We start from the raw sequence: 72,089 nt of genomic DNA on the forward strand, positions 1-72,089 counted from the left end.
GGCAAAAGTTTAGAAAGGATTACAGAAAAATTGCTACTTTTGTGCAATTGCGTTTTTTCAGGTGCTATGTTGAATTGGAAGACCCCTAATGATACCTGAACACTTAAAACAATAAATTAATTACCCTATTTTGGAAACCATGCCTGTCAAGGAATTTTTATACTAGTGGCTCAAAGAACTGAATAACAATGACCAACAATTTTTCTAATAACCATTCCTTTAACCCCCAAATTTTTATTTTCCTGAATCGTTAAAGAGGAAAATGCTCAGTTTCCTTAACAATTTCTCCTGAATTCAGAAATACCAAATGTGTGGTCAGAAAAAGGTTTTTTTTTTTTTTGGCAGTGAATAAAAGATTTTTATTTGAAGATAGGTTTACCTACAGGTTTATTTAGCTTCTATCAAAATAATTGGAACAACCTCAACATGGAGGACAAATTTTAACTGTCTACATACATTTATCGCCATTGCATATGGTATTCCTCCATAGTATAACACTTGAATATACATCCTACACAAAAAACAGCCAGACTTCAACCACAGTTTTTGTTTTTAAAAAACATCCATATTGTATTATGTTAAAATATACAAGACATAAAATTTTTTGGACAAATACACTGTGCTCGAGGGACACACAACAACAACAGGGCAGGACTATTGGAAAAGCAGAAGGTTACAGTCACAGAATCTAATACCTCATATCTTGTCAAAAACACCAAATATTACTATATGGGAAGCAAAGAAATTGCACGTAATAAAGTGCATATCCTCTTTCTCTCGCTCTATATATATATATACATATATAGAGAGAGACAGAGAGAGAGATAGATATGGGAGGATACAGCAATAGAGGATATGCACTAAGCACTTTACTTGAGATTTTTTTGCTTCCATGTTGCCCATATGAGGCATATGTGATTGTTACTTACTTTTTATCAAAGGAAACATTCACTATTTACAGTATGGAACATTGGATGTGATAATACTATGCTATACTAGCATGAGACCTTTGGTGTAATTGATATGTTGTTAACCCCTTCACGTTCTGCGACGGATGTATCCGCTGCAGAGCTATGAAGGGTGTATGAAAAGGGCTCACGGGCTGGGCTTTGCTGCATATTACCTCGTCTGAGAGATGATCGTCTCTCCTCCGAACGTCATCAGGGGGCGGCGATCGGATGACATGACAGCCTCTGGTCTTCGTCAGACCTGCGGCTGAATGGTTTCAGGAGATTCGTTACAATGAGCCAGTGGCTCATTGTAATGAATCACATGCAAAAACTCCATATACTGCAATACAGTAGTATTGCAGTATATGGTAGGAACGATATGACCATTTAGGGCAGTGGTGGTGAACCTATGGCACGGGTCCCAGAGGTGGCACTCAGGGCCCTCTCTCTGGGCTCCCAGGCCATCACCAAAGAGGACTCAAGTTATCTACTTGCACTCCCAGGCGGCCCAGGACTTGTCATGCTCAATATTATTATAAAGCAACAGCGCTGCCTGGGACAACAGGAGGGGTGGGAAGCTGTGGACAGATCAGAATTATCATTGTTGCTCCTTCTCCAGGCAAAATATTTTTTCCTGTTTTGGGGAACATTCTATTTATTGTATTGGTGTCCTCAGAACACTGATATGATTGAAAGTTACATCAGAGCGATGAGCAATAAGTTAGGGAATAAATTGCCATGTTGGCACTTTGTGATAAACAGGTGGATATGGGTTGTAGTTTGGGCACTTGGTATCTAAAAGGTTCGCCATCACTGATCTAGGGTAAGTACCCTAGAGGGTCTAAGAAATTGTGAAAAAAAAAGTTTAAAAAATGTTAAAATGTAAAAAATATTAACTCAAATCACCCCCCCCCCTTTCCCTAGAACTGATATAAAATATAATAAACAGTAAAAATCTCGAACACATTAGGTATCGTCCCGTCCCAAAATGCCCGATCTATCAAAATATAAAAACTGTTATTACCGGCGGTGACCTCCGAGAAGGAAAATGGCGCCCAAATGTCCAAAATGCGACTTTTAGACCTTTTTACGTGACAAAAATGTAATGAAAAGTGATCAAAATGTCGCACAGACCTCAAAATGGTAGCAATGAAACCGTCGGCTCATTTCGCAAAAAATGACATATCACACAGCTCTGTATACCAAAGTATGAAAAAGTTATTAGTGTCAGAAGGTGGCAATTTTTTTTTCCCTTTTAGTACACATTCATTTAATTTTTGAAAATGTATTAAAACGCAATAAAACCTGTATAAATTTGGTATCACTGCGATCATACAGAACCAAAGAATAAAGTAGTGGTGTTATTTGGAGCGCACAGAGAAGTCGTAAAAACTACGCCCACAATTGAAATTTTTTTTCCTGCTTCCCAGTACACGGTATGTTATAATAAATAACATCACGGGAAAGTAAAATTTGATGCACACAAAATAAGCCCTCGCACAGCTCTGTACACGGAAAAATGAAAAAGTTATGGATTTTTGAAGGTGGAGAGCAAGAAATGAGCTAAAAAGCCCTGCTTCCTTAAATGAAACCTACCACATGATATGGTAGGTGTAAGATGGAAATACCGAGCACCAGCTCAATGTGAGCTGGTACCGGAGCTTATTTTTGTTAGTGTCCTAAATCGCTGCATCGCGGTTTAAAACGCTTTTTAATCATTATAGCCGAAGCTGCTTAAAGATTAAAAAGTGTTTTAAACCGCGATGCAGCGAAGGTATTTCCATCTTACACCTACCATATCATGTGGTAGATTTCCTTTAAGGGGTTAAAGAGGTACTGACAAGATATGAGGTATTAGATTCTGTGACTGTAACCTTCCGTTTTTCCAATAGCCCTGCCCTGATGTTGTGTGTCCCTCCAGTACAGTGTATTCGTCCAAACAATTTTGTCTTGTATTTTCTAACATAATAAAATTTTAATGCTTTTTGATGGCAAAAACTGTGGTTGAAGTCTTTTTTGTGTATGAGGTTTATTTGGCTTCTAAACATTCTACTAGTATCTGACACATGAAAAAAGAGATGAGACAGATGGAAGATCAAGTGATCCATGAGATGTATATAAAACACAATGACACTCTCAGCTATGCTAACTCACTGCTATATGCCTCCCCCCCTGGATAAAGACCATCTGTAGCTTGTAGAGTAAGTCTATGCACACTGTTACTTGCCGGCTGGATGTCACATATTAGTAAGGGGTTAATAATCCCCAACGGGGGAAATTATTTTGTTACATCTCAGTTAACATTTAAAAAAAGAACAGAGTAACATTAACACACAATAATTACATACATAACACAATATTTAATACACTATATAAAATACAGATGATAGTTGCTAATTCACAATATAAAAAGGAAAAGACACTCCATAGTAACTCACTCATATGCAACATAATAAATAATGGGGGAGATTTATCACTGCTTTTACGCCAGTTTTCTGCATGTTAGTTTCTCACCCATGCATGCGTCCATTTGCAAAACCAGCGAGCTATTGTTTGCTGGTTTTGACTCGCCTAAGCCTCCTGATGTATCGCGCACATTGAGGGGGGGCGTGGATTCTATCATACGACAACCCAAGGGCGCCGGCCTATAATAAATCTCCTCCAATATGTCTTTCCTAAAAATGATTGCAAACCGACATAGCAGTAAATTGCCTAATTCTAAAAAGGAAATCTACTACTGTTAGTATCTTAACTATGCCGCCTCTAGCATGCATGTAATTTGTATAAGGGTAAAACTATGTCCTTATCTTGAGAATCTATTCCTCTCATGATAAATCCCATAATTGTATTTGCTTTAGCATCAAATGCCTCGCTCTGCTCACTTAAATTGAGTTTACTATTCACCAGTATCGCCAAGTCTTTTTCTTAATCAGTTTTACCAAGAAATTTATCAGTTAACGCATAATTATAATTTTCATTTCCTCAATTTTTACATTTATCTACATTAAACATCTGCCATTTGTCAGCTAAGACAACTAGTTTCCACAAATCCCTCTGTGATGTTATAACATCCTCCTCTGTATTAATTACTAAAGAGAGCTTAGTATCATCTTCAAATATGGAAACTGTACTTTGTAAACCTTCTTAGAGGTCATCAATAAAAATAATAAAAAGCCGTGGCACCCCACTGGTAATGTCAACCCAGTCTGACAATGTGTCATTAATGACAACCATTTGTTTTCTATCTATAAGCCATTTGCTTACCTAAATACACAGATTTTTCCTTAGTCACAGGGCTCTTGCTTTTTACTAACCTTTTATGCGGCACTGTATCAAATGCCTTGTAAAAGTCCAGATACACAACATCCACAGCCTCCTGCAGGTCCAATCTAGAACTTACCTTCTCGTAGAAGCTGATCAGATTAGTCTTACATGACCGATCCCTGATAAACCCACGCTGGGTTATGAGGCTATGCACAGTGAGATAATGCAGTATAGCATCTCTAATAAACCCTTCAAATATTTTCCCAACAACAAATGTTAGACTCGCAGGTCTCTAGTTCCCAGTATCACTTTATGCTAATTTTTAAAATATTGGCACCACATTAGCTATGTGCTATGTACCTTTCTCTAAGAATAAGTTAGTCCCTCCCTACAGGTGATGTTCAAGTTACCTAGGTTGGTTCCAGACCTGACAACTTCTCTCTCTCTAAACACAAAGACCTATCTAGAAAGTAGGGAAAAGGACTAAAGGATACTAAGGTCTGGTGTACTAAATTTAAACCCCACCTAAACAAAACTTAGCTAACTAGCAATCCCAGCATGCACACAAACACACAACCAAGGCAGAATACAGGAAAGAGAGCAATAGGGAGTACAGGAATAGTAGGTAACAACATGAACAGATCCACAAATCACTCACTATTTAATAAACACAAACAAAGGGGAACAGACAGGAAAGTGGTAAGAGAATACAAGAGAAGAGACAAACATCACAGAATAACTCACTATTGTCAAAATTGAAGCTACTAGAAAGTATAGATGTTCCAACAGAACAGAGCCTGGGATAAGCTGAAGATAAAGCAATACCTAGCATATTTTGCATAATACCAAATGATAAAAGCCAGGGTTAAATGGAGCCCAGCCACTCCTGATAGGATAATACAAATTAACACAGCTGAGAACTAAAAACAGCTGCAGGTAATGCAGAAACACAAGCAACAGGAAGACAGGTATAAAACAGTCAGGCTACATAGCTCAGCGGTAGAGCACTGACTAGTAAGGCTTAAAGGGATATTCCAGGAATCAGCATAATTTATATACAAATGGGCACTCAAAATATAAGCTAATGTGTAATTAGTTGTTATTTAACCCCTTAAGGACGCAGGGTTTTTTCGCTCATTTCTCGCTCTCCACCTTCAAAAATCCATAACTTTTTCATTTTTACGTGTACAGACCTGTGTGAGGGCTTATTTTGTGCATAACAAATTTTACTTTCCTGCAATGTTATTTATTTTAACATGCCGTGTACTGCGAAGCCAGAAATGCTCACCTCCAGAATCTGCCTACTAAAGAGGACTTTAAATCTTTAATTGCCGAAGTCAAAGAGGCGTTCAAATCAGAAATTTCGAAGGTACGACGTGATATTCAGTGTATTATGCAGAAAATTGATAACTTAGAAGCTGAACAGGCAGACTCAAGACGTCAGATTTCACATACGCAACATGCTTTGTATTCTCAATCTGTCACACTACAAGAAATGGCCAGACTCCTGGAAGACCTTGACAACAGAGGAAGGCGCAATAATATTCGGGTGAGGGGTCTATCGGAGGTAGAGTGCAAAGAGGATGTTCGTGTCACGCTACAAGCTCTCTTCTCAGCGCTATTAGGGGAGCCGGAAAAACAGGTGAAGATTGATAGAGCTCATAGAGCATTGAGGCCTAAGGGTGAAGACACACATGGCGTTTTTGGGCCGTTTTTGGGCCGTTTTTACTAAGTGCGTTTTCAGATCGTTAAAAAACGCATGCGTTAAAAAACGCATCTGTTTTTTAAAAACGCATGCATTTTTGTCCGTTTTTCATTGCGCAATTTCTGAAAAACGGACAAAAACGCATGCGTTTTTTAACGCATGCGTTTTTAACGATCTGAAAACGCACTTAGTAAAAACGGCCCAAAAACGCCATGTGTGTCTTCACCCTCAAGCATTGGGAGGAAACCCACGAGACATTATCTGTTGTGTGCATGACTTTGAATTAAAGAAACGCCTCATGCTTGCGGCAAGGAAAAATAAGAATTTTGTTTTCAATGGAGATGCCATACAGCTCTACCAGGACCTTTCTGGGATCACCCTTCAGAAGCGGCGGATCTTACGACCGTTGCTGGATATCTTACGTGAGAATGACATATCCTACCGCTGGAATTTCCCTTTTGCCCTGTCTGCCACCAAAGATGGAGTAACGGCAACGCTCTCTGTGATGAAGGAACTGCAGGAATTCTGTGACATTTGGAACATCCCGACTCCACGACTGGACGACTGGGGGGTCTCCCCCCTCAACTGCGCCAATCGCAAAATAAGAAACAACCGCAACAAAAGAGACGAAGACCACGAACCAGAGCTCCATCCCAGGACTCATGAATAGAAGAGAACGCGTGTTGAATACATATCCTTTATGGTTCTTGCATTTGATTGTTTGAAGGGGGTCTTATGTTTGCTTATGTTTGCATATATTAGGGGTATCCTTCCGCTCCTTAGTAATATGGGAAGTAATATGCATAAGGGCACCGGGGTTAGTCTCTGGATAGTTAGTGATATATCTAATTTTTCAAATTTTGTGTAGTACTATAATTGACGTATCTTTTTCCTTCAAAAGGTTCCATTGCCACGTTTTCCCCCATTTGGTGGGTCTTCTCTGGATCGCACCCTCTGGCCCTGACCAAGGGGTTATACAGGAGGTGGTGAACCCAGATCAGCCGACTATACTCCCCCACTTTAGGGGTTGACCGGCTGAGTAGACCTACACCAGGGTCAGGAAGCTTCTCCTCTCCCTGGTTATAGAATTGGGAGTTTATCCTTGTTTTCTTATTACTTTTTTACTTGTTTTTACTCGTTTTGATTGTTTGTCTTGTGGTGTGCGTGTTTTGTCCCCCCATTGTCAAACCCTTTGTCCTTCTTTCCTAGTGTTACTGACACCTTAGGCCTTCATACGCTGGCATCCTCCCTCACCCCCATACCAGAGCCTTACTGCATAAGCCGCACATAGCCATTCCCCCCCAGGGCCTGTTCAGCCGCGTATTACATAGGAGCACACCGTGCACCTTGCCCAGGAGCATCGGTTAGATCACTCATCATGGTCCAGCTTTTGACACTAAATGTAAAAGGGCTCAACTCTGCCCGCAAACGCCGACTTACGCTCAATGAGCTTAAGAGAAGTAGGGCAGACGTGGTGTTCTTGCAGGAGACACATTATGATGCGACGGGGAATTTTAATTTTGCTAAGCATCTTTATCCGGTATCTTATATGGCGTCCACTGAGAACAAAAAAGCGGGAGTGGCAATCCTGTTTTCAACCTCGTGCCCCATAGTGCCTGACATTGTGACATCAGATCCCATGGGCCGCTTTATTATTGTTCAGGGTAAAATGTTCGGTTCGCCTGTACTTTTATGCAATATATATGCCCCCAATTCATCACAGGTCCGCTTCATTACCAAAGTTCTGAATAAATTAGCTAAACTCCCAGCAGCACCCCTACTGATAGGAGGGGACTTTAATGTAATTTTTTCAGAAAATATGGATCGGCTGGCAATCGACTCCAATCCCGCCACTAGATCGCAAAACACTATTTCAGCGGCTTTCCACAGGGTCATCAGGAGATTTGCCCTGTATGATTTATGGAGGGTGGGTAACCCGGGTGACTGTTCGTTTACCTTTTATTCTGCTCCACATGGCACCCATACCCGTATAGACTACTGGTTTGGAGATATACAATTCTTACGAATGATGCATACCGCAGAGGTGGGAGACATATCGTGGTCAGATCATGCGCCAGTTCTTCTACAGCTTAGTGAGGGCCCCTCTACAACTAGGGTATGTCATTGGCGCCTGAATAAATCCCTTCTTAAAAAAAACCCTGATCAAGGAGGAGTTAACTGGGGCATTAAGGGAATATTTCCAGTTTAATGAGGATTCAATCCCCTCTATCCCTGTGATGTGGGAAGCCCATAAAGCGGTTTTCCGAGGTCACTGCATAGAACAGGGAACCAGATTAAAAAGAAATAGGGCCCATCTGGAAAAGGAACTAAGAAAAGAGATTGACAAGCAGGAGGCAGCTTTGTTAGCTAACCCAACTAGGAGGAGACTCCAACAGCTAATTGAGGTTAGGGAACAGTTACGAGAGGTCCAGACCCAAGCGGTTGAGAAATTGTTGGTGTTCACTAAGCAACGGTACTATGAGCAAGCAAACAAACACCATTCTCTCCTGGCTAAACAACTGAGGGAAAAGAGGAACCACCAAACCCCCCATATTATACGGGATTCTGGGGGGGGACTTACTACTTGATCCGAGAGTGATCGCCTCTCACTTCCAAGAATTCTATGCAAAACTGTATTCCCTGCCAAACACCCTGCCACTGGATGAGACCCTTAGAAAAACGTTACTAGTAGATTTTTTGAACTCTTGCTCACTTCCTGGAATCCCCTCAGAGGCTATAGAGACACTTAGCTCAGAACTAACATCGGAAGAGATAGAGGAGGTTATTAATGGAATGCCTAATGGAAAATCCCCGGGCCCAGATGGGCTCACGTATCTTTACTATCAAACCTTCTCCCCTGTGTTGTTGCCACGTATGACGAAGGTGTTTAATGCGTTCTTACAAGGTGAACCCATGCCTACAATCTTTACGCATATCACTCTTATCCCCAAGGCCAGGAAAGATGCAACTGATTGTGCCAATTATAGGCCGATTGCACTTTTGAACGCAGATTTAAAAATTTTCACAAAATTGTTGGCCAATCGTCTGATTCAGTGGATCCCTCAAGTAATCCATAAGGACCAGGTAGGCTTTGTACCAGGACGGCAAGGTGGTGACAACGCGAGGAGAACAATTGATCTCATAGATGTAGGTAATAAACAAAATGAGGTATAAACAAAAACCAGCTCACCTCCCGTTATGGCATGCCGAGCGAGGCACGGGCCTCCCCTCTGCTGGGGTAAAGTATCCAAAATGAACGAAAAGACGGCTCAGCCAAGCTCCAGGCAATGCATTTGAAGTCCTTTATTCGTGCAACATTAATGCAACATCCACGATGCGGGGATACAGCAACCGCTAACGCGTTTCGGGCGGGTTAACCGTCCTTAGTCAACATTCGAATTTTTACAGTCTGAACAGTACTGAAACGGTTTCGGCGCCCACCACATTTGAGTACATCTGCAAAACTGCCACCCACACTTCTGGCCTTATATCTGACATCTATATGATTCTATTACACCCAAGCTCAGGTAAACCTATTGCACACCCGTACATGGCGAAATGGGAGAGCATAGTGGGATCTGGAATAGAGCGGCTAAAACCTCCTTGTGTGCTACACATAAGGAGAATCAGTACAAACTAATGTTGCAGTGGTATCATACCCCGTCCTTGTTACACAGGCTCTTTCCAGATACACCAGGCACTTGCTGGCGATGTGGCTCAAATGGGGGAACTCTTCAACACATCTTCTGGACGTGTCCATTAGTGCAGCCTTTCTGGCAGGAGGTTAACTCTCTCCTCCGGGAGGTCGTAGCGGTGGACATTCCACTCTCCCCACTATATTACTTGCTGAATGTCTCTCCTCAGCCCATGGCCAAGACGGCTAGAAAATTGAGCCTGCACATACTCACAGCCGCAAGGTGGCTGATAGCACAATTCTGGAAAAGACAAGCCCCCCCCTCCCGAATGGACCTTCTCTCTAGGGTGAGGGAAACTCTTTCGTTGATATCCCCCCCCAACCCGCCTCAACCGAATAGGCGTAATGCTGATGCCATCCTGGGCAAATGTTTAAATACCAGAAAAACACTGCACGGTCAGGCTTAGTGTCCTGATACACAAATGGAAGACTTAAGCTGTTAATATCTTTTGGGACAAAACTTGTCTTTCGGTTGTATTGTTTTTGAAAAACTTTATTGTGAAATATGTACATGTTAACCTTTCTGTTACATTTCTTTGAAAAATGATAATAAAAATACAATTATAAAAAAAAATAATAATAATAATTGTCTATCACAGGACATAAATCATACAGTACCCGGGGTGTATGCCATCTGGGCCCAGTGATTTGTCTATTTTAGTAGTGTAGAGGCGACGCCGTACCTCTTCCTGCAGTAAAGAGCTGACATTTAATGGACGATTTACATTATTCCTTATCGTGTTGTTTCACACGGGATATTCCTGGGTAAATGCAGTTGAGAAGGAGACACTCAATAGATTGGCTCTCATCCCCTCCACCAAGACCCCCAGGTTATTTCTCAAAGGGCCCACACTCTGTTTTTAGTTTTTATTTATTTGTAAAATAATTTGGGATTTTTTTTTTACTTTCCAATTTTTTTCGTCTCTATCTCTTTTTCTAAAGTACTTATTTATCTCTTCATAATCCTGTAACACCTCATCACTACTTTTGTGTTTTAGTAACTTAAATATCTTATCCTTCCCGTTTATTGCCTGCCTTGCAGTACTAGTTAACCACATAGTTTACATAAAAATCCCATTTATTTTCAGTGCTTTTATTTTTGAGAACATCTTCGTAGTTTACACTCTTAAGGTCCTCCCTAAGCTGTTCAGAGTTTCCGTTGCCCCTCTTCTGAAAGTCACAATGAAGAATGATGTCGTGGTCATTGCTACTTTGGTGACCCTTAACCTGTAATATTGATTCCTTGTCAGGTCTATTGGTCAAGAGTGTCCCCCCTCTTTTTGGGTTTTGTACCATTTGTGACAGGTAAATGTCTATTGTTTTTGGCAAAAACCTGCTGTCTTTGTAGGGCCTACAAGTTTTTACCCTTCAGTCTATATCATGGTAGTTAAAGTCCCCCATGAGTACTTCACAATGCTTTGAGATCACATCTATTGACTTATCGGCAGTTTTTCTGCTGCCTCCATTTTATTTGGAGCCTTAAAACATATTCCTAGTAATATTTTATTATTGTTTTTTCCTACCATTATCTCCACCCATAGGGACTCCACATTTTCATTTCATCTTGCTAGATGGGCATGAGTTTTTTTTCACATATGAACAAACCTCTCCAGCTTTTCTCTTTTTACAATCATTTCTCAAGTCTATAACCATGAACCTGATATCCATCAAATATATTTGCCCTCTAACAATAAGGCCCCTTCCACACTAGCGTTGCGTTTCACGTCAGGGTGCAATGCGTGAAAAACTGACGTTGTTGGCTGCGTTTTTGTTCCATTTTTCCTTGGAGTAATTAGCGTTTTTGCGTTTTTCACGCGCGTGTTGTTAGCGTTTTCGTTGCGTTTTTGGTGCGTTTTTCACGCGCGTTTTTAAATCACATGATTTTTTTAATTTGGTACCCAGATGTCCCAGAATTCCACATAAAAGGGTTTTTTTAATGGAGTCACATGATTGCACATGGTCTCCATTGCTTGGCTTGGCCTCTGTGTTTTTGCTTGTAGCATTTTTTGGTTGAACCATGTCTGATTCTGATACTTTGGAAGATGTAATTTTGTCTTGGTATATATCGCAGAAATATGGTGAGCGAAGTGATCTCTGGCGTTGCCCCCCCCAGCGTAAGCGTAGGCGATGGGTTCATCCAATTGTATCTCAGCGATTCACCAAAGGTGTCTTTCATACTTTGTATTTGGACCTCCGCAAAGACCCAGCCAAGTTTATTCGCTTTTGTCGCTTATCAATCACCTTGTTTGACCAATTGGTGGCGGAGCTTCGTCCTGCACTCACATTTCAGGATACCAGGCTACGAAAAAGTATTTCTGTGGAGGAGCGTCTTCTGGTTACCCTCCGGTATGTTTTTAATTTTCAAGTTTAAATGATTATTTTGATAATGGGTATTAATTTTTACATATATTTTCATTTTAGGTTTCTTGCTACAGGAAATTCGTTTTCATCCCTCCATTTTACTTTTCTGATTGGAACTTCAACCATTGCAAGCATTGTGATTCACACCTGTGTTGTTATTTGGTCACATTTGAGACGCACCATGATGCCTCCGCCAAGTGCTCAGCAATGGCTGGAAATTGCGCATGGCTTTGAGGAAAAAGCAAATTTTCCAAATTGTATTGGCGCCCTGGATGGAAAACATATACGTGTACAGAAGCCACCAAACTCTGGATCCAGATATTTTAATTATAAACTGTATTTCTCTGTGGTTTTGTTAGCACTAGCTGACAGTAACTACCGTTTTATAATTGTAGATATTGGGGCCCATGGTTCTGCTGCTGATGCTGGTATATTCCGTGCTTCTCGAATGTCAAAGCGTTTATCAGACCGTCAGCTTGACATTCCTGAGCCCCGTTTTTTGCCAGGTTCTTCTGGACCCGCTTTACCATTTGTTATAGTGGCAGATGAGGGATTTGCACTTTCATATCATGTTATGCGCCCTTTCCCACGCCGTTGCTTGGATTTAAGGTGCAGCATTTGGTATATTGGCTAGCAGATGGAGGGTTTTTCAATCATCAATGCAGCTATCTCCATCAAATGTCATTTGTGTCATCAAAGCATGTGTAATTTTACATAATTATTGTCGCATGTATGACCCGCCGGAGAACCCACAGCCAGAAATATATGCTGATGATGCTACTACTGAACCCACTCATCATGCAAGGCCTGCTTTAGCAGGAATGCGTATTCAAAATCAATTTGCAGATTATTTTTTGTCTAATGGTGGGGATTTAGTTGGGTAAAATAATTTTTTTTTTTTCCCCCTCTGTTTGTTGATACTTTCCGGTTATACTACGTATGTATCTTACTAAAATTGTTATATATTTCTAGTCAATGCACAAATCTATATAATTTTTGATTTATGAAATAAATGCTTAAAGACAAAAATACTATATACATTTTTTGCTTTTATTACAACAAAAATGTAAAAAGCAACATTTTTTCAACAAAAATAATAAAGAGAAAACAAATAGGCCAAAGAGCCTACAAAAACACAAAGAAGACAAATTAACAACCAACATTACAACTGCATAAAATTATGTGCTGGTGAATCGTGCCTCTCACCTCTTGGTGCAGGAAAATGAGGTGCTGGGGAAGGTGGGGGAACTAACCCCGAGGATGCCCGGCCCTGAAAACTGTGGCTGGCACTCGCATACTGCTGGTGTGCTTGAGGCATATTATGAGCACCAGCACCAAAAAAAATGTTGCTTTGCGAATGGGCAAATTCTTGACCAGGGTATGGCCCTGAATAAAAACTAGGGGGGGCCTGTGGTGGAGGAGGTGGTGGTGGTGGCAGCGGCTGGGGTCGGGGGACAATATGACCATACAACCGCCACTGCTCCAGGGCCTCAAAGACAGGAGTGGGGTTGTTGGGTGGACAGCAGGCCTCCAGAATGATCGAAAATGCCCCCTGACACCGTAGGAGGTGTTCCTGCGGCACACGGCGTATATGGTCCGCAAGACTGCGCAGGTAGGTCACTATAGTGTCCTCCTGTGCCCTGCGGCCCAAATAATTAAGGACATTTTCATCCAGAACTCTGCCAGGGGGAGCCCTTCTTGCCCGCCGTCCTCTGGGGACAGGAGATGTACTCTGTTCTTCCCCTGCTTCAGCCACCTGCAGGTGTTCCGGGTCGGCCGAGGTTGGGCCTGCAGTGGCGTCCTCTGCAGCAGCGGCCGTTTCCCGTTCCACAGTCGCCACATCAGTTGACGGCACAACAGGGGGATGAATGGCTGTATCCTCTGCCTCCGTGTCTAAATTATCTTCAGTACTAATATTTCAATTACCGGAAATGAAAAAGTAATATTTTAAACATGCAGATAAATCAATAAATCAAACACTAAACATAACGAACATATACTTGACGTTGGTTAAAAAAAAAAAATAAATTATGCTGTGTTTGCACAAATGTTTGGTGACCTCCATACACAAAAACAAACATGTGCAATTGCTCACAACTAAATATAGTGCCCAAAAAAAAATTTAGGCACATGCATAGACAGACAAGATCACTTTTAAAAATTAAAATAAGGCTAACTTACGGGCCAATGGTAAATATGTCAGCTAAAAAGCGCATCTGCTCCCGATAGCAATAAGGCCGTTTTCGGGAGCGACCAGAGCCACTGTGGCCTTCTTGTGCACGAATATCTTTTTTGCATTGGTCGCGGCAGCTCCGCCACCTCTGCTGCACGTCCTTGCCTAGTTAAAACAGAGCCAAAGTCATTAACACAAAATAGTTACACACTGCTAAAATTCACACTTTGAAATAGAACATTTGGAATAAAAAAAAGGTGAAAAAACTTACATGCAAGTTCTTGCTCATCTGTGGACATCTTAGACCACTTTTGGCCCACGAGGTCCTTGCTGATTTCCAGCCATAACTTTTCCTTTTTGCACCGGTCATGATAATCGCTCCGGCGATTATCCCACAGAGCAGGATGCCCATGAACCAATGAGATCAGCTTCTCAACATCCAGAGTTCATGGCATCTTGAGAAGATGAGGAAAAGCAGCACACTTCTGTAATGGCAAATGTCCCAGACACTACTTCCTGTCTACTTCCTGACTTTTTTTTTTATATCACCTAGCAACCCATCCGTTTAAAACGCATTGCACTCGCATTGAACTCGCAATGTTCGCGAGTGCAATGCGTTTTTGAAACGTCCCCATAGACTTGAATGGGGCGTGAAAAACGCGCGTGAAACGCAAAAGTAGAGCATGCTGCGATTTTGACGTGCGTGAAAACGAAAGCAAGCACGCGCGTGAAAAACAATGCTAATGAAGAAAGAGCCATTGAATACAATGGGACAGAGTGCAATGCAAGTTCTGCGCGTCAAATGCACGCGCAGAACTCGCGCGTGAAAAACGCCAGTGTGGAAGGGGCTTAAGACTTCCAGTTCCTCCATCTTGTTTGTGAAGCTTCTGGCATTTGAATACATGCAATTTAGAAAAATAAGTTTAAGAAAATAAAAAAGTATAAGTTAAAATCAGCCTCCTTTCCCTAGAAAACAAATATAAATAAAAAAGTAAAATTCTAAACACATCAAGAAACCATTGTGTCCAACTTCTACCGTACTTCTTTTTCATTTTGTATTCACTGTAATTGAAAAGAACTTCTGCTCAATAAGAAATTTTGAACAAAAAACATAAACATAAAAGAACATAAGCTTTTCCTGCTGAAAAATTATACCTACAAAGCTAAGTACATGAAAGCATGAAAATGGTCAGAATATGTTGATACAAATACATTCTTTTGGAAAGTTTTACATACTTTTTACCAATATTATAACACAAAAAATCGGTATCTCCATAACCATACTGGAAATTCTTGTCAATTCTACTACATTTGGATTTGTTTTTCACTGTTCACTTGACAGAACAATAAATGCTGCCTTTGGGAAGTGTAATTTGTCCTGCAGAAAATAAGTCCCCAACCAGCTCTTTAGATTGAAAAATATGCACTATGTTCGTCACATACAGGTTCAACCTTCCTTACAGGGGTATTCCAGGAATCAGCATAATTCATATACAAATGGGTCCTTAAAATATAAGCAAATATGTAATTAGTTGTTATGAAAAATAATTTTCCCCTAAGCACAAAAATGCTGGTGATGAAGAATTAAAATGCTACTGGCCCTTTAATCAGAAGATGGCCGCTGGTCACATGTCCACATCACACATCCTGCACCTGCCTGGGCAGGTCATGTGATAACCACAACGTTTGGCTGTAGTCGGTTGGTTGCAGTGCATTCAGTATGGCCGGTGTTGTAGTGATGTGCCATGATGGCAGTTACACACTTCATTACTATGGTAACACAGCAAGAAAGTCTGTTAGATCATCACTGGGAGCAGAGCATAAGAGGAGGAGGAGTTACTGAGAACTAAAGGATTATGGGTCTTGTAGCTTTTAAGTGGCGGCAATCTCGATGATAACTCTGCATACTTTAGAGAGGCAATAAAATTTTATGAATCATAAAATCAAACTATTTAAGCTGCATTTTGTGACTAATGACATTGAGTTTTGTTGTATTCATTTATTTATAGCATCATGGGTTTTTGTGTCAGACGTTCATATTCCCACAATACCCCTTTTAAGTTTTAGACTATGTAGATGAACTTCCAGGAGATGAATATGTAAATACCAATATGCACTTAACCCCTTAAGGACGCAGCCATTTTGTAACTTAAGGCTCAGTCCCATTTTTTTGGATGGTTATAACTTTTGAACACTGTCACTTATCAAAGTGATTCTGAGATTGTTTTTTCCCCACATGTTGGACTTCATTTTACTGGTAAATTTTGGCTGATAAGTTTTGCGTTTATTTAAGAAAAAAAAGGAAAAATTATGTATTTTTTGAAAAATTGCCCATTTTCAAAATTCTAAATCTTTGCGTTTTCAGGCAGATAGATTTACCATCTAAATAAATTACTGAATAACATTTCCCATATGTCTACTTTACATTTTCATGATTTTTGAAATGTCTGGATAATTTATTTTGACGTCATGTGGCTTACAAATCGTATATACCTTTTTTCGGATTTTGATCATTTACTATTTTGGAGATAAATACAGTTTTGAATGAAATTTTACATATTTAGCATCAAAACCCCCTATATAATCAACCCATTTTCAGATCTGCACCCCTCAAACAATCATAAACAGCTTTTAGGAAGATTGTTAACCCCTTGAGATCTTCATAGTAATTAAATAAAAATGGAGGTGAAATTTAGAATGGTCACATTTTGACGGTTGTACGTTCATTTAGCCCTAAAATGTACACATTTCCAAAAGATAAAAAGAGAAAACCCACCATACAATTTGTTCTACAATTTCTCCCGAGTACAGAGACCCCCCACATGTGGCCGTTACTTGTTTTATGAGCACACAGCGAAGTGCAGAAGGGAAGGATCACCCTGCAGCTACAAGGATTTTAGTTTCCTCATTGGCCCCTTTTGTAGGCTATAACATTTTATCTTTTTTGTTATTGGTGCCATGTGACGGCATTTTTTTGCGGGATGAGATGCTTTTTCCAGTGTTACCATTTTGGGGTTGGTATCACCTATTGTTGAAAATTTAGGAACTTTTTTTTGAGGGCAGGAGTAGAAAAGCATCAATCCTGTACTGGATGTTTTACTTTTTTTCTTTTTGGTGTTCACCGTATAGACTAATAATCATGTTATCTTTATTCTATGGGTCGATACGATTACGGGGATACCAGACATGAATATTTTTTCTTATGTTTTACTAAATTTGTCAAATAAAACCTCAATGTGGGAAAAATCTATCATTTTTGCATTGCCGTCTTCCAAGTGGCATAACATTGTTACGTTTTTGGCTACGGAGCTGGTTAATGGCTTGTTTTTTGCGGGACATGTTGTACTTTGCACCAGTTTCATTCTGGAGTACATGTGTTTTTTTGATCACTTTTTATAGCATTTTTTTGTGGGATTGAATAGGTAAAAATCATTTTTGGAGGGTTTATAACCGTTTTTTTTTTTAACGGCGTTCATCTTGCGGGTTCAATAATTATTTATTGTTATTTTACGGATTGTTAAGGATGTGGTGATACTATATATGTGGGGCTTGTGTTATGATTTAGACTTTTTTGCGTTATATGTCTCTTTTTATGTTATGGGGCTTATGGGCATTTTTATTGATTTCTTACTTTAAAAAACTTTTTTGATCTGATTGCAGGGTATTAGCAGTGTCAGCCATCTTACCGGCAGTGCCAGATCGGACCCCAGCACTGCCATAACAACGATCTGCACTCAGTATCCGATATATCGGACGCTGAGGGGGAAGGGGTTAGAGACCCTTTATACCATACAACAAAGATAATAGCTTTTGCTCAGGCCCTTAGTAAATGTGCCACCACATGTCTATAATCATTAACTATTTGAATTATACATTCTTCCACTGGATGGGGGAGTTGAAAATTTTTGAATGAGGGATTTTGGCAAGTTTGGGGTCTGTTCTTGTTTTGAAAAAACTTTAAAACTTTTCAATAAAATGTATCTGGCTCCACATGCTGGCTCGACTTATATCAACAACTTATTTTTGCATTCATTTTCCAATGTCGTGCAGTTGCAGCCTTTATGACATGTCCTCCCACACTGCCCTTGAACACTTTGTTCTGTAAATGTGTGTTCATAACAGTACTTTACTTAAATTAAATTTGATGGTCTGGCAGTGTAATTACCATTACAGAGATCCAGTAACGGTTGCCCTGGTTCATGCTTATTAACGTTATTTTGACGTGATCATATCCTGACCTGCATCCCACACAAATTTCAGGGACACCATACATATGTTGCTCTTTATCTGGTACTTGTTAGTCCTCAAGTCACTGTTGTTATTGAAAGAGCTATAATGAATGGCATAATTCCGATTGAACATGAAACCAATTGTTGTTCTGCTGCCAATAATAGCCTACTTTTAAGTAGCTCAGGACCAGATATACCAAATCTTACAGTATCTGGAAAAATTAGAGCATTTATTACAATTTTCTTGTTTTTTATCTCCATGCTGTTAAATGGTTCTTTTCTTCTGAAGCTTCAAAAGACTAAAAAAGGAAATAAAAGAACAACTTGCCATACAAGAATGCAGGTTCTTTTGAAAAATTTGATGCTGGCCAACCTGCTGGAAACTCTTCTCATCATGCCATTAGATGCAGTGTGGAACCTTACAGTACAGTGGCATGCAGGGGATCTTCTTTGCCGAATCCTCAGTTTCTTAAAACTCTTCTCAATGTATGCTGTTGCTTTTATTGTAGTAGTAATTAGCCTAGATCGTTGCTTGGCTATTACTATGCCTCTGACAAGAAAAAGACAGTTGAACCTAGGAAAGCATATGTTGGCATCAGTCTGGCTCATTAGCATCATATTTGCAGCACCACAGGTAAAGATAAGTCTTGAATTTTAAACTTATTCACCTGCCTTTCTCTTATTTTCATATACTACTACCATATACATTGCTTCCAATGTACGTATAATGAATGTACAATAATGTTAATATTTTATTTGTTGTAATCTGTTATAAAAATGACAATATTTTAGAAGTTTTTTTGATCTATACATTCAAATACCCACTATATTTAGATTTTTCTATACCAATACTTATGTAAGAGATTGCAGAAACAACTTGTAGTTTTCATTTGTGCCATTCTTGGTAGTTACAACATTTATTTTAATTCATTTAAAAGATAATTAGGGGTAAGAAAATATTGTTTTCATTAAAATGTTTATTTTCAATTATTTTTTATTACATTTAAACAACTACTCTAAATACCCCATAACTTCCAATAGAAATATGTTCTCAGCATTTTCAACAGTTTTCATCTTTATTATAAAGTGAGAGGCAGATTACACAGGATCCATCATTAACACCATTGCTAATGGTTGCAAGTGACCATGGGAAATATTCTAGAGAGTATACCGTATTTTTCGGACTATAAGGCGCACTAAAAATCCTTTGATTTTCTCAGAAATCAAAGGTGCGCCTTATAGTCCAGTGCGCCTTATATATGAACCGTACTTACAGACAACAGCTGCCTTGAACTGTGCACAGGTCTGCCACCTGCTGGTCATTCATCCTTATAATCAGGTGCGCCTTATACTCTAGTGCGCCTTATATATGAACACACGTTTTAACAGGCATTTATTCATGGTGCGCCTTTAGTTGATGTGCATGTATCTTAGATTGTAATTTTATTTAAAGGGACATTTTCATCTGGACATATGGATGCTGGAGTGATTGCACAATGAAACAAATAGTTTTTTCATGTAAAATGGGGGGAGTTACAGAATGTTCCACGTCTGTCCAGTGGTAATGAATGCTGAATCCAGATGGTCAGGCAGAGTTCAATAGCGTGTGTCTGGCCACCATTGCCAGAGTGCAGGGATGGTTGTATTCAAGTCCTATCTCATTTCTAAGGAACAAAATAGCTACATTTATTAGAAATGATTTTCAAGCAGGAACATTATTTTAACATCCATTTACATTTATGGCAGATGTATTAAATGTTAATTCCCACATGAGAATACACCTTTAAATTGATAATTTAAAAGAAGATAAAGTTTATATCAGATTAAAACTCATTATATTAGTCCTAATGAATTACATTTACCTCTTTATTAACCGTGGGTTATCAATATGTTTCTTTCAGTTATTTATTTTCAGAGTGATTGCTATAGAAAACCGATTGGATGGGTCCTTCTCTCAGTGCTCAACACATGGAAGTTTTTCTGCATGGTGGCAACTGACACTGTACAATCTCTTTACATTCAGTTGTCTATTCATTCTTCCTCTACTACTCATGCTGATATGCAACACTATCATTATTCGAACAATGACTCATGGCACAAAAAGTGAGTATAAAAAAAGCTCGGAAACTGTAAAAGTCTGTAAAGCTTGATGACAGAGTAGCCCCCGAGACTTATTAGCGTTATTTTAAAGTTGATTTTAGAAGTAAGGAGGCCACTGATTACAAATATAATAAAATTACCACAGTTACAGTGTATGGATCTATAAGCAAGTGTCTTAGTTTATCATGTTAGATTTTTAAGGTAGATTTCCTTTACTATAGTCAACTGCACTATTGAATTGAGCAATATTGTTAAAACTTTACATTTAAATGTGATTTCTGCCCTGAAACATCATTTTTGTACCTATATAGATTGATTTAATAAATTTATAAATTGCTATCAGGTGCTGTCAGCAGAGTAAAGCATACACATGCCAAGTAAGGTTTTAAGGGCTTCACACTATTTTCTTCCAAATAATCTGTGGCCATTTCGGAGTTAACTAAAGAAACAACGAGTGTGTTCCAGTGTTTGACTATAGAGATTGCAGTGGTCACAATTGCCCCAAAGGACCCCAAACCACATTTTTAAAACTTCAACCTTACACTGTGTGATAAGTCTTGTAAAAGAAAGTTACCAGACACATTTTAGCTTCAACTTGAAAGACACTTATATTTTTATTGTTAGAAGTAGCAGGAATTATCTTTATAGTCTGGGGCTTTTGAGAAAAAGGCCACTATGTAAGGGTTACAGTATTATTTTTTTACTCCATTTAACATTGTGTAAAATATTATAGAGATGGCTACCATATATAGAACTTGGCTGTTGTATCTAAACTGCCATCATGCAGGCATCCACTTCACATAGTGCTGAGCTGCTGTACCTTCTGTAGCTGCCTTGTTATATATTATTGATATTTACTTTTTATATATGTATATATATATATATATATATATATATATATATATATATATATATATATATAGAGAGAGAGAGAGAGAGAGAGAGAGAGAGAGAGAGAGAGATTTAAGGGTTAAGAGTGAAAATTTTTTTTTAGGCCTGAGTCCTTGTTTTTAGGCATGGGGCCCCAAGCTAAACATTTTCCCTGGGGCTCATAAGTTACATTAGTCCATTAGTAACACCATTTATAATTGTATTACCATTGACAGAAACTATTACTTGGTAAAGAAATATTGAGATTACTAGTTGATATGATTATCTGCCTTTTTTCATTTGCAACAGAGCTTCAACTGAATTGTACAAGAAATGTCATGCCACAAGCACGGTTGAAGACTTTAAAAATGACAGTGGCTTTTGCAACCTTATACATTATATGTTGGACACCATACTATGTTATAGGTATATGGTACTGGTTTGAACCAGAAATGATTAGCAAGGTATCTGATCCAGTAAACCACTTTTTTTATTTGTTTGGCTTACTAAATCCTTGTCTAGATCCTGTGATTTATAGATATTTTTCCATGTGAAAAGTGGAGATAATGTATTTATTTTTGTTCTTCTACAGAACAAGTAAACAATGTTTTTAACAACAGACAAAATAAGCAGTGTTTAAAAGGTTAAAATGCATTTTGAATACTTAGCGCTACTGAATTTCTGCCTGACTCTTTTGTCCACTTAAATTTATATGAGCATTCACCAATGCATGTACAGTGGGAGAAATCAGTATTTGAGCCAATTCTGCAAGTTTTCCCACCTACACAAAATGGAGAGGTCTGTAATTTTTATGATAACATCCGGAATCATAAATTGCACCTTAATTATATAAAAAAATATCCGATTTATTTTTATTAACTTCTATACTACACAAACATATAAGTAAGATTCCATATTATTTACAGCAACATTGTACATATTCCCCAACCAAGTGACAGCAATATCCTTAAAGGGAACCCGTCACCATTATTTTCACAAATACAGGTAGTGGCAGGTTCCTATAGAGCTCTAGTAACTATCTGACACCCTGCTTGTAGCTAAAAGTAGTTTCCCTCAGATCCCCATAAAATCAGAGTTATAATCTTGCCTGGTATCTATGCAGCTTTGGAGCGAGTCCAGGGGCGTGGCCTAATGTCATGTGACCAGGGTGACATCATCAAAGGTCCTTAAGCTACTTAATATGAAAACTATACCCCATGTAAATATCTGACCACAAAACAATCACAGCAGTCTCCATGGACTTCTACTCCTCTCCATGCTTCTGCTGTGATTTCATGTGCTAAAATATGCTGTGATTTCATGACATATATGCTTAGTGTACAGTTCCTAATGCTACAAAAGCTATAGGACCTGCGATGATGTCACCCTGGTCACATGACATTATAGCAGTATACAGAGATAGGATGGGGAGCAGCTGCTGGATTCAGCCCGAGGGGGCCACGCCCACCTGGACTCGCTGTAGCCATGCTTAGTTACCAGATAAAACTATAAAGTTCAATATATGGGAATCTCAGGGGAATAATTTTTGGCTACAAGAAGGGTGTCAGATAGTTACTAGAGCTCTATAGGAACCTGTCACTACCTGTATTTGTGAAAATAGTGGTGACGGGTTCCCTTTAAAGGACACCTGTCATCAGGTCTCTGTCACTAGTCCTGTCACTACTACCTTTTGGAGCAGCTCACAAGGATCACATCCCAGCCTTTTTCTAGTCAATTCATACATTAATCATTATAAAATCATCTATTTTTTATCATGTAAATGAGGCTGGTCACATGGTCAGAGGCAGTGATGTCACCCCTGTTACTCCTCCCCCTGCTCATGTCTGTGTGTAATGTAAAGTAAAGCATGGCTAGTGTGTGTGCTGCATCTGCTGACATGCTGCATCCTCCTAATATACATGTGAGAGACACAGACATCAGCTACACATGAATCTGACATGTTCTGCTGTAACATGGCTGCCTGGAGCTGCTGTATCTCTCCTAAACACACACATGCACACACAGGCTGCAGGAGACGTGGCCACCAGTACCAGGAAGCACATCATTATACAGCCTCACATCATTATACAGGCTGTCAGTCATGCACTGGGGGTGTGGCTGTGCCTCCCACTCATGAATAAGCTGGACAACTTGAATATGCTAATGACTCATTGGACATTTCACAGGTCATTTGCATACAGCTTTAGGACCTCATTGCTTAAGTTAACAGGCATGTAGAGGGACAATGAAGGGATAGAGGCAATGCTCTCTAATGGCAGTTTATGAAAATATATTTAGATTAGGGGGGTTCTCTTTAATAAATGGTCCCGCTCAAAATTTTATATATTATATAATCAATCTATGGTCTAATCAAACACATTTTAGTGCTTACAAACTAGTAAACCTAAAAAGCATATCATAGGACCAAATCCAAAATCTCTTTTATATCAGTTTAATCAACAACTCTCCCATGTTGGGGACTGTGATGTAACACCCAAAAGAGCGTTTTGCGTGTACAACTTTCTGTAATTGTTTTTATTGTAGGAACACTTCAACTGTAAGAGAAAGATTCTAAATAAAAAACAGAAAATCAAATTGTATGATTTTAAATCATTAATTTACATTTTATTGCATGAAATAACTATTTGATACCATAGAAACACAGAACATAATATTTGGTACAGAAACAAATTAGATTGTTTAGAGGTTTTCTGTATTTCTTAACAAAGTTTGCACACACTGCAGGGATTTTGACCCAGTACAAGATCCATACAGATCTTCTCCAGATCTTTCAGGTTTCAAGGCTGTCCCTGGTCAACATTTAGTTTCACCTCCCTCCAAAGATTTCTGATTGGGTTCAGGTCCAGCGGCTGACTAGAGGACGCCTTAGTTACCATACCATGACTGGACTTTAATGCTCTTACTAAGTGAAGGAATTAATTGTCCAAAAATTTGCGAAACATGGCGAAACATACATCTTACTTTCAATATTTTTCAGTCTTCCTGTCACCTTTGCAGAAAACCATTGCCAAAGTATATTTCCACCCCCATGCTTCCGTTTCGAACGGTGTTCTTGAGTTGTACTCAAGAATCCATCTTCTTCCTCCAAACCCAACAAGTGTTAAAAGGTTAAAATGCATTTTGAATACTTAGCGCTACTGAATTTCTGCCTGACTCTTTTGTCCACTTAAATTTATATGAGCATTCACCAATGCATGTACAGTGGGAGAAATCAGTATTTGAGCCAATTCTGCAAGTTTTCCCACCTACACAGAATGGAGAGGTCTGTAATTTTTATGATAACATCCGGAATCATAAATTGCACCTTAATTATATAAAAAAATATCCGATTTATTTTTATTAACTTCTATACTACACAAACATATAAGTAAGATTCCATATTATTTACAGCAACATTGTACATATTCCCCAACCAAGTGACAGCAATATCCTTAAAGGGAACCCGTCACCACTATTTTCACAAATACAGGTAGTGGCAGGTTCCTATAGAGCTCTAGTAACTATCTGACACCCTGCTTGTAGCTAAAAGTAGTTTCCCTCAGATCCCCATAAAATCAGAGTTATAATCTTGCCTGGTATCTATGCAGCTTTGGAGCGAGTCCAGGGGCGTGGCCTAATGTCATGTGACCAGGGTGACATCATCAAAGGTCCTTAAGCTACTTAATATGAAAACTATACCCCATGTAAATATCTGACCACAAAACAATCACAGCAGTCTCCATGGACTTCTACTCCTCTCCATGCTTCTGCTGTGATTTCATGTGCTAAAATATGCTGTGATTTCATGACATATATGCTTAGTGTACAGTTCCTAATGCTACAAAAGCTATAGGACCTGCGATGATGTCACCCTGGTCACATGACATTATAGCAGTATACAGAGATAGGATGGGGAGCAGCTGCTGGATTCAGCCCGAGGAGGCCACGCCCACCTGGACTCGCTGTAGCCATGCTTAGTTACCAGATAAAACTATAAAGTTCAATATATGGGAATCTCAGGGGAATAATTTTTGGCTACAAGAAGGGTGTCAGATAGTTACTAGAGCTCTATAGGAACCTGTCACTACCTGTATTTGTGAAAATAGTGGTGACGGGTTCCCTTTAAAGGACACCTGTCATCAGGTCTCTGTCACTAGTCCTGTCACTACTACCTTTTGGAGCAGCTCACAAGGATCACATCCCAGCCTTTTTCTAGTCAATTCATACATTAATCATTATAAAATCATCTATTTTTTATCATGTAAATGAGGCTGGTCACATGGTCAGAGGCAGTGATGTCACCCCTGTTACTCTTCCCCCTGCTCATGTCTGTGTGTAATGTAAAGTAAAGCATGGCTAGTGTGTGTGCTGCATCTGCTGACATGCTGCATCCTCCTAATATACATGTGAGAGACACAGACATCAGCTACACATGAATCTGACATGTTCTGCTGTAACATGGCTGCCTGGAGCTGCTGTATCTCTCCTAAACACACACACACATGCACACACAGGCTGCAGGAGACGTGGCCACCAGTACCAGGAAGCACATCATTATACAGCCTCACATCATTATACAGGCTGTCAGTCATGCACTGGGGGTGTGGCTGTGCCTCCCACTCATGAATAAGCTGGACAACTTGAATATGCTAATGACTCATTGGACATTTCACAGGTCATTTGCATACAGCTTTAGGACCTCATTGCTTAAGTTAACAGGCATGTAGAGGGACAATGAAGGGATAGAGGCAATGCTCTCTAATGGCAGTTTATGAAAATATATTTAGATTAGGGGGGTTCTCTTTAATAAATGGTCCCGCTCAAAATTTTATATATTATATAATCAATCTATGGTCTAATCAAACACATTTTAGTGCTTACAAACTAGTAAACCTAAAAAGCATATCATAGGACCAAATCCAAAATCTCTTTTATATCAGTTTAATCAACAACTCTCCCATGTTGGGGACTGTGATGTAACACCCAAAAGAGCGTTTTGCGTGTACAACTTTCTGTAATTGTTTTTATTGTAGGAACACTTCAACTGTAAGAGAAAGATTCTAAATAAAAAACAGAAAATCAAATTGTATGATTTTAAATCATTAATTTACATTTTATTGCATGAAATAACTATTTGATACCATAGAAACACAGAACATAATATTTGGTACAGAAACAAATTAGATTGTTTAGAGGTTTTCTGTATTTCTTGACAAAGTTTGCACACACTGCAGGGATTTTGTCCCAGTACAAGATCCATACAGATCTTCTCCAGATCTTTCAGGTTTCAAGGCTGTCCCTGGTCAACATTTAGTTTCACCTCCCTCCAAAGATTTCTGATTGGGTTCAGGTCCAGCGGCTGACTAGAGGACGCCTTAGTTACCATACCATGACTGGACTTTAATGCTCTTACTAAGTGAAGGAATTAATTGTCCAAAAATTTGCGAAACATGGCGAAACATACATCTTACTTTCAATATTTTTCAGTCTTCCTGTCACCTTTGCAGAAAACCATTGCCAAAGTATATTTCCACCCCCATGCTTCCGTTTCGAACGGTGTTCTTGAGTTGTACTCAAGAATCCATCTTCTTCCTCCAAACCCAACAAGTGGAGTTAATACTAAAAGGTTCTATTTTGGTCTCATCTGGCCATCTCCCATGCCTCCTCTGGATCATCCAGATGGTCAGTGGGGAATTTCAAATAGGCAACTTGTCAAGCCCTACATCATTTTATTCCAAGAGGTTGTAGTGTACTACTAATGGTAATCTTTGAGACTGTGTTCCCAGCTGGCTTCAGGTCATTGACCAGGTCCTCCTGTGTAGTTTTGTGCTTCCTGACCTTTTTCAGAATCATCCTTACACCACGTGATCTTGCATGGTGTCTAGTGTTTGTTCCATCTTCTAATAATTGTGGCAACAGTTTTCTTCTCAACAAGCCTTTTGTCCGGTAGCCCATTCAAGCCTTGTGCAGGTCTACAATTTTGTCCGTAGTGTTCTTGAACAGTTCTTTGGTCTTGTCCATGGTGGAGAGGTTGGATTGTGATATGTGTGACAGGTGTCTTGTATACTGGAAACAAGTCCAAACAGGTGCAATGGATACAAGTTATGAGTACAGAATAGAGGTGTTGCCGCTTCTCTTTTTTACTTCACTCTTGGTTTGAACCTCAGAAACTGCATCTGAAAAACTGAACGTGTAAACGGACCTTGAGAGAGAAATAATTCTTGCTCTTTAATATGGGTGTCAAATACTTATTTTATGCAATAAAATTCTAATTAAAAAATCATACAATATTATTTTCTGGATTTTTTCTGTATCTCACAGATAAAGTGAACCTACAATAAAAATTACAGACCTCTCCATTCTTTGTAGATGGGACAACTTTCATAATTGGCCCGGTATCAAATACTTTCCCTCACTGTCTCTAACCTGCTGAGAATAGCGCATATATTTATTAGTATTCTTTGTTTATTACAAACCTATTCTGTTTTTGCTAGTGCCTTTTCTTTCCCCTGCAAATGAGTTTAACACCATCTGTAGACTGACTTATTTTTTTCTTGTTGGCATAAATTTCTGTGCTGTATTTATAAGTCATCACCATCATTTTATATGCTAACATTTACTAAAAATGTCTCCAGGCATGCTATAGTTAAGTTATTGCAGCGATCATTTGTATTTGAGAGTAATAATTAACACTTTTGTGTTTCCAATCTGTAGATATATTAATTACCAAATAAATGAGCTCCGTGCAGTCAGGGTGAAAATCTACTGTCTTTCAGTTAACAGTAGATTGTACTGCATAGGAATGTGGCATCCAAGTGGTTTGAGTGGCAAATACAATTGAATGTAAAATCAACCTCTCCTCTCTCCCTGCTCTCCCTGATTTCCTCATGGCTGTTACCAGGAGCCCTAACTAATGTAATAATAAAACGCCTGAACTCTTATCTTCCCTGTACACTTTCAGCTTTTCCTACACTTCAACAATTAATAATACACGGTCTCCCTCCCCCTTCATCTCACAGCAGCAGGAAATGGCAGACAGGAGAGAGAGAGCAGTGATATGTGCAGTCACTTTATCTTCTATCTGACCCTTGTGCTGTGCTGCAGTTTTACATAGATACAAAATGTAGAAAGCATAAAACGACTTTATTAGATCAATTAAAACAAATCTATATCAAAAGACAACATAAACAAAAAAAGTCCACCAATGATCAAATGACTAAATATACTTAATAAATAGATAACAGTAGGCATGTATAGAAGGTCTAGTCCTCAGAATAAGTCAAGGTATTTGCTTACAAACAAGTATTGCATATTACCCAGAGGAATAACAGAGGACAGGGGACACATACACTGGTATATACAGACCAGAGGTGGACACCACCTGACACGTTTCACCTTGCTTCATCAGGGATATGTGTGTATGTAGCCATACAAATAAATGGGAACCAGCTCACCTACATGACAGTCTTTATCATTGCACGGATCTTTTCTCAGCTTGGGGTATAAAGCATCTAGAAAAAAGTCTACGCCTTAGGCTAGTGGCGGCGAACCTATGGCACGGGTGCCAGGGGTGGCACTCAGAGCCCTCTTTTTGGGCACTCAAGCCATCAACATAGCTCAGAGTTTGCCATACAGGCCTCAAAGAATCATCCTGAAGTCCCGGCAACTCAAGAAATGTTGTTCTCAATGCTATTTTAACCCCTTAACGCCGAAGCCACTTTTCACCTTCCTGACACGGCCCATTTTTTTCAAATCTGCCCTGTGTCACTTTTGATGCGCAGAACTTGCATTGCACTCTGTCCCATTGTTTCCAATGGGCCCTTCCTCATTTGCTTTTTTTTTCACGAGCGTGCTTGCGTTTGTTTTGACGCGCGTCAAAATCGGAGCATGCTCTACTTTTGCGTTTCACGCGCGCTTTTCCTGCCCCATTCAAGTCTATGGAGACGCATCAAAAATGCATTGCACTCACAAGCATTGCAAGTGCAATGCGAGTGCAATGCGTTTTAAACGGATGGGTTGCTGGGTGACATGAATAATTCCCCTGCTCGAGATCGAGCATTTAATTAAAAAAACACAGTGAAGAACAGTGAAGAATAGAATAAAAACAGTGAACACAGTGAACACAGGATCATTTAAGTGAAAAACAAAGTGAAGAATAGATTACAGATGTTCGGCACATCTGCTTAATTGTCGGGAGATACGCGCGGAATGGTCCGAACAAAATAGTATGTGAAGAACAATATATATGTGTGAAGAACACATTGCAGGTGTTTCCATACATCTGCAATGTGTTCTTCACACATATATATATTGTTCTTCACATCCTATTTTGTTCGCACCGTTCCGCGAACCAAAATTGACAATTTTCTTTTCACCCATACATTCAAGAGTTAATAAAATCTCATCAATAAGCTAATGACCCACTAAAATGAAATATTTGTAAAGTGCATCTCATGTCGCAAAAAATAAGCCCAAATTTGTCCAAATTGCCAAAAAATAAAGATTGTATAGCCAATAAAAAGTGACAATGCATAATCTCCTCTGAATGGCGCAGCTTCCCCTCCATGCCCTGGCGTGTGCCCATACAGCAGGTTACCACCACATATGGGGTATTGTTATACGCGGGAGAGATTGGGTATAACATTTTGTGGAGTGTTTTGGTATTTTATGCACTGAGAATGGGGCAGATTTATCAAGTGTCTGAAAGTCAGAATATTTCCAATTGCCTGTGGCAACCAATCACAGCTCCCCTTTAAAATATTCATGAGCTCTGGTAAAATAAAGCTGAGCTGTGATTGGTTGCCATGGGCAACTAGAAATATTCTGACTTTCAGACACTTGATAAATCAAAATTGCATCCGATTTTGTTTTAACCCCTGTAAAACAATTAAAGGGTTAACAAACTTCATAAAAGTTGTTTTAAGCACGTTGAAGGGTGTAGTTTCTATAATGGGGTAATTTATGGGGTTTTAATTTTTATTTAGGCCTCTCAAAGAGACTTTTATGAAAATGTGAAAAATCGCACCTAACGTTCAAAGCCCCATAACATCCTACAAAAAGAAGAGTGTGCATAAAAAACCATGTCCACATAAAGAAGACATTCGGTGAATGTTAGTTATTATGTTTTTTGGGGGGTTATGACTATGTATGGAAATAGTAGAACATTTTGAAGTTCGAAAATCGAGAATTTTTCCAAATTTTCACCAAATATCTGATTTTCTCATAAATAAATGCAAAACATACAACCAAAATTTTTCAAGTAACATGAAGTACACAGTGTCACGAGAAAACAATTTCAAAATCACTTGGATATGTTAAAGCGTTTCAAAGTTATAACCAGTTATAGTGACACAGGGCAGATAGTAATGAATGGGTTTAATCCAGACAGCCTCAGAACTTCCGAAGAGCTCCCTGATGACATCACGAGGAGCGATGATTTCCAACAAGATGGCGGCGCCCACCGGCAGCTTTGCCGGCAGCGATGTGTGGGTTGACACCCACGATCGCCCGTGAGCCCTCTCCATGCACCCGCAGCCTACCTGTGACGTGCTATTACGTCACAGGTCGTGAAGGGGTTAAAGGGGTTGTACGGACATTGACAGCCACAATGTGCAATAATGAAGAGTTGCCAATCACTAATTTACAGTTATTACACATTTTTTCTTATTTGTCAGATAATGAAATGTTTAGTTTGTTAGACAAAAGCTGGTTCGGGCGGTTGCGCATTTTAATGTGTATGCGACCGCACTGTTCTTCAGAACAGCTAGGAGCACTATGTCAGCAGCAGTTCCTCGGCCATCCCGACAAGTAAGCAACCTATTATTCTCCTATTGGGAACATAGATCTATTTTATAGTCATAAATTATTATGATAGTATAATTTAAAAATAATATTATAATATTGTGGGGATGGGCAAGTATGACTACTGTCAGGATGGTGTTGGGGATAACTTTCACCATAAGCTTCAAGCATGGCTAACAGTGACAAATAGCTATTGTGGGGCTAATTACACAAATAGGCACCTGGGGTAAATGTTTTTGTATTGGGGAATGGGCCCGGGCCTCAATATGATGCATGGCTACTGGTGGCAAATGCGACTTTATTGAGTGGGCCTCAATATGATGCATGGCTACTGGTGGCAAATTTGACTTTAGCGTCTGGGCCTCCATATGATGCATGGCTACTGGTGGCAAATGTGACTATAGCGACTGGGCCTCAATATGATGCATGGCTACTGGTGGCAAATGTGACTATAGTGACTGGGCCTCCATATGATGCATGGCTACTGGTGGCAAATGTGACTATAGTGACTGGGCCTCAATATGATGCATGGCTAGTGGTGGCAAATGGGACTATAGTGACTGGGCCTCAATATGATGCATGGCTACTGGTGGCAAATGTGACTATAGCGACTGGGCCTCCATATGATGCATGGCTACTGGTGGCAAATATGACTATAGCCACTGGGCCTCAATATGATGCATGGCTACTGGTGGCAAATGTGACTATAGTGACTGGGCCTCAATATGATGCTTGGCTACTGGTGGCAAATGTGACTATAGCGACTGGGCCTCCATATGATGCATGGCTACTGGTGGCAAATATGACTATAGCCACTGGGCCTCAATTTGATGCATGGCTACTTGTGGCAAATGTGACTATAGCAACTGGGCCTCAATATGATGCATGGCTACTGGTGGCAAATGGGGCTATAGTGACTGGGCTTCAATATGATGCATGGCTATTTGTGGCAAATGTGACTATAGCGACTGGGCCTCCATATGATGCATGGCTACTGGCGGCAAATGTGACAATATCGACTGGGCCTCAATATGATGCATGGCTTCTGGTGGCAAATGTGACTGTAGAGACTGGGCAAGAATATCACGAAGGCCTACTCGCACTGACAGTACTATATAGTTTGTTATTGAATTTTATTTTGGAGATAAACCTGTTGTAAATGGGTATGTACATATATATGTATATATATATATATACGTATCTCAAAATAAACAATATGTCTATTGCTTTGCAGTCTTCCCCACAAAAAACAGCATTACCGGCAGTGGATGCTTAGGCTACATTCACGCGACCGTATGATTTCTCCAGTCCTGTATCTACAGGCTGTATGTCCGTATAAATACGGACCGTTTTTCATCCGTATGTGCACGTATGTCATCCGTATCCGTACCGTGTCCGTATAAAATACGGTGGGCTGGCAAATTATGAAAATGATGACAAAAGCTTGCCCAACCCCTAATTTGGTCACCTGACCGGCCCAAACTCCATTTTGTGTTTTCTGAGAGCGAGGTTAGACTCCATTGCTGCTTCTGGCTGTGGTTTCTGGCGTTTTTAGCTCTTGCGATGTCATACAATCGTACTGATGATCTTTTCCTGGACTGGGCCATTGTGATGCTTCTCCAAACGTGTTGCAATGCCGGCGGAGGAGCCGAAGAGGACTAGGTGGTTTTGGGTTCATCCCATTGTCGCTCAGCGTCCTAGGAGGGGTCACTTCAGGAACTTGTACGCTGACCTGCGGCAGCATCCGGACAAGTTTCACAACTACGTTCGGATGACTGTGACTTCTTTTGACCGTCTTTTGGCGGACCTGTGATCGGGGCTCCGCTTTCAGGATGCCAACATGAGGCGGCCTGTGACACCAGAGGAACAGCTCATCGTGACACTGCGGTAAGTTTTTGCAAGTATATACATTTCATTATTTCAAGTTGGGCTGTCTGTTTAAATATTTATTTCTTTATTTATTTTACTCGTTTGCTTCGCTGCATTATGAGTTCCTGCTGGGCGTTTCCACCATTTCGATGATCGTGAGAACGACCTGCAAAGTGATGTGGGAGCAACTGAGAGCTGCGGTGATGCCTGAGCCGACTGCTGAAGACTGGATCCACATACCTGATGGTTTCCTGGAATCAGCACAGTTTCCAAATTGTATCGGGGCGCTGGATGGGAAACACATATGTGTGAAGAAGCCGGCTCACTCAGGGTCCCAATTCTTCAATTATAAGCAATATTTCTCTGTGGTCTTGTTGGCTTTGGCTGACTACAAGTTTATAGTTGCGGACATTGGGGCCTATGGAAGTTCTGCGGATGCAGGGCTTCCAGAATGGGTGACCGGCTTAGCTCCAACCAGCTCGCCCTTCCAGATGTCTACCTGGATCTACTGGACCTCCTGCACTATTTGTGATTTTCGCTGATGAAGGCTTTGGACTTTCCCGTCATGTGTTGCGACCATTCCCTCGTGGTTTGGATGAACAAAGGCACATTTTCAATTATCGGCTCACCTGAGCGAGACGGTATGTGGAGTGTGCTTTTGGGATTCTAAGCAGCAAGTGGCGTGTTCTACACAGCTCAATTCTGATGGACCCGGACAATGTTAAGAAGGTAGTGCAAGCCTGTGTTATTCTTCACAATTTTGTTCGGATCCACTGGGTCCAAGGACGACCCAGAGCGGCTGGACTGTTTGTTCGCAAGCAGTTTTCCTCCTACTTCGTTTCTTCAGAGGGTGCAGTTCCCTGGCAGATGGATGTTATAAGTGGACGTTAAGGCTCTGTACTATTAGATTAGTTTTTTATTATTTTTAAAATGTATTGTTTTGGTAGAGATGGGGCCCCTTGACGTGGGTTGTAAGCTTAATACTTCTTTGAACCCTTTTTAACCCCTTCGTGTCTATGCCATTTTAGACCTTTAGGACCAGGCCTGATTTTTAAAATTTGCCCTGTATCATTATAGGAGGTTATAACTTTTTGACACTTTAACATATCCAGGGGATTTTGAGATTGTTTTACCGTCACACATTGTACTTCAAAGTAATATTCAAATTTTGATGATATCTTTTGTGTTAAGTTATGAAAAAAACTTAAATTTGGCAAAAATTTCTAAAAATTCTTCATTTTCATAGTTCAAAATGTTCTGCTTTTCAGGCAGATAGTCATAGCACCCAAGTAACTTTATAACTAACATTTCCGCAATGTCTGCTTTATATTGGCATAGGGTTTTATGCATCTTCTCTCTTTTCTAGGTTGTTAGGAGGTTCAGAATTTTGGGAGCAATTTTTCTCATTTTTATGAAAAACGCCAAAACCCTTATTTAGAGGCACCTCCTCAGCTTTAACTGACTCTGAGAGGCCTAAACAGCAGTACACCCCCATAAATCATGCCATTTTAGAAACTACACCCCTCAATGTGTAAAAAATCAACTTTAAGAAGTATGTTAACCCTTTAGATGCTTCACAGTGGTTAAAACAAAATGGAGGTCTAATTTACAAGCTGTCATTTTTTTTAGACAATATATTAATTTTGGCCAAAAATTAAACCGTCACAATGTATTAAATTACAAAAAACTCCACAAAGTTTGATACCCAACGTCTCCCGAGTCAGAGGATGCCCCATATGTGGTGGTGACTGCTGTACGGGCACACGGCCGGGCATAGAACGGAAGGAGGCGCCATTCAGAGCAGATCTGCAACGTCACATCTTACAGGCTATAAAATGTTTATTTTTTTGTAATTTGGACATATGGGGGATTATTTTTTTGTGGATGAGATCCACTTTTCAGGTACATCATTTACAGGGGCGCTCAATAGCCAATAATCAGATTTTATTAACTCTTTCTTGGTGATGGTTAAAAAAATCATTAATTCTTGTTTATGGTTTTTAGCATTTTTTTCCTCGGACATTCACCGTACCATAAAAATAATGTGTTATCTTTATTCTATGGGTCATCACGATTACGGCGATACCCCATTTACATGGCTTTTTTATGGTGAACTTGTTTTGCAGAATATAGAACTCATTTTGTGAGACATTTACTTGTTTTTGTATCACCATGTAACAATGGGCAGAACATTTATATTTTTTTGTTTACAGCGCTGGTTTAGAGCTTATTTTTTGCGGGACAAGCTGTACTTATTCTTGGTATCATGTTGGGGTACATTTTACTTTTTGATAACTTTTTATGCACTTTTTATGCGGTCAGATGTGAAAATTTAATAATTTTTGTGAGGTTTTTTTTGTGTTTTTTTTTACGGCGTTCACCGTACGGGTTCAGTGACCATTTTATTTTATTTAACGGGTTGTTACGGACATTGTGATACCCAATATGTTGTGGTTTTTTTGGTGATTTTCACTTTTTTTATGTTTTATATGATTACTGCATGGGACGGGACTTAAGGGGACTTTTATTCTTTTTAAATAATTTTTTTTTAGTTGCACCTTTTTTTAAAACTTTTTTTTTACTGTTTTATTTTGTCCCAGGGTGGGACATGAACAAGTGATCATTTGATCACTTGTTCATTGTAATATGCTGCAATACTAATGTATTGCAGCATATGACATAGTCAGCCTATGCATTCTGCATAGGCTGACAGCTGCACTGTTAGATCGTGCACAGTGCACGATCCTAGCAGGCAGCTGCCATAGGCAGCCCAGGGGACCTGATCGTGCCTCTAGGTTGCCATGGCAACGATCGGCACCTCCGTGCCCTGCACGGAGGGTGCCGATCGTCGCGCCAATACACCATAGATGCCGCGGTCACTATGACCGCGGCGTCTATAGGGTTAAACAGTCGGGATCGCGATAGTCGCGATCCCGGCTGTTACTGCGGGATCCCAGCTACCGCGTACCACTGGGATCCCGCGGCGATCGCAAGGGCTCAGCTTCTGAGCTCGGGCGATCGCCATGACGTGATTCTACGTCAAGGTGCGGGAACTACCCGCATCCTATGACGTAGAATCACGTCAGGGTGCGGGAAGGGGTTAAAGTGTTGATTCTGCTCAACAAAATAAAAAGAAGTCAAAGGAGTTAACCAAGACCTCATCAATTGATGTTGTAAAATAAAATAATTTTTTTTACATTATCTTGTGTACTTTGTTGGTTATGGCGGTATAAAATGCGGGATTATATTTTAATGTATGTATGTATTTGTCATGTAATGTAATGCAATGCAATGAACATAGTAAGCAATTTTTTTTGTAACGAAAACTTTTTTAATCAAACTATAGACCCCAAAAAGATAAAATTTACAAGTCATAAAGGTCCCTCATAGGGTTGAAATCTGCCAGGAGGAGGTGGAGGAGGAAGAGTAGGGCTGTGAGGTATTTGACCTACAGCCTGCTCCCGATTTTTTATCTAACAGGACACCAAGCCAATTTTTTTGGCTGCTGGGGCCATATTTCCAAATTTGTAAAACAGCAAAAAGTGCTGCTTTACAACTGCCCCTTTCATCTAAGGGAATACTTTGTAATTCCGGCACCAATGCCCGCATGTAGACATTCTTAGGGCTGTCCTCCCTCCGTTGCCTAAACTGATGCAGCACCTCCACTAGAGCCTCAGTAGCAACACATGTGGCAACAGCAGTGGCCAGCGGCGTCTCCGTACTGGTGAAGTCGGTGCTGGTGGTGCAGGTGATGGAGAGATTACACCTCTAGACATAAAGGACATGTTTAACATGTGGCAACATTAATAAACACTTACTCTCCCACATCCATCGCGCTGTCCAAAAAACGGAGGCATTTGGTATATACTGTATGTACGGCCTCTTCTGCAGTCTCCCACTACCACTTTTTTGTTTTTGGTTTTTCTCACGCTTGTACTGGTCTCTTGCCAAGACCCAACGTGTGGATATCTTATGAACTGCATGGAAAAAAAGGGGGTTGAGAGGCATAATGCACAATTCTGCATGGGTGACGTACATAAAGCACAATGCTGCATGGGTGACGTACATAAAGCACAATGCTGCATGGGTGACGTACATAAAGCACCATGCTGCAGGGGGTCACATGTATGATGCATAATGCTGCATGGGTGACGTACATAAAGCACAATGCTGCAGGTGGTCACATGTATAATGCACAATGCTGCATGGGTGACGTACATAAAGCACAATGCTGCAGGGGGTCACATGTATGATTGTATGATGCACAATGCTGCATGGGTGACGTACATAAAGCACAATGCTGCAGGGGGTCACATGTATTATGGAACATGGTAGGAACACAAGCAAATCACACTCACCAAGAGCCAGTTTTTGTTTCGAAGTGCTTGCGGAGCTCCATTCCTCCAGTACTAGTTTGGCGCTCACCTCTTCCCATGCCCGATGTTTTTGACTACGATTCGAATACTCTGCATGGCGCCTATCCCATAAAATGGGATTAGCCTGGACCAATGATATCAGCTTCTCCATAGATAGGAAAGACATGCTTGCAGAATCAAGATAGCAGGCCTGCAAATGTACTTCTGTCACCCTGCCCCCTTGTTCAGGTCACCATGGATACGGCCCGTATATATACGGCAGCCATACAGTGCAGCACGTATTTAGCCCGTATTTTTGCGTTCCCATTTTTATGGCGCGTACGGGACCAATATATGGGTGAAAATAGGACATGCTCTATATTTTTCTACAGGCAGAATACGGTACAATACTGGCAATATACGTGCTATATAACTGATCGGACGTATACTCCATAGAAATGAATGTGGCCGCGTGTAACACGTAAAAAAAACGTTACGGATACGGCCGTTTTTATACAGTAGTGTGAATGTAGCCTTAGATTGTATCTTTCCTGGTTGCTTTACTTACATTGAAATTATTTGAAGACAATATTCTGTGTTGTTGAATGGTAAGTTTTAAAATAAATGTTCTTTTTATTCTTGAAAACATACATCTCTTGGAAACATATATCTCTTTATATATATATATATATATATATATATATATATATATATATATATATATGTAAGTGATCTTTGTTCTTATCAATTGTTTGGATAGCATCACAGTCACCAATATGTTTTACTATTACAGAGAGTAAATAATTTGTAAAATGTTTTAGTTAATCCAAATTTTAATATATCCATATTTCTTTTTTCTACAGTTGCAGTATGCCTTCTTGCATAATACCCAGATGCACCCATACATGGGTAGTTACCAACCAAAGATTTGTGCCTGGCTACGTCAAGCCCCACAGTTTTTTGATGATATTGAATCATGTGTAGAAAAATTATTTAAAGTAAAAAACCTGATGTGTATAGGATGTGTTTACAACACTTTTTGAATATAATAGTTATTTCTAGGAAGGAACAAAACGAAGACTACGCCCAGACGCGATTTCAACAGAGAAATTTCCATCTTCAAGTTGTGAGGTAATGGAACAAAATCCTGGAAGTCTGGCTATACAAGGAAGGGCATCCATATTGCATCAAGCAGCAAAATCCGTGAAGACCACAGAACCTGCAGTCATGACTGAACCAGTGTATATTTCTTAAAGGCCGTCCATTTCTAAAAGAAAACAATGTAGCATTGGCGATATAATTAGCGAAATAGCTGGCCTAATCCAGCATCCTACACCTTCTTCCATGATTTCGAACCCACTTTCTGCAATTGATGATGAAATCATAGAAATTGAACAAACAAAATCAAAAAAGGATCTGAAAGGCCTGAAAAGGGTTGTAAAAGGAAACAAGCTGAATCAACCATAACAATGCAATTAGACAATCCAATACAATCTTCTACCCCTTTGAAAGGATCAATTCCATTCTCTATCACTACACTTTTACATTCAGTTAGCCCAATAACAGAAAGTACCTTGACTTCTAAGAAGCCAAAGACTGTGCGAATTTGTAACAAGTGACAACTTTTGCATGGAACAACCTGAAGTTAGTTTGTGTACTTTATCACTAAGAAACATTTCAACTGACTTTGAAGATCTACTTAGAAGAAACTTTCCCCAGTGCCCACGAACAGGATTCTTCCTTCAATCTTTCGCATGTTGCAGAAGAGAGTGAAGAAGATATTTGCTTTTCAGGGACTGACAACACAGATTTGGAATCAGCAAGTGACTTTGAATTATTTGGTTTGGCAGAATTGAGTTATGCTGATGAAGAGAAATGTATAGTCTTGAAAAGTTCTTTAAAAAAAACTTATATCTATGATTCCATGCACTTGTAATGGGAAACGTTGTAATGCTAAACTAACCCAATTCCGTAGACGTAGGTTTGGAAGTCAAATTATAGTTGACGTTCAATGTGATAGTGGACATATCAGCTGTATATGGCGTAGCCAGCCTCGAATCAACTCTGTGGCACCTGGCAATGTTTTAATTTCTTCAAGTGTTATGATGAGCGGATGCAATTTTCTACGTAATTCAAATTTCTTCAATATAATGAATTTACTAGGGATCTCACATACCACATACTACGAGCATCAGCACAAATATCTATATGCACTGATACATAATTATTGGTTGTATCAGCAGAAAACAATTATATCCGCATATGAAAACAACACTGTATGCTTAGCAGGTGACGGACAGGCTGACAGCCCTGGCTTTTCTACAAATTACAATATCTACACAATGATTGAAGTCAAGAGCAAAAAAATTATAGGCTTTACAGTTGAACAGCTAATACCTCCCTCTACCTCAGTTTCACTGGAAAAAACTGATTTTGAGAAGACTTTACACTCTTTGATACAACAAGGAGTCTATGTAGGAATAATAGCTACGGATCGCCATGTTGGCATTCGCAAACTTATGCGAGAAAACTACCAACATATTATTCATGAATTTCATGTTTGGCACTTGGCAAAATCAGTTGGGGCCTCCAAAATTCAATCTTGTTCATCTATTTCACCCTGGATCAGCCCACTAAAAAATCATTTGTGGGGAGTGCCAGAAACTGTGAGGGCAATCCTGACCTACTGGTCGAAAAATGGTAATATAAACAAACATGAGTGGTCTAATGGGCAACTATACCATCATTGTTGTCATCCTACATTGCCCCATTTTTTGGATTCTGACCTGCGTCGCTTTATATAGTTATAACTTTTGAACACTATTACTTATCAAAGCGATAGTTTTTTCCTCATATGTTGTACTTCATTTAAGTGGTAAAAGATTGCTGATAAGTTTTGCGTTTATTTACAAAAAAAAAAAAAGATGAATTTTTTGAAAAATTGCCATTTTCAAAATTCTAAATCATTATGTTTTCAGGCAGATCGATTTGTCACCTAAATAAGTTGCTGAATAACATTTCCCATTTGTCTACTTTACATTTTCATAATTTTTGAAATGTCTGGATAATTTATTTGATTGTCACGCGACTTACAAATCGAATAGCGATTTTCTGTATTTTCAGAATCTGGGTATAAATCTTGGGTATAAATACTGTTTTGAATGAAATTTTACATATTTAGCATTAAAACCCCTTGTATAATCAACCTATTTTCAAATCTGCACCCCTCAAACTATCAGAAAGAGCTTTTAGGAAGGTTGTAAACCCCTTAAGATCTTCATAGTAATTGAATCAAAATGGAGGTGAAATTTAGAATGGACCGTTTTTGTCGGTTATACGTACATTTAGACATTTGCAAAAGATAAAAAGAGAAAACCTACCTTACAATTTGTTCTGCAATTTCTTCCAAGTGTAGAGACCCCTCCACATGAGGCCGTTACTTGTTTTATGGGCACACGTCCAGGCGCCGAAGGGAAGGAGGGACCTACAGCTATCAGGATTTTAGTTTTCTCATTGGCCCCTTTTGCAGGCTATAAAATTTTTGCCAATTCAATATTGGGGCCATGTGACGGCATTTTTTTTTGCGGGTTGAGATGCTTTTTCCAGTGTTACCATTTTGGGGTTCGTATCTCCTATTGTACTATTATTGTACTTTTTTTAGGTCAGGAGTAGAAAAGCATCAATTCTGTACTGTATTTTTTTCTTTTTTTTGGTGTTCACCGTATAGCCTAATAATAATGTTATCTTATTTCTACGGTTCAATGCGATTACGGGTATACCATACATAAATATTTTTTCTTATGTTTTACTAAATTTGCCAAATTAAACCTTGATGTCTGGGAAAATCTATCATTTTTGCATCGCCGTCTTCCAAGTGGCATAACATTTTTTACTTTTTTGGCTACAGAGCTGGTCGATGGCTTGTTTTTTTTTTGCGTGACATGTTGTACTTTGCAACAGTCCCATTCTGGAGTACATATGTTTTTTGGATCACTTTTTATTGCATTTTTTGTGGGATTAGATAGGTAAAAATCATAATTTTTGGCAGGTTTTTAAAGGTTTTTTTTATGGCACCCATCGTGCAGGTTCAATAATGAATTACTTTTATTCTATGGGTTGTTATGGATGTGTGATACTATATTTGTGGGGTTTGTGTTATAATTTAGACTTTTTTGAGCATTATAGGTCTCTTTATATGTTTTGGGGTTCATGGGCATTTTTATTGATTTATTTTTTTCTTGAACAACATTTTTTTTAACTTTTTTTTATTATTTCCATGCATGATAATTCTATGCAATACTGATGTATTGCAGAGTATTAGCAGTGTCAGCCTATGCTGACAAAGTGCCTTTAAGATGACGTCACAGAAGCCATCTTTCAGGCACTGCCTGGCGAACAATAGCAACGATGGGCGCCCCCTCTGAAAACGGCTCTGGGGGGGGGGGGGTCGTGGGGGAAAGAGCCCCCAAAGGCTTGTTAAATGCTATGGTTGCGCTGACCGTGGCATTTAACGGGTTAAACACACGCGATCGGAGCCCACCCCGACCGCGGGTGTTACCAGGGGATGTCAGCACAGTACTAGGACGGCACTAAGCGTTAAAGGGTTAAAGTATTCCTTTCTTTATTAAAAAATATTAATCAAGAATATGTTGTAAAATGTTACAAAATAGAATAAAATAGAAAAAGATGTAATAATAAATAACAATGTAAAAAACATAACAATTACAGTAAAAATTCATGTTAGCATCGGTGTTACTGAGTGACACATCCATGTAATACCAAAAACCAATGTATTGTCCGGATGGCTCTGGGTAGGAATTACGGATTTTTGAAACAACACAAGATGGAATGGGAATTCAGTAATGCCTGCCAAGGTGTCCATGTACCCATGCAGGTACGCAGCATAACGTAAGGATCTAGAAAAACAAAAAAAAATAAAAAATAATTGTGGAATTAGAAGTACTCAACATAACATTTGGAGGTTTAAATTTTTCTAAAAATACTATGATAATGGAACTTATTTTGGACCACCGGCTGACATAAGAAAGCAGTAATGTCATTTGTAATAATCAGTATATATCCCCTAATAAAACAAAAAAAAAAGAAAAAAAGTATAGAAACACAACTTTATTGAAAATAATTATTTGTTAACACGTAATATAGAAAAAAAAGGAAATAATAATTTACCGGTTGGCCTGGACATCCTGAACCCTTCCAGTAAAAGTGCCTATTAGGTATAATGTATGTATCAGTTGTTCTCCTGAAATACATCATTCGGTAAACATTGCATGTCGAGTGATGAAGTCAATCTTTGAATTGAAGATCAGTTCATCCCGCTCTCTGCAGCAGATGGATTCTGGCAGAAAAACCAATTGGTGCACTTACATCAGTCATTGTTGGGAAGATGGCCTTCAATGTCAATGTCTTCCTGTGTTCTCTCTTCACTTGGTGCGCATTGGGGGTAGTTCGTGAAGCAGAAGTCATTCGGACTGTATTGCGCACAGATGGATGACCGCAAGTCCCCTATCAATTCCATGCCACACGTTAGCGTTTTGATTCCATTTTGTAACGGAAGCAAAGCGCACTGGGGCAGCCCGCGGGTGATCGGATATGCGTGTCCCATATTGTGAAATTGTGAGACTCTATTTGTATACAAACACATATGCGATTGGCCGCGGGCCGCCCAAGTGTGCTTTGATTCTGTTACAAAATCAAAACGCTAACGTGCGCCATCACCCCAAGGCTCAGTCCTTACATGTGGATGTCAACTGCTGTTTTGTTGCAGGCCAATTTGGCTGCAAATGTTTTGTGGTTCCACAGTTTACATGAAGAGCCCCTGAAGTAACAGTAAAATAGAAAACCCCCAAAGAAATCACCATTTAGGAAACTTTACCCATCAAAGAATTTATCTGGGGGTGTGGTGAGCATTTTAACCCCCAACACGCTGGTCAAAATCCAATGCAAATTAAATGATGCAGAGTAAAAATTGTGTTTTTATCTCAAAAATGTTATTTTAGTGCCTAATATATTGTGCCCAACTCATGTCACTTTATACAAACACCCCAAAAATCATTCTGTGGGTTGTCCCGAGTACAGCAATACCAGACATGTGCCAATACTTGACAAGCTGGGCACACAGCAGGGCTGAGAAGTAAGTAGCAAAATTTTGCTTTTGGAGCTCTATTTTCACACATTTGGATTTGGAGTGCCAGTTCATGTTGACAGGGCCTGTGAGGTACCAATGCAATAGAAACCTCATAGAAATGATACCATTTTGGAAACTACACCCCTCAAAGAATTTATCTGGGGGTGTGGTGAGCATTTTAACCCCCAACATGCTAGTCAAAATTGAATGTAAATGGTGCAGAGCAAAAATTGCATTTTTATCTCAAAAAAGGCATTTCAATGCCTAATATATTGTGACCAACTCATGCCAATTTAGACAAACAACCCAAAAATTATTCTGGAGGTTGTCCCAAGTACGACAATACCACACATGTGCCAATAATTGATCGGCTGGGCACACAGCAGGGCTGAGAAGGGAAGGAGTGAAATTTTGCTTTTGGTGCAGAGTAACAAATGCGTTTTTATCTCAAAAATGTCATTTTAGTGCCTAATATTTTGTGCCCAACCCATGCCAGTTTAGACAAACACCCCAAAATTAATTCTGCGGGTTATTACGGGTATGGCAAACCCCATGTATGGCAATAGTCTACAGGCTGGGGACACGGCAGGGCTGAGAAGGGACAAGCAAAATTTAGCTTTTGAAGCACCCTTTTCACTAGACTGCGTTAACAGTTGTACCTCCAATGCCGGCGCAAAATCAGCTGCAATCTGTGAAACGTGTGCACGGCAGTCAGGAGGAAGCACATAAAGGAAATCCTCCAGCCCTTCGTCTCTTGCAAATAGCCAATACTTTATTGGAGCCATGAAATCCACAGGTAAGTCACATAATAGACTTTTCACTAGACTGGTGTTGGGGTGCCCCTGAGGTACCAGAACAATAGAAACCCCTGAGTAGTGACCCTGTTGTAGGAAAGGACACCCCTCAAAGATTTGATGTAGGGTTGTATGAGCATTTAAACCCCTGAGATGCCCAAATTTAATATAAAGTGAATGGGGCAGTGTAAAAATTGCATTGTTTTCTCAAATGTGCCATTGTAGGGACAAATAAAATCAGCGCAACTTATGCCATTGTGGATATACACCCCAAAAATCATTCTGTGGGAAATTACGGGTATGGCAATGCCATATGTGTGGCAATAGACTACAAGATGGACATAGGACAGGGCACGGAAGAGAATGGTATTGGCATAGACATTTACATTTTTTTTTGCTATCATAAAACATTTGATAACCAAAAGTTTAAGTCCGAAAAAAATTTTTACACCAAAAAGCATAATTCAACTTTAAATCTTTATTTAGTTCACAAAACATGATTAAAATGTAGCCATTGGCAAAGAAAGCCAACAAAATTAAAAAGATGTGTGTTATAATCCATATCACTAATTAACCCAAAGTATAAATATGGTACAAAGCATATTCCAACAGAACAGACCTAATAACTCTAAATTTAATTGTATTATACTAATAACAACAGAATTCATACATAGAAAACAATGGGATAAATCATACCAGTAAATAGGACACCACACCAGCCAGCCCCGACACGTGTTTCGCAATAAGCTTCCTCTGGGGGGAGTGTCTGGTCCCTAGTATTCTCCTCCTATTTAAACCACCTACAGCCAATCAGTATGTAAGAAAATGTACCTACGTCAGATGCTTTATCAGTCAGGAAATGACGAAGACCGGAAGTAAAAGAAACCACTCGCGCCAGAAACAAAGTTACACGGGACCCGATCAGAACAAATAGTGGCGCATGTGCACAATAGAGCCGAATGTGCCGTGCGACACAAAAAGAAATATTGTGGCGCACGTTATGAACAGCAGGTGGCGCTAAAGGCACAAAAGATGAAATACCACCCAATACTAAAGCATCTAGGAATACCTAAAAATGACATATTGCAGAAAAAGTCTATAAAAGTGATGTGTTTATGTGTAAACAACTGGGACATAATCAATCAAGTCTATTGCACAATTCCCATGTGTAAACCATTAAAACTGCCTAGAGTATATTGCATAAATCCCAAAAATAGCAGCATTTATAAATAAATAAATACATATCATAAGTGACAAGTGACAACAAGTGCAAGTGAGAGTGCAACACACGTGAAATAGTGAGGTGAAACATAAAAAAATTTTGTGATGAAAATAATGTAGAACGTAGTAATGGCCAAAGAAAATGGTGGCCCTTCATGTGCAAGTAGATATAGGTTCGCCTGGAATATGTCCTAGGAATCGAAGAGATGGCTGGGAACATTTTTTGGGGGGAACTTTAATTTGGACCCATCCAAATGTGGTTTAAATAGGAGGAGAATACTAGGGACCAGACACTCCCCCAGAGGAAGCTTATTGCGAAACACGTGTCGGGGCTGGCTGGTATGGTGTCCTATTTACTGGTATGATTTATCCCATTGTTTTCTATGTATGAATTATGTTGTTATTAGTATAATACAATTAAATTTAGAGTGATTAGGTCTGTTCTGTTGGAATATGCTTTGTACCATATTTATACTTTGGGTTAATTAGTGATATGGATTATAACACACACCTTTTTAATTGTGTTGGCTTTCTTTGCCAATGGCTACATTTAAATCATGTTTTGTGAACTAAATAAAGATTTAAAGTTGAATTATGCTTTTTGGTGTAAAAAAAATTTTCAGACAAAATTTGGGGGTAAACTTATTTTTTTCTTGCCCTTACCACCCTGTTACACTCTTTTGGATACATCATAAAACATTTGTAGATGCCCTTAGGGATCATTTCAGTAGAAACCCCTGAGCACTGACCCTATTTGAAAACTACACCTCTCCATGAATAAATCTAGGGGTGAAGTGAGCTTTTTGGACCCCAAGGATGATGCATAATGGATAGTGCATAGTACAAATTATACACGGCAGACAAACATCCCAAAAATCTTGATGCATGTTCTCACCGGTACAGCAATACCCCATATGTGGCAATAATCTACAGGCTGTACCCACGGCAGAGCTCAGCAGGGAAGGTGCGGCATGATGTATAAGCTGTGTGCATTAGGGTACAATTATATATCCAGGGACGTGTGGTAAATCCTGAAACGATCTTTCATGCATAACCCTGGTTTCTCGGGGCATGTGTCACACTGGTATATGGTTTGTTTTTTTATACCCCTTTTGGAGCACACCCTGCACCTCTTCTGTGCCCTTCCCTTGAAGTTTTTGGGGAACTTCTCCTGGAAAGTGCTGCATTGGTACAATGCGTGTTGTGGCCTCGCTTCCAGACGAACTAGCACTCCCCCCTTCCTGGTCTCTTAAAGTCAACTGTTTCACTTCCATCTCTTGAAATTCCAGGAGATTTCCCCTCTGGCCTGCACATTGATGTACCATGTAAGCATTATACAGTGCCATCTGCATGATGTGCACGGCCAGCCTCTTGTACCACACTTTCAACTTCCGCATGGCGTTATATGACTGCTCCAACAAATCCACCCCTTGTACCTATTGTGATCCAAAATACAGTCCAGCTTGGGGGCTTCTGCATTGGTACATCTTACAGGAGCAGGGGTGGTGGTGTGCCCATGTATTGTTGTTAGTACAAGGACTTCCCTCTTGTCTTTGTACCTAACACACAATACTGAGTCGCTGCTTAGTGCTCGGCTCTCGTGCCTTCTGAGCTTTCCCCCTAACAGTGACCTAGGGAGACCTCTTTGATTTCTTCTAACAGTGCCGCATGCCGCAGTTTATCTTGAAGCGAAGCACTTCAACAGGGTAATGCTGGTTTAAATATTGTCCAGGTAGAGGTTGTAGCCCTAGTCCAGTAGTGGGTGCACTGAATCCCAGACTACTTCTCCAGCAATTGCCAGGAGGTGCTATTCTAGAGTCCTTCCCTTTATATATCCTCTCACACAACTTATAAATCTTCACGCCATACCTTGCCCTCTTATTGAGCAGGTACTGACGGGACTGAAGGCACCCTTTGAAATGTACCAGGGACGCGTCTATCGACAAAAGGGACGGATCTTATTTAATCTATCATATCCGGGGTCATCTCTGGGTGGGCACTGTGAATTGTCTGCAAAATGCATAAACTTATGGATGGCTTCAAAGAATCCTACTCATCGCCATGCGGAACATCGGGGTGTGGTACAGTATGTCTGTGCTCCTACTACTCCTCTACGCTACTAGAACTCCTCCTACACGCTACCTGTAACAGATCACACTCGTAATCTCTGTTGTGGGGATAGAGAAAAAGGACAATGGTTGGGTAATAGGGTTTTGGGGTTCAATAAAGGGACAGATCACTAGCACACCACTAGACACAAAATGACATTGTTGGAAAGTGTTGGGCTAGTAAGATCAGCCCCCCAGCGTCACAGATCGCTGTCATTGCCCAATTTGTATCGATTGGCCAATGGTGGCGATCGACGTCACAGGACCAATCAGATCGGTCCTTTGATATCACACAGGGTGAAGTCCAAAATGCAAGTAGCACTCCCTTCCAATATATCGGATGCTGAACGTTAAGTCACTGTGCTCAGCGTCCAATATATCGGACGCAGAGCGTGAACAGGTTGAGGTAAGAATCTTGCTAACAGTGGGCTATTTGACACCAAAACGTGACCAATGACAAGCCACAATTTTATTCTTATTGGGTCGTTCCAGATTTGCTTTATTTGGTGGAATGGTGGGCGCTCCACTAATCCAAGTGTGAAGGAGATCTTCTTTGGCTATCTTCTGACAATCAACTAAAATATATTCCAAATGGCCATTGCTCATCTTCCTGTAGACATGTTTCACACTCCATCGTTTTTTTCCTTTAGGAACAACTAATTTTGTTTTTATGCTCTCAACCCATGTTGTACTTTACTTCTCCACTTGAGCAACTGCAAGCTGCCTTCCCATGTTTTTATTATGAGCAAGAATAGCTAGTTTTGTACAGGCTTTTATTCCATCAATACCAAAATGGATTCTTTTTGTACGATATTTTAACACTAAACTGTGGAAGGCCTTTAATGGACCAGTGTGACCATTTTGTACAAGATGTGGAATGTCACTTATCATTTGTTGATTGTTCACAACCTTCTCAATTTTCCGGTCAGTTGCACTTCCTTTTTTTATCCACCCACCAGCTCTTTCTTCTACACGGACACACTTTGTATAGTATCAAATTAATGGTTTATGTCTGGATACATCTCTCTCATCATCTTCTGTATTCTGACATGGTGATCTGATACGAAAACGCAAACGTCAAAACCGTCTTGAAGAACATGTTCCATCAAAGTCTGAAAGCCAAACTGCAACAGAAGAAGTACACTGACTCCTAAGTATCACCTCAAAATCTAATTTTTTTTTCCGTGTACAGAGCCGTTCAGCCAAGCACACCGGTATGGCACTTAGATCCAATTTAACTTTTTTTTTCCTCAAGCCAAGCTAGTTCAATAGCTGGAAAGATCATCTTGGTTTGGTATCTGTAGTACGTCGTCTCCGAAATAATACAGAGGCCGAGAATGTTGCAGAGCTCCTCCACTTTCTGGAAATTTAGAAGACAGCACAAAATTAAAGATGCCTAAAGAACATTTCCACCCAGAATCTTACAGTCTTCGGCTGGCTTTTCCAAATTAATGATGTGTGCCCTTTTCTGTATTTGCCATGTATTATTAACGCACTTCCTTTCTTCTGCTTGCTTATTTTAATAACAGTGAGATTGCATCCTTATTCATGTTTGCATTTTACCTGACTGATTAATTCATCCATTCAGCTTTCGAAGATAATACATTTTTGATCATTTGTTATATCTTTTTCATCCAATTCTCTTTCAAAATTAACTTCTGAATTTATAAGTGACGTTAACGCATTCCTTTCCGAAAAACAACAGGTTTCAAATAAAGGGTTGTATGATGCCTCCATTGACCATCATCGTGTATGCTTGGATTACTTTGGGTTGAGCCCTCAAACTAAAATTAACCTGTTAATGGAAAACACCACTTACATCTCTTCTTCACACTGTGGATTTTTTACAATTTGCGATGGCACACTGTTCTCATCAACAGGGGGGTTGTGGTTGCTGAGGCACACTCTGCTCATTGTCATGGGGGTTGTGGTTACTGAGGCACACTACTCATTGGCATGGGGGGTTGGGTTTACTAATGCACACTCTGCTCATCGACGTGGGAGGTGTGATTACTGAGGCACACTCAGCTCATTGGCATGGGGGGTTGTGGTAACTGAGGCACATTCTGCTCATCGGCAGGGGGGTTGAGGTTTCTGAGGCACACTCAGCTCATCGCAGGGGGATTGTGGTTACTGGGTACACTCTGCTCTCGCTATAGGGATTTACTGTGGCATGCTCTGATCTTGCCAGGGGGATTTATTGAGGCACGCTCTGCTCTTTGCCAGGGTGATTTATTGAGGCACCCTCTGCTCTTGCCAGGGGGGTTTACTGAGGTACACGCTGCTTTTTTGCCAGGGGGGTTTACTGAGGCACACTGCTCGTTGCCAGGAGGATTTACTGAAGCAAACTTATCTCTTTGCCAGGGGGATTTACAGAGGCACCAACTGCTCTTGCCAAGGGGATGAATGAGGCACACTCGAAAATACAAAACAAAATAGGATGCTGCTGGTTGGATGGTGTCAGAGGGTGTTAGCATAATCACAGACCCCCACCCGTGCTGCAGCTCCTCCTCTCTGACGATACAATTACATTAAAGGCGGCACTACAAGTTGTTTTATGGAGTTGCTCTGCATTGGACATAACCATTAAAAGGGGTCTTAGGAGTGGACATTATATTATAGGGGCCTCTGCAGAGAACATTACATTCGAATGGTTTCTGTTCATTGCACATCACATTAAATGGGTGTTTCTTTCCAGTGTTACCTGGTCGGAGACATTGCAGTCAAGGGGATCTCCACTGTGCACATTTCATTTACTTTGGCCATTATTGTGGACATTAAATGTGGTCAAGGCTTTGGTAATTTTATTAAATGGGGACTTTGCAGTGGTAATTTTTTTAAAAGAGTAGCTGATGTATTTGCTTCAATTGGCTTATTTTTTGTTCAATAAGTAATACCTTTTCTAGAGGGGTAAAATTTGTTGTTGCGTCGTATACTTCGGTGTATTCAATATGTCTCTTTTTGGACACATAGTGACAATGGCAAAGACAAATTAATATTTCACATGTTTTTGGCTATAGCAATATAGTTAGTTGAGTGTCAACTTTTCTGACGGACCTTATTTTTAGCTAAAGCACAGACAAATGAACTCTATCAGGGGTAGCCACATAAAAGGGTCCAGATGCTGGAAAGGGGGCTTTAGATGCCAGTGCCCATGTGTCAATGGCTTAAATATCAAAAACTGTGATCCGTGTGTTCACAACTTCATTATTTCCTATAAGCCAAAAATTAGACTACTTGACATTTCATGGAATGGTGTGGGAGGAGGACTTCGTTCAATAGTCCGCCAAAATCATAGTGGATAGGTGCTCCCCTGTACACCTATAGTCTTTAGTACACAACTTTAACTATATAGCTTGCAATATAGTTGTTAACATAACAGATAACTGGACCACCTCCAGCTGTATGTAGACCTGTTTACGCCTTGACTATATATCCAGATAATTGTTTGGGTTGCCCGGGACAACAACAAATGCCTTTTAGTTAGTTTTTCATTTTTCCACAAATGTTTGATTTATAAGACACACATTTTCAGACACTGAGCTGAGCAAAAAATGAAACAATACTTTGTAACATTTATCAGGCTGTATCTTATGTGAGGCATTGGATTTGTAATTTTTGGGCAGCACTGGCAAAGGCCTATAAATGTGCAGATAACAAAATCATTAGGTATTCATCTAGGGGTATTATGATGCTTTTAGTTTTGTTAGTTTTTGATAGATGACAAAAGAAAAAATGGGCAAATATCAGAATGGCATTGATGGGAGATGGGATTTTTCCATATTACACTTCCAGGGCTGTGTGGTAGATTTGGAAGCAATCCTTCATACACAGCCCAGGTTTGGAAGGACATGTGTCACATTGATATATGGTGTCCCTGTGGATACCATTTTTTGTGCACGCACGGCCTCTTTTTTGGGGTTTTTGTTTTTTCTCTGTCGGCACCACAGATGGAAAATGCTGCCCTGGCACTATTCGGAGAACATTTATAGATGAGGCAGAGCTTTCCCCCTCCCCTTCACCCAGGAACATGTGATTTTATGACATTCTCCTGGTACTGTAAGTATGTACCCTGTTGGCTGGCCTGTCTGAAAAGGACTAAGGAGTTGTACTTTGCAATCTGTACAAGGTGGATTGCTAGTTTTTTATACCAGATTCTGGTTCTTCTAGTCGCTGTGTAGGGCTTCAAAATCTGGTCATTTAAATCAACCCCCCCCCCCATAAATTTATTATAATCCTGTATACATACAGGCTTCTGGATGGGAGTGGAAACACCATGCAGGGTGACAGGGGTACAGCTGGCGTCATGAATTGTTGTCAGCATCATCACCTCTTTTTTTTCTGTTAAATTTCAAACACAGCACCCCCTCATTTTGCAGTGCTCTGCTTTTGCCAGCTCTCAGTGTTTGACTAACAAAAGTTTTGGGAAGTGGTTTATGATTTTTTTCACACTGTCCCACAAGCCATTGTACTTTTATCCATGAGGCATTTGAACAGGGGAACGCTTGAGTATCAGTTGTCGGTGAATATGTGGTACCCCTGATTAAGTAGTGGGAATATAAGGTCTCACACAATTTTTCCATTTGTGCCAATGTGTGGTGGACATTCTGGGGGCTGTATTGTCTTTGCCCTCATACACACGGAATGAAAATGCGTACCCTGTCTCTGCCTCACACAACTTATATAATTTTATTCTGTATCTGGCTCGCTTACTAGGCAGATACTGTCAGAATTTAACTCTACCCTTGAAGCTCATTAGGGACTCATCTAAAATGTTAGAAGGGGGCATATTTTAAAAAGACGGTCATAGTTTGGATCATCCTGGGGGAGGCATAAGGAATTATCCGCAAAATGAATAAATATTTGTATAGCTTTGAATCGGGGTCTAGACATTATTGTGTGGTACAGCGGGCAGTAGTACAGAACATCTGCGGGATTAGGATCTTATTAATGACTTTTTTGTAAGGCCCATATTAAAAACAAGGCCCCAGTCCGCATAGTTTGTAGAGGGCCACCTATAAGGTCTGGAACAAAAAGAAGTTGTATTTGAACATATAAATTCTTGAGCATATATATTGGTTTGTTCTACCATTAATTGGACCAAATTGTCCGTAAAAAATAATTTGAAAAAAACCGAGGGCAGAGAGCCCTTCAGTAGGGGGCTTAATCCCTGCTGTTGCAACAAATTCCGGAATTTGGGGGGGAAGGGTGTAATCTGTTAGGGTCGCCCTATCTATATCCTCAGGCAGAACCTGAGCACTAACTCTCCTACGACTCTGAAGGGGTTCTCCTGAATCACTGGAAGAGGTGGAATCAAAAAAAATTTCAGGTTCTCCCTCACTGGCATTTTCAGTATCTGAGGCGAGCATGGTGTACGCTTCCTCAGCCTAGTACATCCTCACTGCCATTATATAAACTGTGAAACACTACACAACAATTGGGATGGGATGGATGGGCTGGGATGGACTGACAAATGACAATGACATACAGTGACCGACATTAATGAACTAACAACTTTTTTTATTTTTTTACAGACACTGAGTAACCCACAAAATCACTGACAAACTGATGGTAACTAACAAATAATACAGTCAGTGACAGAGATAATCTACCTAAAGCGACACCAAGTAACTAACGCGACAAATTCACGGCGCACTGACACTAAAGTAACTGACGCAACAAATTGCCGCTGCTTCACTGTGATAGATGGATCAGAAAAAACCCACCAATCACAGTGATGGACCACTTCTATTGGTCCATTGCTGGTCACATGGGGTCTGGACTCACTGATCTCCGGTGCCCGGTCGCTGTCTATTCAACAGGGATCCTAGGCACCGGTAAACTGCCTACAACACTGTTGTGACAGAAGGTTTTGTGTAGAACCGCCTGTCACAGCTATCATCTGCAATGGACCCATAGCAGGGGTCCATTGCCAGTGACAGAGGAGTGTAGACTGTCTGTACAGACAGTGAGACCGGGAACCTCCGATCAAGGCTCCAATGCTGTGACTAGCGGTTCTGTGTAGAACCGGCTGTCACAGCGATCGTGGACAATGGACCAATAGCAGCTGTCCATTGTCGGCAAGCAGGGAGTGTCAGCTATATGTCCCAGCTGACCTCCCCTGTCCTGGACACTGTATGTATTTCCAGTGCGCTCCGGGAGAGAGGACATTATAGTGCGTCCTGGTGCGCTAATTAAGCACTCACCAGGACGTACTATACCGTCTAGGTGTGTGTAGGGGTTAAAGTCACAAATTTAAAGAAAATACAAAAAGGGACCACAGCAAAGGGAAGCAAACTATCACCACGAAAAGGAGGCTTTTAAAACAGATTTCACACAAACATTGCTGTGGCTAAATCTATGAGAAGCTAATTTTGCTCACTCCAAAGCTTTGAACATGAATTGACAAGCAAGAAATGTTCATTAGGACACTCATTAGGAAGCTGCGGGTGTCGGCTATATATTATAGCTGACACCCGCCTCTAACACCTGCGATCGGAGATTTCTCCGATCGCGGGTGTTAACCCCTAAAACGCCGCAGTCGCGCTGAAAAAAACCCAGCAAAATCACCAACAAAAACCCACATATTTGGTATTGTCGCGTCCGTAACAATCCGTACAATAACTCTGAAAAATTATTGGGCCCGCTCGGTCAACGCTGTAAAAACAAAACCCGAAAAACTCGCCAAAAATGTACATTTTTCATACAATCTCTTCACAAAAATGTTCTAAAAAGTGATAAAAAAAAAGTCATGTGCGCCAAAATGGTATCAATTGAAAGGACAACTCAACACGTAAAAAAATAAGCCCTACACTAGCTCTATCAAAAAAAAAAAATATTAAAGTTACGTCTCCGAAAAGATGGCGATGCAAAAACAAATGAGATTTCCTCTATATTAGTTTTTTTCCAGTAAAATTGTAAAAATAAATGAAAAACTATATAAATGAGGTATCACCGTAATCGTAGTGACCTATAAAATAAAGATAATATAGTATTTTTCAGTGTACAGTGTACGACCCCCAAAAAATACAAAAAGAAAGGAAACCAAAATTGAAAATTTTCTTTTCACCCATACATTCAAGAGTTAATAAAATCTCATCAATAAGCTAATGACCCACTAAAATGAAGTATTTGTAAAGTGCATCTCATGTCGCAAAAAATAAGCCCTTATATGTCCAAATTGCCAGAAAAATAAAGATTGTATAGCCAATAAAATGTGACAATGCATAATCTGCTCTAAATGGCGCAGCTTCCCTTTGATGCCCTGGTGTGTGCCCATACAGCAGGTTACCACCACATTTTATTTTATCCACTGAGAATTTGTACATTTTTTGAAAAACACTTTAATTTTGCCAAAAAAATGTACTTTCAAAATTGTATCCGATTTTGTTTTAACCCCTGTAAAACAATTAAAGGGTTAACAAACTTCATAAAAGTTGTTTTACGTACTTTGAGGGGTGCAGTTTCTATAATGGGGTAATTTATGGGGTTTTACTTTTATTTAGGCCTCTCAAAGTGATTTGAAACCTGAGCAGGTCCCTCAATAGCAGGATTTTGCGGTTTCTATGAAAATGTGAAAAATCGCACCTAACGTTCAAAGGCCCATAACATCTTACAAAAATAAGAATATGCATAAAAAACCATGTCCACATAAAGTAGACATTCGGTTAATGTTAGTTATTAAGTTTTTTTGCTGTTATGACTATGTGTGGAAAAAGTAGAACATTTTGAAGTTCGAAAATCGAGAATTTTTCCAAATTTTCACCAAATATCTGATTTTCTCATTAATAACATACCACCAAAATTTTTCAACTAACATGAAGTACAATGGGTCACGAGAAAACAATTTTAAAATCATTTGGCTATGTTAAAGCGTTTCAAAGTTATTACCATTTATAGTGACACAGGGCAGGTACACCATGCAAGTAACGGGTTGGGCCCCCTTTTGCCTTCAGAACTGCCTCAATTCTTTGTGGCATAGATACAACAAGGTGCTGGAAGCATTCCTCAGAGATTTTGGTCCATATTGACATGATGGCATCACACAGTCGCCGCAGATTTGTCGGCTGCACATCCATGATGCGAATCTCCCGTTCCACCACATCCCAAAGATGCTCTATTGGATTGAGATCTGGTGACTGTGTAGGCCATTTGAGTACAGTGAACTCATTGTCATGTTCAAGAAACCAGTCTGAGATGATTCCAGCTTTATGACATGGCGCATTATCCTGCTGAAAGTAGCCATGAGATGTTGGGTACATTGTGGTCATAAAGGGATGGACATGGTCAGCAACAATACTCAGGTAGGCTGTGGCGTTGCAACGATGCTCAATTGGTACCAAGGGGCCCAAAGAGTGCCAAGAAAATATCACCCACACCATGACACCACCACCAGCCTGAAAGCAGGATGGATCCATGCTTTCATGTTCTGATCCAAATTCTGACCCTACCATCCGAATATCGCAGCAGAAATCGAGACTCATCAGACCAGGCAACGGTTTTCCAATCTTCTACTGTCCAATTTCGATGAGCTTGTGCAAATTGTAGCCTCAGTTTCCTGTTCTTAGCTGAAAGGAGTGGCACCCGGTGTGGTCTTCTGCCTCAAAGTTCGACGTACTGTGCGTTCAGAGATGCTCTTCTGCCTACCTTGGTTGTAACGGGTGGCGATTTGAGTCACTGTTGCCTTTCTATCAGTTGAAACCAGTCTGCCCATTCTCCTCTGACCTCTGGCATCAACAAGGCATTTCCGCCCACAGAACTGCCGCTCACTGGATGTTTTTTCTTTTTCGGACCATTCTCTGTAAACCCTAGAGATGGTTGTGCGTGAAAATCCCAGTAGATCAGCAGTTTCTGAAATACTCAGACCAGCCCTTCTGGCACCAACAACCATGCCACGTTCAAAGGCACTCAAATCACCTTTCTTCCCCATACTGATGCTCGGTTTGAACTGCAGGACATTGTCTTGACCATGTCTACATGCCTAAATGCACTGAGTTGCCGCCATGTGATTGGCTGATTAGAAATTAAGTGTTAACGAGCAGTTGGACAGGTGTACCTAATAAAGTGGCAGGTGAGTATAAAGTAATCATGCAAGGCCTACTTTGTCAGCAATTTGAGTGCAGGCATGTATTTCTCCAAACCCGGTTTTGATACAAACACATGATTAATAATTTTCGAATATAAACATACACACAGCCACACGTCACTGCATGACTACCGCTTAAAGACATGTGCAAGTTGATTGACATTACAATTTAGTTTGGGCTCTAAAAAGTGAAAATGCTAAAATGGCAAAGGATGTAAATTCAGATTTAAAATGCACATTCACAAACATTTTTTATGTAAGATATAGGTTACATATACGCAAATGTATGGCCGTTGGGCCGTAGCTGGCGCCATGGAGGAGGAGGAGGGCTGACCCCTTCCCACTCCATAGAAATGCATGGCGTATACCCCATTTCACGGTGAAAGATAGGACATGTGGCACTATATTGCTCCATGCGGTTATTTCCATCTATGGGGGGCGTCTATACGGCCGCAAGCTTGCAGCTGTACATTTGCGCCCCCCCTCCATGCGGTCGTGTGAATGCGCTCTTTTCAGTTTTGGAGTGCCAATTGGGGACCAAACTTTCACAAATTGTGAACCAAGCTGCCTCACTCTGCTTCTTATCTGAGAGATGCTTGTGCTTCTTATCTCATAAATAGAGATGTTCTTGTGCCTAATTGAATATACAAATGTAATTGTGATTAAAATTGTATGGTCAAAGCAATGCAGTTGAATAACTTGAAATAAAATGAAACATGCTTCCCAAACATGTTTGCAAATTAGAAAAAAAAAAAAGTGTTAGAAAGGGCACACAATCCACAAAATGGTTCATTGTGGCCGGTACCTTTTTTATGGACGCAGAAGGGAAGGGGGGCCCTGCAGCTGCCAGGATTTAAGTTCTCATTGGCCCCTTTTGTGAGCTCTAAAATTTTACCTTTTTCGTTACTGGATCCATGTGACAGCAATTTTTGGACAGGACGAGATGCATTTTCCAGTGTTAACTTTTTTAGGTTTGTATCCCTTAATGTTAAAATTATTTGACCTTTTTTTATGGATACCAGGAGTCAAAAAGCATCAATTCTGTACTTTATTTTTACCTTTTTAGTTTTTGGTGTTCACCATATAGCCTAATAATCATGCTTTTTTTTTGTTTTTTTTTAAACATATTTTATTAGTTGTCTTGCTTTAACATTTACAACAAATATAAATAACAGACATAACTAGTGCATCTTTATCAGTATAAAATTAGTACATCACAGTAAGGCATTGCAAATACATAGCGGGAGTCACCCCCTTCCCACCGGTCACAGGTGGCAGAGACTACGAGTCCTTCTTATCATTATACTCAAACAAAGCAATCAATCACAGAGCTCCAGGAAGATCACAAAAAGAGTCCTGGGCGAGAGGACGATCCCAGCTCATTAGGTAATCTTGAGTTTGCCCAATTTTCCTGCTAAATCCTTTTGAAGATACCACACCGTGGTAGTATAAAGGAGAAGCTATTTCATCGGAATACATTTCTGAGATGAAGCCCCCCATTTATCAAATTATTTTTCCGTCATGGTATCTTTACAGTACTCAACCTCAATGCTTTCCAAGTAAATCTATCTGCCCATGAGCTGCAATACATCCTCAACCCGCGGGCCAACTGATCTAACCATCTGGCATGTATACAGCATTTAGCTGCTAAGATATAAACATGAATCACTAGGGGTAGGGAAAAAGCCAGCACTTCACAGTGAAGGATTAACAAGCTGGGATCCATGGGCAAATCTATTTTCAGTTTGTCTTTTACTTTTAACACCTTAAGGCTGGTGCCACACGTAACACTTTGTCTGCGTTTGCAAACGCAAACAAAGCCGCACCCACCAGGGCGGGGCGCGGCCCGATCGCATCGACGTTTCTATGGAAACACCTGCGATCGGGAACGAGCCGCCGGTGTTTTGCATTAAATTAACGGAAACCACCGGCGGCTCGTTCCCGATCGCAAATGATGAAAAAACGCATTTGCGCCGTTTTCTCTTGGTTTTGGATTTTACAGCTTTCACTGAGTGCCCCAAATCACATGTCTATTTTATTCTTTGGTTTGTTACAATCACGAGGATACCAAATTTGTAAAGGATTTATAATGTTTTTATACATTTAAAAAAAATTAAAACCTGTACAAAAAAAAAAAATTCTTCATTTTGCCATGTTCTGGCACTAATAACTTTTTCATACTTCAGTGCATGGAGCTCTGGGTGGTGTCATTTTTTGTGACTTTTGATGACGTTTTTAATGCTATCATTTTGAGGACTGTATGGGCTTTTGATCACTTTTTATTGAAGTTTTTATATTTTTCAAAATGGCAAAAAAGTGGTATTTTCGACTTTGGGCGCCAATTTCCGTTACGGGGTTAAACGCCGGGAAAATTCGCTAATATATTTTGATAGATCGGACATTTTGGAACGGGATGATACCTAAAGTGTTTATGATTTTTACTGTTTATTTATATTTATATCAGTTCTAGGGAAAGGGGGGTGATTTAAACTTTTACTTTTTTTTTACTATTTTTTCATATTTTAAAAAAAAAAATTGCCAGTATTTTAGATCCTCCAGGGTAATTTAACCCTGCAGGGTCCGATTGCTAATACTATATACTGCAATACTACTGTTGGTGTTGGCCGCGGTTAACCTGTTAAGTGCCGCAGTCGAACCCAGTGACAGGTGGGTGTTGGCTGTTTTATACAGCCATTACCCGGTGTATATGAAAAGAGCTCAGCTCGTGAGCTCTCTCCATACACCATTTGCCGCACGAGGACGATGTAGTTCGTCCTTGGCCGGCAAGGTGTTAAAGTAACCTGCTGGCTGGACATGCCCATAGCCCATGAAATAAATCTGTTAAGGGTTTTTGGCACTTTGGACACTTAGTCATTCAAACCGTAAATAGCCTTATTCATGAGCCTTAAAGGGAACCTGTCACCAGTAGACCCATTTTTAGCAATTCCCCAGTCCCCACACAGCATAGTACATACACTGCCAAAGTGTTTTTGTATAAAAAATTGGTTTTACAGAAAAGAGATATGTTATATTGTACCTTTCATTAGCATCTGCTGTGTGACTAGGCAATTGCCCAAAGGGAGAGGCTGGAAAGGAGCAGTCCCCCCCCCCCACCCTTGGGAAACATGTGACCTTTTCAAATATATGAATAACTCCTCTCACTCGGGATTGGCTGTAGAGGAGCAGGGGGCGTCACTAAGCCCAATGATGGGTGTTTTTATATATTTGAAAAGGTCACATGGAGAAGCTGTTCCCCAAGGGTGGGGGGAAATGCTCCTTTCCAGCCCCTCCCATTTGGCAACTGCCTAGTCACACAGCAGATGCTAATGAAAGGTACAATATAACATATCTTTTTTTCTGTAAAACGGCCATGCAGACGGCCATGTGAATGAGCCCTTAGATTACTTTCTATAGTACGACGTCTGAGAAATTCCAACCAATCCAAAAATGTCAAACAGTTCTGAATTCTTTTGAAAGGTAAGTCCACTGAATAGTATTGAAGCTGCAAGTAGTGGGTTCCCATATGTATAGTTTTTAATTTTCAGCTGTGATTTCAAAATGAGAAATTTGTGTTCTACAAAATATTGACCGATAATTCTGAAATAGGTTCCTTGAAATGTTTTTTTGAAAGTTTTTACAGTACTTTTTCAATTTGTATCAAATTGACAATTAACCTTAATTAGCAGATTGTCCAAGCAGCTTTTAAAAAATAATAAGCTTGCGATCATTTACAATTTCCCTTTCACTTGAAAACGTAACCATGGGAGGTGGGTTTTCAGGAAAAAGTGTGAGGTAAATAACTTAGACTTGGTTTTTCCAGAACAAAACTTGTGTCTTTCGGATTCAATATTAATTCAGAATAGGATGACTCTGCTGTACGGCAATCAGGTTCTTTTTCTGCAACATCACAATCAATCGGTGAAAGCGGGCCTATTCCTTCCATTGAAAAAGCCTGTCTTTCTAAGTTTTCTGTCTCCAAATGTGCTTTCTTTTTCAATGGTGAGGTGAACTCTGTAATGGAAGATAATATTTGCCTAGATTATGTCGACATGGGGGTGGTGGCCATTAGATTGGCTGAGTACATGTCTGTAGAAGGTATAACACTTTCTATTGCAGTGGGCAATAATGCAGCCCGTACCAAAACCAGTTCTGAATTAAGCAGTGTGAAGTCAATTTGTTTGCCAAAACTACCCGTCTGTTTGTCTGAGAAACATTCTTGAACCCCAGCTTCTTCAAATGAAGTTGATGGAATTGGATTTACCTTCTTTGTTGTAGTCAACTCTGAAGGTCTTTTACTATTGCGTCTTCTCTCCTTCTTTAGACTTTACTCAATCACTGATTCTCCTGTGGAACTAGTGGAAACAGTCTTGGCAGGGCATTCTTTTTCAGGACTCGACCAGTCGATGTGACAGAATAACAGTCTTTTTCAAAGTGTAATGAGCGGAGTGCATATTTATTTTGCTTTCTTCCGTGGTATATTTTGTCAGCCATACCGTCTTCATCTTGAAAAATTTGGGCTGTTTGTAGAAGCCACAATTTCACTCTTTCACGGTCACTTGTAAATTTATGTATCATGATATTCTCACTAGAAGCCTTTTTCCCACGCTTGTTAAGGCAGTAGTTCACAAGGCAAGACGGCATATTTTCTTAGAAAGACAGTATTGTATTCTAAAAAAGATATTTTATAAACTAATTATATTATGTTGAGCAATAATTTTTTTTTAGAAAATAACAATAAATGTAATACTCTTATGCTCTGAAGTAGATCAAGAATTAATAAATAAATAACTGATAATGTAAGGGAAGCGTTCACCTAATTTATACAAATACAGAGTATGACCATAGAGTATGAAACTATGTTAAGATTCGAAATGCAGCAGAGGTTTCTATTTTTCCCTGCCATGTCATTGTGATGCTTTTAATGTTTTGGAAATAAATAGTGTTTTTAAAGAAAATGTTCCGGAGCCAGAGCATCGCAAGAAAGAAGAGGATGGGGGGGGGGGGGGTTGTTGTCAAAAAGGTGAGTACAGAGTTTGTTTGTTTTTGTTTTTTTAAAGGATGGGCATACCCCTGGCTATCTGGCTGGCTATAGGCTATAACTATATACTAGGGCAGGGGTCAGGAACCTTTGTGGCTGAGAGAGCCATGAACGCCACATATTTTAAAATGTTATTCCGTAAGAGCCGTACCATATGCATATCCAGTAGATAGTCTCATTGTCATGGGTGCCCCGATGATCTAGGTCTCGGACCGCAGACACACCCGTGCTCCTCTCCGTGGCAGCGCCCTTTTCCGAGCTCACTCACCTCTCCACGTTCCTGCTCCTGTCCCGGCTGGCCGGCACTTGCAGATTTAAAGGGACAGTGGACCGCCGATTGGCGCCGCCCACTTCCTGGGTTCCAATAAAGACCGGCGGCTCCCACCATTCCCTGTCGGATCTTAGTACTTCATGCTTATGAGGAAGCTTTCCACAGTGTTTCCTTCCCTTGACCTCCCATTGTGACCCCGGACCTGTTCCTGATTCTGCTCCTTTGCTTTGCCAGCCCTGATCTCTTGCTCCATCCCCGACCATGCATCACTGGCGCCTGCCTTGACGGTCTGCCTGTTCCTGGACACAAGACTGCCTAGTGATCCTGTACCTCGACCTTGGAAGCACTATGGACAAGTCGCGCCTGTGGAATGACCTGCTTGTACCACACTGTAGCAAGACCATCCTGCTTCACGGCGGGCTCTGGTGAAGACTGGATGCCACTTAGATTCCTGTCCAAGGTGTCTGCTTACATCATCGTCCACCATGGTCCAAGGAGTTCACTACTCCAAATCCTGACACCCACCACATGCCTCCCAGTAGATAGGTAGTCACAGCACATACTCCCGTAGATAGGTAGCTACAGCACATGCCTCCAAGTAGATGGGTAGCCACAGCACATGCCTCCCAGTAGATGGGTAGCCGCAGCATATGCCTCCAAGTAGATAGGTAGCCACAGCACATGGCCCCTACTATATAGGTAGTCACAGCACATACTCCCAGTAGATAGGTAGTCACAGCACATACTCCCGTAGATAGGTAGCTACAGCACATGCCTCCAAGTAGATGGGTAGCCACAGCACATGCCTCCCAGTAGATGGGTAGCCGCAGCATATGCCTCCAAGTAGATAGGTAGCCACAGCACATGGCCCCTACTATATAGGTAGTCACAGCACATACTCCCAGTAAATAGGAAGTCACGGAACATGTCCCTGAGTATATAGGTAGCCGCAGCATATGCCTCCAAGTAGATAGGTAGCCACAGCATATGCCTCCAAGTAGATAGGTAGCCACAGCACATGGCCCCTACTATATAGGTAGTCACAGCACATACTCCCAGCAGATAGGTAGCCACAGCACATACTCCCAGCAGATAGGTAGTCACAGCACATGCCCTCAAGAAGATAGATAGGTAGTCATAGCAAAAAAAAAAAGTATTTACTTACTAGCGCTCCCTGGTGCCAGCTCCTCATCGCTCCCACACTCTTCTCTTTGACCCAGGCTTAGACAATGGCGGCGAGGGCACCTGGGTCTAACAAAGGACATAGGCAGCGGTAACATCACTGCCTGTGTCCAGTGATCAGTCTAAGAGACACACAGAAGCCATCACTATTTATTAAGATCTGTCTGAGAGCCAGATGCAGCCAACAAAAGAGCCGTATCTGGCTCCCGAGCCGTAGGTTCCCTACCCCTGTACTAGGGGATTGGGCTGCTGGCTATGTACCAGGCGGCATGGGCTGGCCAGCTATATACTGGGGGCATAGGCAGGTTAGCTATTTAGCTATATGCTGGGTGGAGGCTGTGACCAATGCATTTCCCACCCTAGGCTTATGCTCGAGTTAATAGTTCAATACTTCGGTCAGCTCATGCTAGAGTGTATATGGTATCTGTAATGTCTAAGACAATGTTTAATAGATTATTCACTTTATCACTATATTAAACACTGACTTAGAGGGTGCAGTCACACGTTGCAGTTAAAACTGCATCGCATTCAACTTTGAGGTAGTTTCAGGTGCAGTTTTGTCAATTTAACAGGTGAAAGACATTAACTGAACGAGTGAATTTGATTTTGAAGGGGAAACCTGCTCCACAAATCACATTCACTCGTTCAGTTCATGTCTTTCACCTGTTAAATTGACAAAACTGCACCTAAAACCACCTCAAAGCTGATTGCCATGCAGTTTTAACTGCAACGTGTGAACGCACCCTGAAAAGATTAAATTTACTTACGCAATGAGAACAAAACGGATGTAATTTGGTGACCCTGTGATTGCAGAAAATACAGAGGCCTAGAAAAAAATAAAATTGCATTGATATTGGATTATATTAATTATTAAAAATATAAATATCAACGAGGAGAGTCAGCTCACCTGAGGGCTTGGCAGCGTGATACCGAGACTCTTTGTTCCAAGTCCAGCAAGACATATACAGAGAGATTCCAGCTCAAAGGACAAAACCAGGTAGAAGTTAAAAACGGAATTCTTCTTTATTGAAACATCCAAATATTTCACATATGGCAGTAACAGAGGGAAACGCACAGCCGCAGCTTCACCGTGAAAAGCAAAAATCAGTTCACATTCATTCTAAAGCACTTCTAAAGTTTAGCTCCAGGTTTGTTTGTTTGGGGTGATGAAAATAATCTTCATCTAAACAAAACAAAAGTCAAGAAGGAATCTTACTTACATCAACAGCAGATTGGAGAAGACAATAAAATCTGCAAATAATAAATGCATTAGTTTAGAGGTTGGGTATTTGAGAGAGAGAAGATGGATGAAGGAGATAGAAAAAAAATACATGGTGTGGTAGACATTGAGTGTCACAGGCAGTCAATATGATAGCACTTTATTGGTCACTTGGGAGGCAATTCTTTGCTACATTGGTGCACATTTACTAAGAACAGTGCAGTCTGTACTGAATGCAGTTACCTATGTATAGTGCAGAGTGCACCAGATTTAGGATTTCTAGTGCACATTCTGCATTATTCTGGCACTCTATGGGGCACATGTATCATAGTTTCAGCTAGGCAAGTTGTCTTTTTTTTCAACTTTTCTCGTTTTAGCGCCTCCTTTTTGCAACTTTTGTTGGCGCTCTTCAAGTGCACCTCGGTCTGCACCTTTTGCAGTGTGCCTCATGTATCTTAACATATGTTTTGTGCAACTTTTCACATATGCATCACTTTAATTGCTTGTTTTTGCTACTTTTAAGGCGCCAGAGCAGATGCAGAGGAGGATTATTTGCACTATTAAAGTTCGGATGACTAGTGCTTGCACTGTAAATGTGTGTGGCAGTGATTCTATTAAAATTGTAAGCAGTTTTAACATGCCTTATTTTAAACTTTAATTTTTTTTTCTTTGTAGAGGCAGTTTTTTTTAATTTTAAGTACCAATTGCACATCATTCCAGACATAATGAATGTTGGCACTTCACTAAACACTCCCCCCCCCCCCCAGTAACTATTTTGTGCAATGGCCCACCTCTTACTTTAATTAGGCATGCTTTCATGATGTTCTATATCAATAAAACTTGTATCATATTTTTTGTTCTTCTGTCTGAATTTGATTTTAGTAAAAAAAAGGTAATTTAAAAATTTAATTTGTCAATCTAATCACAATTACAGATCCATGATAATCGATTTTTTCATCTCTTAAAAATATGATTTAAAACAGTCACAGATTACAACAATTTGCATCATTTTTGTTTATTTAAATTATTACAATAATGTATAACATTATATAAATACACCATCATTGACTTCATGATGGTTCATTTGTAACATTAGTAAACCTTGAATGCAAGGGTTTAATTGCAACATAGGTATTGGCTTGAAGAAATGTATTATTAAAGGAAACATAACACCACAGATGTACCTATTAATGTAGATCTTGTGGCAGGTTCCTCTAATGAATACTATGAGATCACTTTTTCAGTCTACTTCTTTCTTCAACATGAACTTTATAATTATTTTTTAAAACCAATATGCAATTTTTACAAAACAGGCTACTGGGGCGTGGAGTCCCTTGAGATGAGGCTACACGGTGTGGCTACTCCATGCCCCAGGAGCCTCTTGATAATATTTCCATATTGGGGAAATAAAAATTTTTAAAAGTTCAAGACCACAAAATAATTAGCCATAAAAAGGGCTCTACTACTATACATTAGAGCAACCTGCCACTGGATCTACCTTTTGAGGTAGATCTGTGGTGGTAGGTTTCCTTTAATACAACATTATGATTAAAGTGGTTGTCGACTTACGGCAACAAATTTTTTAAATATACTTTATGTATACAATTCTCTGGCTTTTCAAGATCTCTGCTTGGTGTGCTTCTATGTTTACTAACTGTGTTGAAATCTGTCCATGGTATGGTGGTGGTCACGCAGGTGCATGAGCCGTTGTTATTACCCAGCTTGGATAACTGTCATTGTTTTTTTTTTTAAATCAGATCATTTTCATTAGTATCGCCAACACATTTTCCATTTACAACAATGACAATAAAACTTGACAACACATTCCCTTTCTATACCCTCCCTCCCCTATATCCCTCCCATTTCTCGGTACAACAATACAGAAGATTTTTTCAGGATATGTCAATGTAATGATAAGTCTTTCTTAAGAATTGGATATTTACAGACATATAGCATGGAATTCCTTTTTATCCTTCTATTCTTCCCATAGACATACAGCACTCACACACAGGGATATTCTGATCTCTCCAGTCATATTTTATACAATGCAATATGATTATCCCAAGATTACAGATGGAGATATTAGAAACCTAGAGGGGAGACCTGGTGTAGAATTCCAGGGACCCCATACAGTCTCAAACTTTTTCATGGCTTTTCTTTTTTTATATACTCCTTTTTCTAACCTTATTACATCATTAAGGCGTTCTTTCAGCTCTTTGATAGTGGGAGGGATTGGCTGTATCCACTTGGCTGCTATCAGCTTCCGGGCCTGATAAAGAATGCAAGATATACCTATAATGTCAGTCGTAATAGTCATATCGTCTTCCAATAGCCCCAGCAAGCATACTCGTGGGGATGTTGCCAGACACCACCACCCTTAGATATTTAAATTCTCTAACTATTTTAAGGGAGAATGTATCTAGATGCTTTTCCGGGTTGAGCCCATCTACCGGGAGCAGTACTGATTTATCCCAGTTTATTTTGAGACCAGAATATCTCCCATATTCTGTGATAAGTTGAATCACTGTTTCCAAGGAGTTGTATACATCCCCCAAGAATAACAGGAGGTCATCCGCGTATAGAGCGACGCATTCCTCTATGGTATTACATTTAAATCCTACTATATTAGGGGCTTCTCTAATCTGACAAGCTAGAGGCTCAATGGCTGGCGCGAAAAGGAGAGGGGGTAGAGGGCAGCCTTGCCTTGTTCCCCGCTCCAACACAAAACTATCTGATAACTTTCCATTTGCCCTGACACGTGCTCTAGGCTCCACATACAAAAGTCGGACCAGTGCAATAAACTTGGGTCCAAAGCCCATTCTATGCAGCACTGTCCATAGGAATTCCCATTCGACACTGTCAAAAGCTTTGGCAGCGTCGAGTGAGAGAATCGCCCTTGTGCCAGTAACTCCAGAAGAGACCTGCATAGCGGTAAATAGTCTACGTATTTTAATGGATGTGGACCTAGTGGGCACAAATCCGGACTGATCCGGATGTACCAGAGCTTGTATCACCTCCGACAGTCGCCTTGCTAGTACCTTCGCCAGTATTTTAATGTCAGTTGGTAGAAGTGAAATGGGTCTATAAGATTCTAGTTGTTTGGGATCTTTACCCGGTTTCGGAATCGTCACCACTATAGCCTCCTGCATGGACATAGGAAGCTCACCTTCTTCCTCTGCTGTTTTAAACACCTTCAGTAGATGGGGTAGTAGGAAATCCTGGTATTTTAAAAAAAATTCCCCCGGCAGCCCAGCTATTCCCGGAGCTTTGTCATTCGGAAGGTTCTGTACCACCTCTTCCAGTTCCGACAGGATAATTTGGGCCTCCAATTTTTCTCTAACCTGTTCAGTCAGTACTGGCATTTGAATGACCCTATTGCCATATCTATTCTAGATAGACTATGGTAAGAGGCTGAGTAATAGGAATATACCCTTGCTTTAGGGTTCCGGTGTCTCCAAATATCTACCAACCTTACCTCTCCTAATAATCTGGCCAGGGAGGTGCAAACTCTGCAATAGTGCCTTGCTGGAATTTATCTAGGAAGGGATTTAAATAGTTATTAAAATCCCCTATTATAAGAAAAGAGTGTGAGGGGGTACCCAACGTTAATCGCAGAATATTCTTCATTATATCTGCTGAATATGGTGGTGGTATGTAGATAGCAACCAGCAATATAGGACATTCATGGATAGTACAGAATAAACATACAAATCTACCTTCAGCGTCAATGACCTGCCTAGAGCAGTGAAAGGGAATAGATTTGTGGACCAGTACACTTACCCCCCTTGCATGCGTCGAATACGTAGAATGAAATTGTTGCCCTATCCATGATCGGCCTGGCACATTAACAGTATCAGCCGTAAAGTGCGTTTCTGACAGGCAAACGATTGCTGGTTGATACTTTTGGAGGGTTTGGAACACAGCATATCGCTTGTTAGAGTTCCCCATTCCCCTAACATTCCACGCTATAACATTAAAGGCATCTGTCATAGCTATCTAATTGCTGATATAATAGCAGTGGCATTGCAACACCCTTCATGGAATTCACAGACAGGTTCTTTGTATAGGAAACAAGAGTTGTACTGATAGAACATTTCCCCCTACCCATCCCCAACAAAGACAAACACATACAACACATATACCACTCACACGACAACCTATCTAATTTAGGATGCCTGGGTATCCTATACCCTGATCCTTGTAACCGTGTTAGATCTTAACTATACAATAATCGGTGATCTGAGATGATACACTCCGGTGCTTAAACTAATAACGAGGCAGTACTAACAACAGAACAACAGTGGGTTAATTGGAATATTGATCAAAACATTTGCCCCCCTACATGGAAGGGAAAGCAATATCTATTGCATCTTGCTTTGACTCAGTCCCGTACACGTTGGCGGATGCGGGCCTCGTTTATATCTACACATTCCATGGCCTCTTCTGGTTGATCAAAGAAGTGCGTCTCCCCCAGTGCCACAACACGCAGTCTTGCAGGATATATCATAGCATACGGCACTTGCAGAGAAGAAAAGTCTGGATATAGAGAGACTCGGCGACCTTCTATCGTCATATCAGGTTTATTTCTAGCGTGGCAAAGTAACAGGTCTCGGTCTCTAAAGTGAAGCAATTTTATCAGAACGGGTCTGGGGGGAGCCCCCGGTGGGAGTGGGCGGGTCGGGACCCTATGGGCTCTTTCAATAGTGAACCATGGTGATAGTTGGTCCCTTCCGAATGTGGAGATCAACCAATGTTCAAAGAACTCGACAGTATCTCTCCCCTCCACCTTTTCAGGTACTCCAACCAGCCGTACATTATTTCTCCTGAGCCTGTTTTCCAGGTCATCAGTTTTGTCAAATAGTGCACGAACATCCTGGTTACATCTTCTAATATCTCTTTGCATAGGAGGAACAGCATCTTCTACTGTACTAATCCTTCCCTCCATCTCCTTAACCCTTTCATTAATCTTATGCATATCATGCCTCATGAGTGTAAGCTCCTCTTTAATGCCTCCCATATGCAGAGTAAGGTTGGAGTTACAGAGAGACACTGCTGCCAGCACATCCTGTAGTGTAGGTTCTACTGCTATCTGTTCCTGCTCCTCTGGTGTTGTAGGGGTGTTGTTATGAGAGCTGCTCCTCTCATCAGCGGCAGCCTTATATGGGGACTTCTGTCCCTGTGTATTTCCTGCACATGGTGCCACATCTGAATCTGACAGTTCTATGTCAGAGGGGCATCCAGTTTTTGTTGTATTTGGGTTAGTGGTAGGCATGTTGTGAGGTGGAGAAGTGCGGGCAAACTTATTGAGCCGAGACGCCGCCTCACTTCTCTCCTTCTGTTTCTGATTGCGCGCGGGCGCCATCTTGGCTGCCTGCTCTGTCTGCCTCACCTTCTCCTTCTCTCCTCTGGAAACATAGAAGCACAGCAACCAGAGATCTTCCAAACCATGATTAATTGTTACTGAAAGTATATTATTGTTTAAACAAACAATATAATTTTTTTCATAAAGTCAACAACATAGTAAACTTGAAATTTTAATGTTTTTAGAAATAAAATAAAACATTTTTGGGGCTTCTTTGATTCTTTGAAATATTCTCGGATTCAGAGTGGAAATGTGTTCTCCTTGGCATCTCCTCCACTATGATTATCTTGATTTACAAGACCTAGATGTTGGGAACAGATACACTTTGATCAATTTATGCTTGAAATGAACCAAAAAAATGAAATTAATTTGATGTGATTTTGCTTTCTATTGTATTTGTCGGAGGATTGTCTTGTAGCTAAATGTTATACAGGGAAAGAAACAATAACAAAAATGACCCAAACGAATGACAGTAAGTTACTTGCCTTATTGTTTCCCTTTTTGTTTACAGAAATTGATCTATATCTTTGAGATCTGCCTATGTATCTATCCTTACATCCCTCGAATCAATCACTCAGAATATTTTGCATCTTTAGATGCAAAATTATTACCTAATTATCGTATTTGCTTGTCTATCTGTCTATCTATCTCGCTTGTCAAACTTACCATCTATCTTATTTTAAAAAAAACAAGCTTGAAAAAGTCTGGCTAAAGATGAAACGTTGCACATGAGGTGAAAGACATAAATCATTTTATTTAACTTTAGTGCGATTTGTTGCAGTATTATCATCAAAAATGCTTTGCAAATTTAATTTCGACAGTTCTGGAGACAAAAAGTACCTACTATAGAAACCAGGAGACGCTTTTCTGCTGCTGAGAACGTTTTTTTCCTGCGGTGAACTGTATCAGATGGGCTGTTTCCAGAATCCAGACTTGAATAAAAGGAAGATCGAAGTGTCAGATGAGGGTAAACTGCCCAAAAGATTTTGGGAAGAATGTAGTGATGAAGTCGAAGTGGATTCCATTTGACACTATGACCGCATTGAAGCATGCATGGTTTTTGTGGGATCCATTTCTTCCATGAATCCAGCTCATTAGCTGTTTTCCAATTTGTAAGCCTGATGATTTCAGCTGTTAGGCCCCTTCTACACTTGCAAGATGCAATGTTTATTGTCAAGCAATTTGTGAGGCGTTACATTCAAGTATAAGTAGGCACAACATAGTGACATCATCAGAAAATCAATTAACATATGAATACAAAAAAAGCATACAATTGTCATCTGTACAATCAATTCATATGCATCATACAAATGTGTTAATGTGATCAATACTATTGTGTGGTTATACATCAGAATACAATAATATACAATGAGAAAAACACAAACAAGGACGCTGATCTCGCAAACAAGATCTGCGCATGTCCCAAACAATCGCTACAGACAATGTGTGTCTACTGCGCATGTAGCACATGCGCATTAGTTAGTAGGTGTCCCGAGCGGCCATCTTGGAAAAGGTAAGCCCTCTCTGTGCATAAACCTATGTAGAATAGGTTTTGATCACGGAGGCAATCTTGTCACTTTTGTCAGTGAAGGTAGAAATAATAGGAATTCGGGTCGTGCCCTGCGTTTTTAGTCTATAGTATCAATAAATCTTTTCTATCCTGGTGAGCAGCCAGATTCCTGTTCAGATCAATAATGTGTTTGGGGTAACCTCTTTCTAAGAATTTCCCTGTTATTCTGTGCATATTAGTTTTACAGTTTTGTTTTCCACTACAAAAATTACAAAAAGAAAATAGTTGTTGTGCAAAATCAGATGAAGTAGATCTAGAAATAAAGAAATGGCTCGTAGAGAATATTCAGTATTATGAAGACATTTTTCCACCGCCGATAAACCTCTAGTATGGTCTATTGAGGTGTAAAGTGAAACAACATCAAATGAAACTAACTTGTCACAACTTGAAACATCAATGTCCTGTACTTTGTTTGAAAAAAATCATCAGTATCACGGATATATAATTTACTTTGTAATACAAGATCTCTTAGTACTACATCCAAAAAAATAGCAATGTGAGAAAATATGGAATCACTTCCCGATACTATGGGTCTACTGGGGAGGGGGGGTTACAGAGTGACTGGTGTGATAGGAAATAGTACTGTTAAATATTTCTGCATACTCTCGGTAATTAGACCGTCTGATAATGCTATATCAAGACAAATTAATTTTGCATGCAATATGTCTGATTTCTGCGATATGGCTTGATCTGAGAGGGGCTTACCATGTTTAGCTATAGACA

At 40.1% G+C, this 72,089-nt stretch overlaps 2 protein-coding genes across 3 annotated transcripts in view; one reads left to right on the plus strand and one right to left on the minus strand.

The window, feature by feature from the left end:
* The window catches only part of METTL18 (methyltransferase 18, RPL3 N3(tau)-histidine), an 8,842-nt gene extending 3,859 nt beyond the window's left edge, over positions 1-4,983 (minus strand). The window contains exon 1 of the mRNA XM_072114907.1: positions 4,959-4,983. The gene's annotated coding sequence lies outside the window, so the exon portion shown is untranslated. The remainder of the gene's footprint in view (positions 1-4,958) is intronic.
* A 13,484-nt stretch (positions 4,984-18,467) lies between these two features.
* On the plus strand, positions 18,468-40,099 carry GNRHR (gonadotropin releasing hormone receptor). Of its 2 annotated transcripts, XM_072126592.1 has the most exons (4): positions 18,468-19,010; positions 20,278-20,479; positions 21,656-21,810; positions 38,434-40,099. In XM_072126592.1, exons 1-4 carry the CDS (start codon positions 18,483-18,485, stop codon positions 38,623-38,625), a joined length of 1,077 nt encoding a protein of 358 aa, XP_071982693.1. In that variant the 5' UTR covers positions 18,468-18,482; the 3' UTR covers positions 38,626-40,099. The 2 variants fall into 2 exon arrangements, with proteins under 2 accessions (XP_071982693.1, XP_071982694.1); XM_072126593.1 differs by lacking the exon at positions 38,434-40,099 and having other exon boundaries at positions 21,656-22,106.
* The last annotated feature ends 31,990 nt before the right edge of the window (positions 40,100-72,089 follow it).

The sequence above is a fragment of the Engystomops pustulosus genome, chromosome 1, assembly GCF_040894005.1.
Source record: "Engystomops pustulosus chromosome 1, aEngPut4.maternal, whole genome shotgun sequence".
Taxonomy (NCBI): domain Eukaryota; kingdom Metazoa; phylum Chordata; class Amphibia; order Anura; family Leptodactylidae; genus Engystomops; species Engystomops pustulosus.

Coding starts and splice junctions, on each gene's coding strand:
- GNRHR (XM_072126592.1), top strand. CDS start 18,483: ATGAATGGCATAATTCCGATTGAACATGAAACCAATTGTTGTTCTGCT. Junction 19,011..20,277: donor TCATATTTGCAGCACCACAG/GTAAAGATAAGT, acceptor TGTTTCTTTCAG/TTATTTATTTTCAGAGTGAT. Junction 20,480..21,655: donor AATGACTCATGGCACAAAAA/GTGAGTATAAAA, acceptor CATTTGCAACAG/AGCTTCAACTGAATTGTACA.